The sequence below is a fragment of the Malus domestica genome, chromosome 02 (genome assembly GCF_042453785.1).
Source record: "Malus domestica chromosome 02, GDT2T_hap1".
Lineage (NCBI taxonomy): Eukaryota > Viridiplantae > Streptophyta > Magnoliopsida > Rosales > Rosaceae > Malus > Malus domestica.
The window spans coordinates 25,889,406-25,961,494 of NC_091662.1; the positions used below are offsets into that span (position 1 = coordinate 25,889,406).

At 37.7% G+C, this 72,089-nt stretch overlaps 3 protein-coding genes and 1 pseudogene across 3 annotated transcripts in view; all 4 read left to right on the forward strand.

The window, feature by feature from the left end:
- The first annotated feature begins 37,162 nt into the window (after positions 1-37,162).
- Positions 37,163-39,041, forward strand: LOC103420260 (small ribosomal subunit protein uS19m-like). Its single transcript, XM_017332638.3, has 4 exons — positions 37,163-37,247; positions 37,924-38,055; positions 38,170-38,246; positions 38,449-39,041. Exons 2-4 carry the CDS (start codon positions 37,984-37,986, stop codon positions 38,741-38,743), a joined length of 444 nt encoding a protein of 147 aa, XP_017188127.1. The 5' UTR covers positions 37,163-37,247; positions 37,924-37,983; the 3' UTR covers positions 38,744-39,041.
- A 1,890-nt stretch (positions 39,042-40,931) lies between these two features.
- LOC103437341 (uncharacterized) lies at positions 40,932-54,298 on the forward strand (annotated as a pseudogene).
- A 9,952-nt stretch (positions 54,299-64,250) lies between these two features.
- Positions 64,251-65,308, forward strand: LOC103420261 (ethylene-responsive transcription factor ERF034-like). Its single transcript, XM_008358322.4, has one exon. The coding sequence runs from the start codon at positions 64,380-64,382 to the stop codon at positions 65,214-65,216; it is 837 nt and encodes a 278-aa protein (XP_008356544.1). The 5' UTR covers positions 64,251-64,379; the 3' UTR covers positions 65,217-65,308.
- Positions 65,309-71,701: 6,393 nt separating this feature from the next.
- LOC103409605 (putative HVA22-like protein g) overlaps positions 71,702-72,089 on the forward strand; it is a 758-nt gene continuing 370 nt past the window's right edge. The window contains exons 1-2 of the mRNA XM_070812455.1: positions 71,702-72,025; positions 72,088-72,089. The exon at positions 72,088-72,089 is cut by the window's right edge and continues 370 nt beyond it. Coding sequence (XP_070668556.1) covers positions 71,702-72,025; positions 72,088-72,089 — 326 coding nt within the window. The remainder of the gene's footprint in view (positions 72,026-72,087) is intronic.

Here is a 72,089-nt window from a genome sequence, read left to right on the forward strand (position 1 = left end):
TTTGAATCTCAGATTTAAAGACTAACAAATCTATCTAAGTTGACTAGCGGGCTTGACTATTCAGTCCAGCGGATTATAATTTATATATACAAGATATTCCACCTGGTACCAATTTCAGTTTTTCCTTGTTTAGTGGAGATATTAGTTATTAAATATATTTACAAACATTTAATGTTATCTCTTTTCCCAAATGGTTTGTTTTATTGATTTTTTTTTTCTTGTCAAATAGTTGTGATCCAACATAACAAGTTTTGTGTAAATTGTTTTCAATTTTTTTGTGAAACTATTTTTCTTTGCTGTTTTATTACATATAGTTGTCGACAGACTATTATTAGGTACAATATATTATGCATATATTATTGGTGGGTACGTTTAAATTTGTAAAATCGTTGATTGGTATGTTTATTTGCATTTGGTACTTTTGAACTGGTACATATTGTTAATATTGGTACATTATTTTTCATTTAGCCACGTTCGATTTCATACACATTTTTTATTGGCATGTTTATATTGTTTTCAGTCCTATTTTCTTTTTAATATACTAAAAGAAAAACTTATTTGGGTACGTTTAATTTCGTGGGATTTAAAAATAATATTTTAAACCGTAGATAATCATTGGCATATTGTAGGCACTATTGTGAAAATAAATTATATATACTAAAACCCAGTTCAGCAGGTTCATTGTTCCTAAGCACAGTGAATTGGTGGAATTGCCCCTAATTTTCCCTTTCTTATGTTTCAGTTTTTTTTTTGGCTCAACAATAAAATGATGAGTTTACCCACACGTGTGAGTCATCTGATATCCTCTTTGCAGTTGTCATCCTAATTTTTCGACAGCAAATACTTGCAGCGAAAAAATCTCACCCTCTGACACCGCCTCTACCTCCTCTTCACTCTGCAACAACTTCTTTTCCTACTCAATCATGACATCAACGTCTAATATACAAGTTTTTCCAACTTGTTGTGCATCGGCTTCCGCCATTCACCTATCCCTCATGACCTCACTATCAAGTATTCAAGGTATGAATTGAACTCTGAATCTCCCTCGACAACTCTTTTCATTTTTTCGTATGGGTTTTTTGAATTTCGGAGAATTTTCTCTTCACAAGATTCAATTTTGAACCTTTTATTTTCCCTAAATCCACATAGACACGGGTTTGTGTTTGTTTTGTGGAAATGGAAGAAGGCAATGACATCTGCTCAACTCAAAGCTTGGCTTTCAATGGTTAATCAACAATAAACAAAGCGTAAATGAGGTTGGAGGATTCGGCAATTGAAGTTGAGCACTCGCCTTTAAAGACTTAAATAATATATACTAAAACTCAGTTGAGGCCATCATTTTTTATCAATAGTGAAATGGCAGAATTGCCCTTTAATTGCTCTTGGTTTTATGTTTTTGTCCTTTTTACGTAGTAAAAAGACTACTTTGTCCTCCTAGGCACACGTCCTTCATCGCTGGTCTTTCCTGTTTGAGTTCTTTGCTTTTTCATTCTCTGCCTTTCGTTTTACTTCTCTCTCACCATTTTATGCACTCGCTTCTTCATTTTTTATGCCCCACGTCTACACGTGTTGGTCATCGCACAAGGAAAGCGGTGGAAAGGTGAGAAAAGAAGTGGAAAAGCCCAATTGCTTTGACTCGGTGATCTTAGGGATGATTTGGGAATGAGGTACTTAAAAAAAAAACACCCATGAAAAAAAGCTGTGAGGGTTTTAGGTGTTTGGTAAACTGAAAAAAAAAAAGGCTTATTTTGGAAGCTGCTGTGAGAATAAGCTGAAATCAAAGGAAAAAGCTAAAGCTGTTATTTGTAGCTTTGGAAAACTGGCTTTTTTTCAAAGCACATGGAGCTACAATGCTCCTTTAATGAAAAGACCCACTATCAGATTGCTTTTTTTTCCAAAAGCACTTTTACAAAAAAGTTTACCAAACACTCTGCTAATTTATTTGACAGCCACTTATTCTCACATCAGCTTTTTTTCAAAGCACAGCAATACCAAACCAGCCCTTTCCATTCGCCGTTCTCAAGTTCTCCATGGCGTCTTCTCTACCCTGTCTTCTGCCATTTGCTCCACCGCGGCAAAAGCTGTGATTTATTCCATCCCGTAGAACCCACTCGATTTAGATTGTCTCGATGCCGTGCTATTCTGCTGAGTGAATGCAACTTTCACAACCAACCCAGCAGCAGAACCAACACCTTTCTTCTCAACTTTCTCAGAAAATCAATGGCACCGATGAACCAGATTCTCCAAGATTTCCAAGCAATGCACTTTTCAGTCTCTGCTGCCATTTCTGCTTTGATCTTCCTGTTTTCCGTCAAAGCTTTGATCTTCGCCTTTTGTGTGTTCCATGCTGTGTGTGGGTATTTGATTTGATATGGTTTTCAGTTTCAAGAAGCGGTGGTGATGCAATTTTGGGACTTTTGTATACAACGTTAGAACCTCTTTGTGCTCAAGGTATATAATATTTGTGTTTCGTTTTGGGTGTTCTGCTAAACACTATTTTTCAGGTATGAAAGTTGAATACGCGGTGATCCATGCATTCTTATTTTTTGATGTATGTTGACAATGCCTTTTCCTGCTTACAAATGATTTTACATTCCCTTATCCAAAGTTCTTATGAAAAATGAATATCAAGTCAAATCGATTATTTAATGTGATGATTTCTCAAGTGGAAGAAAAATGTGGTGTTCATTCTACTTTTACATTTATTGTTTTGCTCTCTGTGGTTGTAGGTCTAGTCTGTTGTTATAACTTGAAAGCAAATTGAAAAACCTTCGCAATGTCTATTGCTATAACTTAGAAGGAAATTAAGAAAGTATGGTCATTTGTTTCTTGACTTCTTAATTGGTGATTCATTTGTGGACATTTAAATTTTAATTTGTGTTTATTAATCTTGGGCGCAATTTTGTCTATTTTTTTACATCATGTTTCCAATTATATTAACAAATAGGGATGGTGGATTGTAAAGTTGCATAAGTTAGGGTGTTCCGTTGTCCATTACAAAGTATATTTTGTTCAGTGACTGACAGTGAGTTTTTGTCAAAATTAAATATGAAAAAAAAATAAGTTACTTGATATGATGATTTGTTTGGTGGAAAAAAAACATCCGGACTTGATCTTGTTCTTATATTTTTTGTTTTGTTATTCATGCTTCAGTAATTGCAAATAGAATGTATTGTTATAACTCTAGAAAAAAATTGAGGAGATTTCGTGATTTTACTTCCAAACATTTTAATTTCGTTGCTCATTTCTTTTTATTTGCATGTATTAATCTTGGATTTCTTTTTTTCAATTTTTATAATATGTCATTTTCTGTAATGTAATTGCATCTTTCAAAAACAGAAACATGACCTTTTTAATTTAGCAACAGAGAAGGAGGATAAACACAGTGGTAGATTATCTGTAGAAATGTGGATGTTGGGTTGAGATTACTATAATTTGTTGCAGGGTATAGTCTATAGTTGGATTAAGCTGTGTGTCTTTTAGTGATTTTCTACAATTTGAAACAACGAAGAAAGGAAATAAAATTGAAATAGCCAAAAAAAATTGAAACAAGAAGTTCCAATATTTGTAAATCTAACCTTTGAAGCCTATTTGAAAAATGTCTTAATTTGTGTAAAAACATAGATCCAACCAACGTAATTTGTCTAAAACCACACGATTACAAGATTAACAAGTATTTATGTGTGACTTGCAGGTGAAAAATGAGAGATGTGCTTTACGGACTAGATGCCGAAATCAAAACATGTACAACAACTCTGCAAATCAAATCTACATTTCAAGGCTGCCTGACAAGTGTCTGGTTATGGCTAATGGGTCATAAACAATGGTGAGCAGAAAACTGTAGCCTAAGATTGTAAGAGAGGCATTGCACATTGTTTTCTTGACTTATTTATATTGTGAATACAGCCTTGCCATTACATTTAGACTATCTCCAACCAAAGGAGGGCTAGAGGGCTCCCTTTAGCCCTATAACCCTTCAAGAAATTAATATTTTAATGAACAAGACCAGGCCATATTTCTTACCATCTCCAACCGAGATGGCCAAACGGCTATAGGCCAAACATAGCCTTGTGACAAAAAACCATCTCCAACCGAGGGGGTCAAAGTGTCATAGGCTAAACATAATTTATTATTTTAATTGAATTAATATGGTTACTTAAATTAAACTACCTTAATAATTTTTCGAGATGAAATCTCAACAATTTTTCGGATAAAATTTCGAGTCACAAGTGTCACTAAAGTGAGTAACTTTGCAAATTTCTTGTCGATATGGAATCTAAATAATTTTACGTCTCAGATTTTGAGTGTCACGTGTCGATATGTGAGTAATTTTGCAGATTTCTTGTCGATATGAAATCTCAATAATTTTACATCTTAGATTTCGAGTGTTACGTGTCGATATGTGAGTAACTCTCCAGATTCCTTGTTGATATGTAATCTCAATAATTTTTTTGGATAGGATTTTGAGTGCCACGTGTCGAAAAGTAATTGGTTGTGGAAATTTTAGATAGGATTTTTATTTGCATAACACTTCTTATCTTCATCTTCCAACGTTCATAAATAGGGTGGATATTGGGCTATAATTCACACACCTTCAACTTTGCCCTCCCCAATATCTCTTTACATTCAATCTCTTTCAATTCAAGTTTGCAATGAATTCCAACTTTAGATCCTCTTCGGATTCCAACTGGGGTTCCTTTTTCAATTCCGAAATGGAAGATAAATGGGTGCAGATGAGACGAGAAAAGGAATAGTCCGATGAAGAAAATGAAGCATGGCGCAACACATCATAAATGGCAACCATGGTTGCGGTCATGGTGTGTGAGTCAACTGAAGAACAACCTCAATGGGGTAACTCTTTATTGATAACTCTTACAAACTGCGAAACAGAGAGATGGCACATGAGACCCTGATGAACAACTTCCACCCTAACTCGGTGTACACAAATGAGGATTTCAATCATCGCTTCCGGATGAGGCGTCATGTCCAACATGTCAATCCATACTTTCGACAGAAATTGGACAGAGCAGGACGTCATGGTTTCTCACCTCATCAAAAGGTTACTATTGCACTCCGAATGCTAGCCTATGCCTCCCTAGCTGATGCGATTTATGATACTTATGGTATGTCTGAGTTTACATGCCTTGATAATCTTGCTGAATTCTGTCACACATGTTGGAAATGTGCCCTAAAACCAATCATATAATGATACTTTACGGACATTTCACATGTTAAACTAATATAGTTTAATTTAAAGGGCAAAGATTATTGTTTGAAGCCATTTCATATAAATGTTATACGCTTAAACGATAAGTCCAAGGAATATGTAATTGGGAGAATGCGATCTAAAGAAGTTAGATTCATGAGACCATTCTCTTTAGTATACATATCCTAAACGTCCCTGATCATAGGATTGCCAATTGGGCATTGACAGTCCGTTAAGATCAGTACGTGTTATGTCTTCTCTTAGGGAGAGTGACTGGTCTCGAGTCATTGGTGTGACCGACACCAAGACAAGTACGTAGGTGCTTAATAGAGAATGAGTTCACTAAATGTGATCAACAAGGAGTTCTCATACTCATGTCACATGAGAACTCATGGTTAGGATAATGCATAGTAGTCATTTGACCTGAGGCATCATAGTTGTCTTGTGGTTAGGTCCTTGATCTTTGACTATGTCAAAGTCACTCCATCCGAGGGTGTCCACAACATATTTGGGGTTAAGCCACTTAACCATGGAGGCAAGTGAATGCGCAACAAAGGATCTCTAACCTTCAAACTGTTTGAGGAAAAATACACTATGATATGATTAAGAATCTCTAGCCAGAGTATGAATGAGATTTAGGAAGTCATTCCAAATCACATTCAAGGTAATCATATAAGTAAATGAATCACATTGGATAGTAGACATGAATAAACTATCAAACCAAACAATGTGGTCAAAAGTATTGTATTAGAGAAATACCGTATTGCATTGTAATCCTAAACTGAATAGGTTCTCCACCTCTTCTGATTAGCTTAGGTAACCATGACATACTGCTAGGTGTCACTCATGGTTTGTGGAAGCCCTAAACGTGTATAATCACTAAAGGGAAAATTGAAAGTAAGTTTCAATTCACAATCGATTTGAAAGAGTTCTAATCGCCCACTACCTCGCTAAAAAGAACCTAATGGATCGCATACCGTGTAAGGTAATGCTTGAAGAATTTGACGGAAATGAGTAAGGACAATAAAATGGTTTAATTGTTTATGGCAAGAATTAATTAATATGTTAATTAATCAAATGAATAAGTTCGTTTTAAACTTTGTGTTAGTTTTTGGCCTTAAAGCCCAAATTGGGCTTCGAATCGTCAAGCTCATTAGCTTAAGTTGTATGACAACTTAACAAACAAAATTCAAGAAGCCCAAAACAGCCCAAAGGCTTGGGAAAACTGGCCATATAGAGAGGGGTAGTGAACTTGGCTTAATTGCAAGTTTGCCACTCCATTGTGAGGTGGTATAAAGGCAACTTTATAGCCATTTCATCATTAGGGTTTTCTTTGGAGAAAAAAATGAGAACACAAGCTCCCTTTTCTCTCCAAGAGGCCGGCCACCCTAGAGGATTTTAGCTAGCAATCTTATTTCCTCTAGGTCACTCATCTCTTCTTCAAGTCCTACTTTGGTGTGGAGACTTAGAGGTTCTCAACTTTGGGAACTTGGAGAATCCTTTCAACCATCCTCATCTAAGAAATCCATAGAGCTAAGAAGTAAGGAATGAAGGCCCTCTCCTTGGGTGATTAGCCTTTGCTTATGCAAAGAGGAATCAACAAACGTATAAAATTTCTCAACTCACTTTGTTCTTGAGTTGAGTCTTGGTTCACATAACTACTAGGCTTTGAATTTCATAGGTAATGTTTTGTTTTTGAGTGCATACAAACATGATTCCGCCTTTAAATGTTAATTGCATGCCATAGATGTTGCTCAAATGAACATGTTTTTCACAAAATTTCCTTGTTTCAAGGAACCATGTTTTATGGAAATCACTTTTTCAAACCTACCCATCACCTTTCACTTTTGTTGAAAAATTCAAAAGTTTTATGATACCTTCTCTCATCCAAAACCAGCCACCCTATTAAATAGGGTACTTTTGGGGCTTTTATGCAATTACATAAAGTTTTGATACTTTTGTGTATTTGTACTTTGACCCGAAAGTTTACATTTTTACGTAAAGGCCCAAAATCACTAAAGGACAAAATGTTTATCTCCCTTAATGAAGTTTTTGTATTTTGATGAAATTTTGGGTTCTAGTTGTAATTACATGAAGTAGTGGACCTTTGTGTTTTTACAAAGTGACCTCAAAAGTTTTTGTTTTGCAATATAGTCCAATAGTTGAGGTTATTGTTTTTCAGCCCAAATTAGTTGAGAACAAAATAGTTTTGTATCTTTAAATGAGAATTGGATTTTCATTTCATTTAGCTCCATTTAAATCAATTCTATGGATATAAAAACCAAATGAAAATGTTGCATTCAAGTTTAATTAGTTAAAGCGTTAATTAATTAAAGAAAGGGTGATTACGATCCTAAGCTTACGATAATTGAGCTATGTGAAAGGCCGTCTCAAATTTGATATGCACGAAAATGAAGTAAAGGGTCCAACGCCCAATAAGAAAACACGCCTTAATGTGATTAAACGCGTAACTAAAATCAATCACCATCCCAGACCGAGATTCAACACTAGGCTCGTGTTGGATCTAATCAAAGGTTCATAATCATCCTAAGGCCCTAAGGCAACTATATAGTTCATCAATGAATGCAAACCTTATGTTAGTAGTGTACCATATACTCATGCTTTAAAAACCGTTTTACAAGCATAGTGGGAGTATCATATACAATTAAATCAATCACATGGACCAATAGTTGTAATAGGACCAAATTGTTTTAATAAGATTAAAATGCATGCTTATATGTGATGAGACCTAAAACCCTCAACCAAACCATTATTAAGTTGATAAGCGTGAGAGTGCTTTGAACACTCTTTCGTGGCCTTCCACCGTGGTAGGCTCTGATCGTTTGTGACTCGTACACCGACTTCCCACTATCATGGTGGAGTACAAAGTGCGTGCTTACACTCAAGAGGAGTTCTATATGCATACATGATGTTGGGAAGGTAGGCAACGAGAATAATCAACATCATATCATTGTGAGGTTGTTCTTAAACCCCTACTTGAACTTGCATGGTGGGAATGACTTAACTAAGTGCAATGGAGCCAACATCATATCATTGTGAGGCTTCATTCTCCAGAGGCCAAATAAGATGGGTACTTGCAAGAGATGCAAATGAGTAAGCGTACTCTCTCATTATTATTTATGCTAGCCAACATCATATCATTATGAGGCGGGCTTGGTAATGATGAGTCTCCCATACCCTACTAAGAGTTTCCTCCAAAACTCTCGAATTCTGATGAGGGATATGGAATTTGCCAAAAATAGTGGGTGGTGCTATTTGATTTAAAGACCCGGATCAAATGGCTTAAAATCAATCAATTTATATTCGTTATGTATTTATTTACCAATATATTTGCAAACACTATCTAAAACCTGACAAAGAAAAAGCCGAAAGCTTTAGTTTTCGGACTTGGTACTACAATTCCATAGATTGTCTTTAATGGCTTGTATATGTACCTAAGTAGTCTCATCCTCGCAATCTTCCCATTGATAATATATCATTGGAAGAACATGTTAGATAAATCTATCATAAAGAGGACAACACTTTTAATGTCATAATTCTTCAATTACAAATTGTTGTATGAAGAAGTAAGAGTTGCTTTGAACAACCCTTAGTTAACGCAAACATTAGTGCTCGTTTCTTTGTTACATGAACAAGGAACTTGAGAAGTAAGCACAAGGGCATGGACACTTTATGTGCCATGATTCTTCACTTACAAATTGTTGTATGAAGAAATGAGAGTTGCCTTGAACAACTCTTGAAAGTTTGTAATTATGTTTAGAACATAATGGTCGGTTGACAAAAATAGTCCATCAACATGGACTTATGATGATTTTGAATCATTGAGTGTTGAAGTGTTAAACCACTTCACGAGACGGAAACTCGGCAAGGACTTCACTTTTGTTTCCCTATCCAAATGGTTCATTAAGTTTATTGTAAACTATATAGTGAACAATAACCACACGCTCTCCAAATTGTTTGATGTGTATAACACAATTGAAATAAGTTTCAAGAGGGATAGTGGGAGTTTAGGGACCATGACTATTGTAGTCAAAGGAGAAGTCAAATGAAGAAGGTGAAATAACTCGAAGGGAACAAACTTTCTTTATGAAAGGTTGGACATTGGAAGGGGTATTTGCAAGAAATGTCTTGTAAGTGTCAAGAACACACCTTTCGAAGGTGTTGTAAATTGTTCTTGAATAGTTCAAAACAGTTGGTTCTTCTACTTGAATGATTGATTCCGTATTAGTAACTATGTTTTACAATCGTTGTAAAAGTGTGGCTAATAAAAAGTAGAAGATTAATGAGAGAAGAGAAAGTACTTCACATTCGGAACGTGAATCAAATGTAGATCTCTGCAAAAGTAGGTAGTACTTACTTCCTCGTATGAACTACCAAAGAAAATAGAAAAACAAAGGTTGTCTTTACATTCCAATTTGAATAAAGGAACTTAATTCCGTATGAGAAATGGATGAATGTTTTGTTTGACAAAACATTGTTCTTTATTAATAAATGATTAGATTATTGTAATCTAATTGATTATCTCTATAGTAGAGATGATATGGTAGTGTTAACTGTTTAGAATATAACAATGCTTAAAACCCAAAAGGTTGCAAGGTAGTGACTAATCCTAACTGAGTTGTGATACCTCTAGAACATAAATTATGAGTTGGTCATAGATGGATGCTTTGGATCGTTAGATCCAGATCCAATGCCTTCTTGTTAAAATTGTATAGAGGCAAAATGTTTGAATCTTTATTCTTTTGGAAAGGAAGAAAGAATCACAAAGTTGTTGAGGTTAATTCACTTAGATGTTAGTGGCACTTGTCCACAACATAATACTACTCATGTTGTATGACATTCTCCAAAGATCGCTCTCGGTTGTACTATCGTTTATTTTGAATAAACACAAGTCCGAATACTTTGCAAAAGGTTTCAAAGAATTCAAGAATGTAAGTTGATGAGTAAGACGTCTAAAGTATTTACCTCCTTAGATTTGATCCAAGGAAAGGTAACACTTTAGAACAGTTCCCTTGAAAGATATGAAGGAAAGAAGCATCATAAGATAATGGATTTCTCCATTAGGAGAAGAACGAACTTAAATAAGATTTAGTATTTTGGGTGTTATCAATTACCCATATATAGGATATATACTTCTAAGACAATATGATTGTCAATTAGAAGATCTTCCAAAATTTTCATGACTCCATAGGATGTAGTTGGAAAGAAATATAAGTCTTAATCGTGTTAAGATTTGGGGTTGTGTGCTAATAAGCAATATTTGTTTGAGAATTATCTTGTGGATATCCTTAAATTAACCTTTGGACACTTCTATAAACCAACTAACAAATGTTGTTTTGTTGGGTAGTTCATTGTAATCCTACAATAGGATTTGCCTAAGATAGAGCAAATGAACGAGAGATAGAACTCAAAGAATGGGTTCTTTGAGAGACAAGATGATAATCAACAAATATAACAACCTAGTTCCTACACCACTAGCTCCAAGGTAGTCGAGAAGGATCTATAAACCGTCTTAGTTGAATGGTTTGAACTTTATGACTATGTCATAGAGTTACACCTCTTAATTCGAACGAAATAAGAATGAAAATCCTTATGACTACATTGAGTTTACATACGACATAAACTCAAGGAAATGGTAAAGTACCATTTGACCCGAAATAGTGAAACCTTTAATAGCTAATTGGTAGCTTAAGGTGACTACAATCAAAGAGATTGGTTGACTTGGAAGAAACCATCTTTGACGTAGTCTTGGTTCCAATTAATTCAAAGATTGCTAGCTACAACTAAATGGTGATTCAATGTTTGGACATAATATGGGTTTCCGAAACCATTATTAAGATAGTCTTGATAATATATGTCTAAAACTATGAATCACAAGACATGTAAGTTGTAGAGATCCATCCATCATGAATCTTAGCAAGCTAGTGGGAGCTATAAGCGTCTTATGAGAGAAAGATCAAATCGTTTGATTTCTCATAAAGATGTAAATGAATCTTTTGTTTACTAGGTTTACAAAAGATTAGTGGGAGTCAATCATATTCCTAAATTTGAATATATACATATATGATATATTAATTCTGGAAATGAAAACTTCTTCGTTAAAGTTATGACTTTAAACATTCTATAACGATAGAATGTATATGGGAGACATAGTCTTTAAACATGGGATGGAAATCTATAATGATAGATTTCAGGATATAATTGGATTATATCAAGCCCTAATGGTAGACAAAAGATGCTAGGAAGTTTCTCATATGATGATAAACTTCAATCAGAAGAACAACTCTAGTGAGACTAGGAGGTAACTCTTCTCAAAGGGAACGTACCCTTTGACTCCCAAAGAAATAATGTGTAAATAGAATCCTTTATGTATATGCAGAAAGGTGATTTATATATTTCATATTGTATGAAAAACGTTGATATGAGTTATACCAAGATCGGTACAAGACGATATCAATGCAAGCCCAGGATCAGAACCATGGCAACTGTCAAGTGAATCCTTAAGTATTTGAGAAATAATAAAGGATGGATTCCTCAAGAATGAGGAAGAATTAGAGTAACGTAATGGAAGCGTAAATGTATTCGATTATGAATCTAATCCATCATTGGATGTTTCTTCATTATGAATGAAGAGATAATCAGATATCTCTTTGTTATGACTAAAGAGATATTTGGATGGAAACATTAAAAGTAATAACTTTAGTGTGTTCCATTGTGAATGCAAAATATATTTCCATATAGAAGCTTACAACAATGTTGTTTGGATGAGAAAGTTCATTCATGAACTTTCTATTCGATTCCAACCAGAAAGTATCTCTAGTGTACCGACACTACGACACTAATGGGGCGATAGCTCAAGCCAGGGAATCAAGGTCTCATCATGATCCGAACTCAAATGAGAGACTAAACCACATGATTAAAAATCATGTATAATGGTGACGTCGTTATTCTCAAGGTTGCTTCTATGGATAACATATAGATATCCATTGTCTAGGCCTACTACTCAACCATTTTTGAAATGACCACAGAAGAGGTATCATCATTGATGACCAAGTTGATTGACTCTAGTGCAAGTGGGAGATTGTTGGAAATGTGCCCTAAAACCAATCATATGATGATACTTTACGGACATGTCACATGTTAAACTAATATAGTTTAATTTAAAGGGAAAATATTATTGTTTAAAGCCGTCTCATATAAATGTTATACGCTTAAACGATAAGTCCAAGGAATATGTAATTGGGAGAATACGATCTAAAGAAGTTAGATTCATGAGACCATTCTCTTTCGTATACATATCATAAACGTTCCTGATCATAGGATTGCCAATTGGGCATTGACAGTCCGTTAAGATCAGTACGTGTTATGTCTTCTCTTAGGGAGAGTGACTGGTCTCGAGTTATTGGTGTGACTGACACCAAGACAAGTACGTAGGTGCTCAATAGAGAATGAGTTCACTGAACGCGATCAACAAGGAGTTCTCATACTCATGTCACATGAGAACTCATGGTTGTGATAATGCAAAGTAGTCATTTGACCTGAGGCATCATAGTTGTCTTGTGGTTAGGTCCTTGATCTTTGACTATGTCAAAGTCACTCCATCCGAGGTGTCCACGACATAGTTGGGGTTAAGCCACTTAGCCATGAAGGCAAGTGAATGCGTAACAAGGGATCTCTAACGTTCAAACTATTTGAGAGAGAATACTCTATAATATGATTAAGAATCTCTGGCCAGAGTATGAATGAGATTTAGGAAGTCGTTCCAAATCACATTCAAGGTAATCATATAAGTAAATGAATCACATTGGATAGTAGACATGAATAAACTATCAAACCAAACAATGTGGTCAAGAGTATTGTATTAGAGAAAGACTGTATTGCATTGTAATCCTAAACTGAATAGGTTTTCCACCTCTTCTGATTAGCTTGGGTAACCATGACATACTGCTAAGTGTCACTCATGGTTTGTGGAAGCCCTAAACGTGTATAATCACTAAAGGGAGAATCGAAAGTAAGTTTCAATTCACAATTGATTTGAAAAAGTTCTAATCGCCCACTGCCTCGCTAAAAGGAACCTAATGGATGGCACATCGTGTAAGGTAATGCTTGAAGGATTTGACGGAGATGAGTAAGGACAATTAAATGGTTTAATTGTTTATGGCAATAATTAATTAATATGTTAATTAATCAAACGAATAAGTTTGTTTTAAACCTTGAGTTAGTTTTGGGCCTTAAAGCCCAAATTGGGCTTCGAATCTTCAAGCCCATTAGCTTAAGTTGTATGACAACTTAACAAACAAAATTCAAGAAGCCCAAAACAGCCCAAATGCTTGGGAAAACCTGCCATATAGAGAAGGGTAGTGAACTTGGCTTAATTGCAAGTTTGTCACTCCATTGTGAGGTGATATAAAGGCAACTTTATAGCCATTTCATCATTAGGGTTTTCTTTGGAAAAAAAAAGATGAGAACACAAGCTCCCTTTGCTCTCTAAGAGGCCGGCCACGCTAGAGGATTTTAGCTAGCAATCTTACTTCCTCTAGGTCACTCATCTCTTCTTCAAGTCCTACTTTGGTGTTGAGACTTAGAGGTTCTCAACTTTGGAAACTTGGAAAATCCTTTTAACCATCCTCATCCAAGAAATCCATGGAGCTAAGAAGCAAGGAATGAAGGCCCTCTCCTTGGGTGATTAGCCTTTGCTTATGTAAAGAGGAATCAACAAAGGTATAAAATTTCTCAACTCACTTTATTCTTGAGTTGAGTCTTGGTTCACATAACTACTAGGCTTTGAATTTCATGGGTAATGTTTTGTTTTTGAATGCATACAAGCATGATTCCACCTTTAAATGTTAATTGCATGTCATAGATGTTGCTCAAATGAACATGTTTTTCACAAAATTTCCTTCACCACAGTTGTTCAACTTTACAAAGAGGAGTACCTCTGTGAACCAAATCAAGCAGATTTGGATCGACTCTTTCGCAAAGCTGAAGACCATGGCTTTCTGGGCGTAAGTCATTAGATTGCATGCATTGGCAGTGTAATAACTGTCCCATCGGATGGCAAGAAGGCTTTAGTGAAAGATCGAGAAAGCCAACTATTGTGTTAGAGGCGGTTTCTTTGTTTGACACATGAATCTGGCATGTTTTCTTTGGAGTCCCAAGATCCCAAAATGACATTACAGTTCTTGGGTGTTCACCCCTCTTCAATAACCTGATGGAGGGTAAATCTCCTCAACTTGACTACTACATCAACAGGCGTCAGTACAATATAGGGTATTACTTGGCAGATGGCATCTACCCAAAGTGGCCGACGCCCAAAGGTGGTTTACCTTACACCAAGAGGCATACCAGAAAGATATTGAGTCTACAAGTACTGTGGAAGATCATCAAGGAACCAGCAAGAGGGTGGAGTCTATGTAAATTGAACTCCATCATGATGTCATGCATCATATTACACAACATGATTGTGGAGGATGAGCGAGATGACGATATTGATGGAGAGTCTGATGACGACCAATATGATCCAAATAGGTCAAAGAGGGTTCGTGCAAAAATATATGATGGGCCTAACTTGCCCTTTGGATTTAAAAACTGGTAATATCTCTTTAAATGAGTACATGAGGCGCCATATGATGATACGTTCGTGTGCCACAAACAAGTACCTACAACAGGATCTTGTTGCACATCTTTGGGCCAAACAAAGCATGGACTAGGCGTTTAAGTTTTATGTTGTTAAATGTTTTTTTTTGATGTTGTTTAAGTTTGAATAACTTCCCCAACTAGTACTAGGGTGGAGATTGTGTTCTTTAATGTTGTTTAAGTTTAATGTTATTTAATGTTGTTTAATATTGTTTAACATTGTTTAATGTTATTTAATGTTGTTATAGGGGAAAAAATTAGAATTAAAAAAAAATTAAAATTCATACAAAAAAAAAATCAAATCCAACGGCTAGTTGGCATCATGATGACGCCAAGTAGCCGTTGGGCTTGAATTTTTGGACCTGCCTGAGGCTGGCCGGCTAACTGGTTGGCCCGATTGTACAATTGTGGTCCAGTGGGTCCCACGAGCCCTTTGGCCTAGCCTTCGGTTGGAGACGGTTTTCATGTCATTTCAGGCTATTTTTAGCCCTTTGGCCGGATCGGTTGGAGATGATCTTAGATCCTATTTTCATTTGTAGGTAAAGGTCTCAACTTCGATCAATGGCTTAGACGACGCTAAATATGTTGATGTTGGTACATGATTTAGACCTGCCTTAGAATCAAAGGAAAAACATGTAACCAACACTGAAGTGGCTCTTGCACATACCCTGATTGTTGTAACCCACCCAAGAAATTTTTTTGTTATATTCCTCAACTTACACTACACTTTGACAGCTATGAAAATTAAACATCTTCGTAATTAAAGTTATAAGATATGTTGTGGGATCATATTGTGGATTATATGGAGTTTTTTGTAGCTTGCAAGAGGTTATTTTGGTGCATTGAGGAAATTGTAGTTTTACAACCAAGGCAAGTATCATTGAAGCTCCTAATGCTTCAGCCATCCTCAATATAAACAACTTCACAAATATATTTTTTTTAATTTCTTTTGATATAAAAACCTTTCAATCCTAAAGTAATTTCCTTCCTCAGTAAGAATATTCACTACAACCATATCAGTTATAAGGAAAACAATTATACGAAGTGCATAAAAAAAATTTACCATATTTTAGTAGTGTTGATCATGGACTGTAGTGTAGGGAAAATAAGAAAACTAAACCCACTTTTTGATTTTACAGTTTTCTTCTCCTGTGTTATGCTTCCTAACCTTGGCTCTATATTATCTTATTCAGGCAAATGAGAAAATTGAATGCAGTGTTTCAATACTTGGTAATTTGCCTTCTAACAATAAACACACACTTCAAGTTGTTTCTTCGATCATGAAGAATTACTCCTCCAAATTGGAACAGGTATTAACATCACTACAAATGCTTAGTTTAGATAAGTAACAGTATGGTAGCTTTTGTATTTTTGCTTTTAAACAGAATTTAAAAATGATTGATCATTAAGTAATTTGCAATGTATTGGTAAAAAAAATGCAGATAAAAAAGACATTTTGAACAAAAAGAGAAAAAAACATTTTACCCCCTCAGAATTGGGATCGATTGCAACCTCATACAATATCTTTAAAACATTTCAATTTCATACATTTACTTATCATTTTATTTCAATTTCATACATCCGTTAGAAAATTTGTTAAGTAAACCGTTAAGTGATGACATGGCAAATATGGGATTCACATATGTGCTGACGTGGTTGCCAAATTTGTGCCACGTGACAAAAAAAATTAATTTATCTATGCATTTAAAAAGGAATATTTAATTAGAATATTAAATACTAAAATAATTAATTAAAGAAAAGTTAAAATAAAAAAAATAATAAAAAAATTATAAAAAAATAATAAAAAACACCCTAAAACCCATGTCTTCCCCTTCCCCATCCCCAACCGCATTCTCCCTCTCCCCCTGCAAACCCCTTAATCCCCTAATCCAATTTTCAAATCAGCCTATGCCCACCACTGAAAGAATGAAAAGAAAAAATGAAAATTGCATTTATGGCTTAGGACCTTCCCTCTTCCATCTTCTTTCAATCTCTTGAATCTCTCTGGAAAACAAGAATTCTTCCTTCAATTTAGATTCAAATAGATTGAGAAATTGGGGCTGGGTTTTAGGTGTCTGCAATGAAGTTTCCGGTCTAACCTTCAAGCATAAGAAATGGCTGGTTTTGATAATGGTGGTAGCCTTCATTTGGTGTAGATGGTGGCACGAAGAGGTCTTCGTCCTCTGTCGTTGCCCGTTGAAGTCGACGATCGCGTTGACCCTCAAGGGAGAAGCTTCATGCGGAAGTGATGGGGGAAAGGGGTGGTGATCAGGGATGGAGTTAGAAAGGGGTGGTGATTAGGGACGGGGTTGGTGACGGGAGAAGGGGTGGCTCGAGTAGGCAATGGAGTTGTGGTGGGAAAAGGGGTGGGGAATGCGGTTGGGGATGGGGAAGGGGAAGACATGGGTTTTAGGGGTTTTTTTTTTTTTTTTTTTTTTAACTTTTCTTTAATTAATTATTTTAGTATTTAATATTTTGATTAAATTATTAATTTTTAAATGCATGGAAAAAAAAATTTTGCCACGCGGCACAAATTTGGTAACCACATTAGCACAATTTTGGATCTCATATTTGCCACGTCATTGCTTAACAGATTTTCTAATGGATGTATGAAATTGAAATAAAATGATAAGCAAATGTATGAAATTGAAGTGTTTTAAAGATGTTGTATGAGGTTGCAATTGACTCCAAACTTGAGGGGGTAAAATGTAATTTACCCTAAAAAAATCTTTGGTCAATTAGAAAGAGCATCAGGTTCGATGATAATACCACTAAATACATTTTATAATAATTCAATTTCAAGTTTGAAAAAAAAATCCTGACTATTTCAATTTCAAATTTTGTTGGTTTTTTATTCAGGTTGAACCAAAAACTCTCCAAGATGCCAGTTCTGTTAAAAGCAGTGTTAAGGTAAATTTTAATTACATTTATTCCACATAGTATACATTATGAATACCTCATTGACAAAATTTATGATATAGGAAGCCCCTCAATAGCTTTTGGCATAGAAATGTCGCTCGACATGTTCATATCAGATTAGACAAATCAATCAACACAATGCCATCACAACGGTTGACAGCTTTGGCATCCACACTATAAATCACAAATATGACAGATCAAAAGGTAATGGTTTTTACACTCCCGTTGTCTATTTTATTTAATTTGTTCTAATTTATCCAATCCAGAAAAAAGTTTTTGGTCTATCTTATTTTCTTTTTATTCATTTTTCTTTTCTATGAATAATATTAGTAAGATCACCTTGGTAAGCAAAATTCGATTATGTAGGCATGGTTGCTTACAAGACAAAAGATTTGTTCTTTGCTTTATGATTTCTAGGCTTTTAGATTAGAATGTAGCTTCAACACCTTGGTATATGATCAAGTATAAGATTGGGGTGATGACACTTACAAACTCTCAAGAAAACCACTTCCCTTTTAAATGAATTTTAAGATCAGCTTTAGCCCATGTTTGTTTAACAATGTTGCATCATTCATTATATAGTTTCAAAAAGATCGTGCATAATTCTTGCTGAATTTGATTTGGTTTTCTTTTGTTTAAGAATAGAGTGAGAAAATCGCAATTCGACCAAGTCTTAAATGATAAATTGAGCCAGATCATTGAGGTCTCTTTGTCAAGTTAAATATTCTTTTTTTTTTTTTTTTTTTTTTTTTTTTTGCATTTGTAATGCTCATTTCTTGACTCAAACATTGCTTATGAAGTGAATAAATTTGCATAATCTTAAATATATTTTTCAATCCTGTAGCAATGAACATGCACCGTTGCTAGTTACCATTTTTTTTTTTTTACAATTATCTCAAAAGGGAGAGAGGGTAATCAAATGGCTAGATTATAGGAAATTTGTTATAATGTATTTTTTGGGGTGAGATTTTAGGGAGGTATAGGAAATAATTAATTCTAATACATAAAGCACCGAAATTATAAAATATAAAAGTTTAATCAAATGTCTGAAAGGTGTAGATGTTAAATTTAGAAAATTCAAAAGTGAGACGCCTATATCAAAAGATCCCTTAATATAATTACCATCTCGATAGATAGATAGTGTGCATTAAAATATATATATATATATATATTCACATCATAATCATATTAAATATATGTAAGTATTGTAGCCAATTCCAAAAAATACAACAAGTTTTTGAACCGAAAAACTTTTATTTAATGTAGAGTTGATATGACATCCCGTCCCAAGATTTATTATATGATATTCTCAGTAGTAGTGAAATGATCAAAATGCCCCTGAGATGCCACGTAGGCCTTCCACATGGACTTCAATTTTCCTTTCACTTTTCCAGTTTTATTTTACTATTTTTGAATAGTACTCATTTTTACGAACACATTGCCGCAGACGAAACTCAATTCGGAGTTATAACGAACAAGCTATGCACGTTTCAAAACTGAGGGCAAAACTAATAATTTTGCACCTTAGGAATTTGTGACTGTTGACTAAATTCAGCTTTTGTTGTCTGAGAGCAACTCCACCCTTGGAGCCCTCCCCCTGGCAATCCACTATTCAATCCACCTAGTGAACGGTAACTGCCCTTAATAAACAGTAATTGCCATTTGCATCTCCACCCTTGGAACCCTCCCTCTGGTAATTGGTAATAAAATATTAATATTTTTTTCTCACCCAATCCATAAAATATTATTATTTTTCCCTAATTTTGACCGATCCTCTCTCTCTTTCTTTCTCTCTCTTTCACAGCAGCAGCCATGGAAGCTTCATCAGCTTTGTCACACATAAGCTTGGCAGGCCTCGCCGTTATGGGGCAAAATCTCGCCCTCAACATCGCTGAGAAAGGGTTTCCGATCTCCGTCTACAACCCTCACGATTTTGTGCTCTCCATCGAACGGCCTAGATCCGTTATTATCCTCGTCAAAGCTGGAGCGGAAGGAGGATGAGGAGGGGAATGAGGACGAGGAGAAAGGGGGACGTAGAGAACACCGAGCACATGCACCGATGCATCACATCAGCTATACGTCACACAGCCCTCAGGCTCTCGGGCTGGCAATCATCGCCGAGCTTGTCGCTCGGGCCTGGCCTGTCCCTCGAGCTCGCATACGTTGGAGCCCCATCCCCCAGCCTTCGGGCCCTTTCTCCTCGCCTATCCCCCGAGCAACCAGCAACGTTGGAGTTGCTCTGATGGTCCTCGTCCAAACCAAATCCATGCATGGTCTAGAAATGTAAACATCAGATAGATTGTGGGCAAGTAGCCCATTAAAATAATATTCATTTAGGGTTTGAAATGCCACATGTCACATCACACTTATCACCCTCACTTTTCTTTCTCTTTTGGCCGGTTCTCTCTCTCTCATTTCTGCTCTCTCTCTACCCACTCAATTATCCCTCACTTTTCTAAAAATTATTCTCTCTATCTAACTCTCAGTACTCTCTCCACCCTCAATGCCTCTTTCTTCTATGTGAAACACAAAGATGGCATTCTCTCTTTATCTCGACTCTGTGCTCACTACACAGAAAACGCAGCAGCAGCACCATCATTTAACCTAACTCCGCCGAGTTTTTCGAACCACCCAAACCACCTTTCTTTATGCCTCTTCAATCAAACAAATCCCTGTCCATTGCTTCTTAGAAATTGAACCCGAGCCTCGAACTAACAAGCTCCAACGAGGAGCAAGTTTCTCTGGCGAGTTTGAGGTTTTTGGAGCTCATGTTCTACTTGAAACAATCCCATGTATTTAGATATCCTCTTGCATGTAAATTTTAGTTGGAAGTTACTAAGATTTGACATGCATGCATTGTGCTTCCTATTTTCAGAATATGGTGAAGGCTTTCGAAGGGAATCCGTCGAATCCGAGGTGGATTCAACCCCCATTACTCCTTTATCTATTCAAAGTAAGTCTCTGGGCCTTGTAGCGGTGTTTTCTACGAGATTTAACATGAAATTTGTGAATTTTGGGACTAAATTCTTGCTCTGCAACTTTCTGGAATTTTCCCCAGTTTTCGACGAAGGACCCGACGGTTGCAAGCCGTTTTCCGTCCACTACTGACCACGGTTGGTCATTGTATTGGTAAATCCTTGTTCTCTCTTTCCTTAGCTTCAATTGGACATATGCATTGTTGAAAATGATTGTGATTAGAAGCTAATTGGAGCTCGGGAATTTATCCAGGCCACACCAGTCCATAAACCGATGACCAGACCCACGATGGGGACCAGGTCGACCCGACCAGAAAAAAAAAGCCCAAAACCCGATCCATGAACCGGCCCAAGCCCACGACCCGTTAACCCTAACCTGAATCAGCGAGATCGACCCGATACATAAAAAAAAAAAGCCCTAAGCCCAAACCCTTGGGCCATTGTACCAGACCCGACCCAATTCTAACATGGATCTTGGAATATTCCTGGAATATTCTCTAGAATATTCTTTGTGTTAACTTTTATGAATTTTTCTCAGAAACCCTCATAGGCTAATTTCAACATCATAAGTCCATTTTTGACATACATATAGGAAAATTCTGAAGTTTTAACATAGTTGACCACCAAGGCATCTCGATTGACTTCTAGGGTTGGCCGTTGACTTTTTCGTCGACTTTTTCCAAAATTTGCTCGGGACCTTCCCTAGCGTATTTCGACGCTCTGATTTTGAATCCTCACTCCGTTTTTCCAAATTAAATCATTTTAGTTGAGTTTTACTAACGGGACCCAATATTATGCTTAGGTGCAAATTTCTATCGAAGACCCCCGCTTTCCTAGCTGCTATGGTTACAACATGTATGTACCTATGAATGGGTCTTCTTTTTTTTTTACGTGTATATATATATATATATGTATGTATGTATGTGTATGTGATTTTCCCAACAACTGCTTTGATAAATTATGCTATGGTATGCCATGTTTAGCTTTACAAATAGACTTTTCGTACACTTCATGTTTTTAATATTATTTGTGAGCATAAACTTGTGGCATGACATCCTTGCATTATATCTGCTCATTATTACAGGTTTGCACAGTGTCTCTTAGTTATTTATTGTCTTGGGCCAAGGACAAGCTTCACGTGTAATTCATGATACGAAATATATAAGTACACAAATTAAACCCTCTTTTTATCAATTGTAGCAAAGTATGTAAGTAGGGATCGTTCTAGGCCGGGGATTAGGAGAGATTGTTAAAACACTTAAAACTGACTCAAAAATGTAACACAAAGTTTAAAACACTAAACTAGACTCAAAGAATGCAAAATTAAACTCTAAAACACTCAAACAACTCAAAAGACTCAAAACTGCCCAAAAACACTCAAAACTGCCTTAAAAACATAATCTGGGCAGTTTTGAACACCAAATTCAAATTTGGACGAAAATAGGTTATAACTTGACTCAAGACACTTAAAAACACAAACTAAATTGAATTCTAACTAATCTAACACTTCAAAATAAAGGGGGATTTGGTTTTGACGAAATTGAAAACAAAACAAAAACTTTGTAAACTAAAACAGATTTTAAAACGAATTTGATTAAAGTGAATGGATGGAAAGCTAGCTAAAGGGTTCTTCTCCACACATGTCACACTTGCATACAAAACGATTTCCAATTGCGTTTCAATGAACCATGAATTCTCAACACCCCAGATTAACCGTGAATTGCACTAATTAACCCTCAGATTTTCCTAAAGTTAGTGAATTGGATGATTGCATACGACAACCCAAAGCATTCCCCACAAGTTCCCTACATGAATTGCATAATAGAGATACAAGCAAGAATCATTAAGTTCTATGAAAACCATAAGCATTGACAAGGCACTTGTTACTATGAATTGCATGAAACTTATGCCAAGAATTTACTTAACACGATTGTGATCAACAACCTTTACTACTTACGAATATAGGTTCATAACGGTTAGGTGAAACTCCCTTATATCCTAACATCAGATTTATGCATGAAAATTAAGCGTGCACTCTCAACCAACACACACAAATCAATTTTAATTCATATCGATAAGCAAATTGAATTCACAACTTATGAAACATAATTAGAAGTAATCAAATCATATAGCAAGCATAAAACATGGTTTCGAATCCCCCCTAGCCAAAGGGGTTTAGTTCCTCATACGCACAAAGCAAAGATAAATAAGTTTAGACATTGAAATCCAAAGAAAGAGAACACCTAGACACTCCAACTTGGACAGCAGGTGCATCCACGAACTTCTCCTTCCTCCTTGCTGCGGCACAAAGCTTGGGGACAGGTTCTTGGGGTTATGAATGGTGTAGAATGGATAGGGGATAGTATGGTGGTGTTTAGGATGGATGGGTGGTGCGGCAAAGGGTGTTTAGGTTCAGGAATTATGGAAGAATGGTGGTGATTGCTGCGGCAGAGAATGGGAAGAGGTTTCTGGTGTGAATTGATGAATTATGAGGGGTGGTAGTTCGGCCAAGGCATAAATAACAATATATATAGACACATAAAACCCTAGGGAAATCAGATATGGACTTGTAGAATCCAAATCCACAAAGAAAAAGGCTTAAACAATCAGAATCCTCAAAGCAAAAGGCCAAAGAGGTGCGGCATCAAAGGAAAGAAAGGATAAGGCTTCTAGAATGCCTTGCAAGGCAAGGAAAAAGGGTTTCTAGAATGCCTTAGGTGCGGCAGGTATATGGAATTGTTCTAGAACCTTTCTTTGCGTCCAAATATGCTTAGGAAACCTTCAATGTTGCTGAAACTTAAGGCTATTTAGGTTTAGGAAAGATCAACCCAAAATAGAAAACTTTAGGCTTAACTTTCCTACTTCAAGTAGGAAACCTTGTTTGAGTAGGAACCCTCATTCTTCTAGGAATCCTTTGTTGATTAAGAATCTTTCTTCAATTAGGACTCCTTTGTTGATTAGGAATCCTTCTTCAATTAGGACTTCTTCGTTGATTAGGAATCCTTCTTCAATTAGGACTCCTTTGATCTCGTCCATTCCTTTCATTCCAAGCATGTGATATCCATTCCAAGCTCAATTTTGCTCCAAAAGGCTCCAAAATGCACTACTTTGCATACTTTGCCCTTAAAACCTGAAAACACATTAAAATAGCTTAAAAGACTAATTTAACTAAGAAAACACAACGTAAATGCACAAGAACAAGCTCACTAAGGCGCATAAATATGCTCCTATCAATTCACATGCACCGTTTACATTCTCTTTGGATCCAGAGTTAAGTGCCAGCTTATCCTTTTGTGTGATGTTTTGGACTTGTATGTGATGCGACTAGCACAACTTACGTGATGTAGTACTAGAATGTAAAACCTACACCCAACCTGTTCCATTGTCTGAATACCTCTGCGATGAACTTGTGTGCCTACATAAATTAATGAGCATTGATTTCTTATGATATCGATTTGAGATTTAATGTTGAGATACCTTGTTGTACCCTACATCTTTGACTCACCTTTGCTGCAGGGTACCTATTACATATTATTATTTTTGGGAAACCATATACCTGTTTTACAGCGAGAGGTTAAACTTTTTCAAAAGGTTTTACAAAACTTTATTTTTAGGCTCACTTACCTTGTTTTTTGCCCTTCCATGATTTTAGTGGCAAAGATTTCTTAATGACAAGGATTGTGGTAAACACTGTTACGTATGAGACTTCTCTTTTTGGTATAAATGTCCTTTCTCTTCTTTTACTGCAATTTATCTATGCTCTGACATCACTTGTGTGATATGAGTTCAATCCTGCTCACATGCACACTCTAAATTAGTCACTTTTAGGTTTTAGTTTATTCACATTTTTCACATTACTACACTTTATGGCTTCGTCATCTTCCAGGTGTTGGCCAGCACATCGCAATTCGGGTGTCCAGGTGGACACTCTGAGTCTGGGTGTGTCAATTTGGTATCAGAGCATAGGTTAGGTAGTATCACTATCATCACACACATGATGTAAGCATTCTCGGTTCTTGAACTCTAACGTCATAATTATGCCACCCGTTGAACACGAAGTATGCCAGCTTTTCATGACTTTTGGGCAACTTGGAACAATTATCGCTGACACTTTTCTATGACTTACCATCCTTCTAGAAGAATGCTTTGACAACCACCATTAGATTTTAAGTGAAGAACCTTATTGCCACAGAAAAACCTAAATTGGAGACATTTTGTTGACCCTGAAGCAGGGTAGCCATATCGATAATTGTGTATCACTTGAAATTTACCGATCAATCCCAACTACAATGCAGCCATCATTACCAACCTATCTCTGTAAATGTTGATGTGGTTGTACTTAACGAAAAAACATCTGAGGGATAGTCACATTTGGTCAATGTCAATCTTTCAAACATAGCAGTTATGATTCCGAATCTTCAGGAAGAAGATCGAATTTTGATAAATTCCAATTTGAGGTAAAGTTAACCACAATTTTCGTTCTCGAGCCTAGGGTAGTTTCACAAACACCAGTTTCCATAATTACATACCAAAAGCAGTAGTCAATGTTCCAAAAAATGACAAAATCACCTCATAGGAGCATCCTTCTTAAACAAATCTTACTTATTCTTCCGACCGTGCCCTAGGTAGTAGTCAACCTGGGTGATGCTACTTGTCAGCAGAACGAGATTGTCTTGTATTCGGGAGTTGTGAACCAGTATCTAGGCGGTGTGATTTCTTTATATTGAAAATACATTGTGATATATGCCAGGACACCAATTCACTATTCCATGGAGACAGACATTACTAGAATACCATAGAAGCATTAGGTAGCGGCACCACCGACATACACACTTAAAAAGACAATTAGAACACTCCAACCAACACTAGTTCCCAAAATTTCTTTTGGTGTTATACTCGTCATTTCGATGAGTATAGGCACCGAAGTACGAGTTGTTATACCTACGGTTAGTAGAAATCCTCAAAGAAGTAAGTATTTTCCCTAGAATTACGAAACCACCTCATAGGACCAATTTCTAACCAGTCGTCCGAAACCATCCACCTGTGCAAGCTCTAACTTGTAATTAGCGTACGATAGTGCAACTTGTTGACGATGTTGTATGATACCCCAGAACTGTAAACCAATATTCAGGCAGTATGATTTATGATACTAGACATATGTTAGTATCTGGGAGTGATACTTTGTGCCAGAACGCCGGTTCACAGTTTCAGGGTAATGAACAATATCAAAATATCATAAATGTGTCGATTAGCGGCACGACTGATAGACTGATTAACAGTGACTACCTAAGTTGAAGAAATTAAAATCATGGAACCTTGGGGGCAAGCCTTGTAGGAGAACAACAAACCCATAGTCATGTCAACAACATTAACCACTAGTCAGTCATATTACCCTTGTTTGTTCAAATACTTCAATCACATGGTACCTTAGTCAGGTACGTCTCGAGATTTCCAATGCCACAAGGCAATTGTGTTATGTCCAGTGCAAGTGTAGTGGTAGGATCATTTCCATTACCAATCTGGTAATGCTAGTTAATCTTATTTCATTGAATTTCATGAATTTCCATATAATCCAAGAGATGGATTAACTACATCATTATTATTTCACTTTTCAATGACCTATCATCCCTATGGTCAGCTCCACTGGAAAACATAAAAAACTGACGCACAAATTAGTCCCAGCTGCAAAGGCGAAACATTTATTAAGAAATGTTGTGAAGGCTTATTAGCACGTGTTGTAGAGGAAGATGACAATTTGGTACAACTAGAAATTGTAAACCCTACCAAACTAAATTCGTGACGTCATTCCTAAATATCTACCTGTCATACCACTAGATTAAGGTGTGAGAGGCACCATTGATCTGTGTCCAGGTATAACACCTATTTACCTTGAACCTTCATCGTATAAACCTCTTGAACCTTCATCGTATAAACCTCTGCTTCCATTCTTGAAGAGCAAAAACCGAACCTTAAGATTGTACATTGTTTACTAGCAATTCAATTGGATGACAATTAAAAACCGTTAAACCATGTCTTAAATTGAAGATCTCTTTGACCAACTCTATAGAACCTGAGCTTTTTTCTAGAATGATATGAAGTTTGGTTGTGACCAGTTAAAGATCAGAAATTATGATGTTCCTAAGACTACGTTCAGGACTCGACATGTTCATTATGAGTTCCTCATGATGTCATGTGGGTTGAAGAATGCTCCAATATTGTTCATGAACTTGACGGATTGTGCATTTTGCTCATGTCCCGTGAGATTCGTGATAACCTTATATGGAACTTCCTTGTTTACTCACAATAATGAATTCAAACTTTCTAAACACCGATGATTTGATCTAAGCAATGCCAATTTTTCTTAGATCATGTTTCTTTTTGGGAGACGTGAGCTCAGCATACGACATTCTTGTCAATCTCAAAAATTGTTGTAGTTGTAGAAAAATTGGAAACCCCTGCAAGGTTTTGCGAAATACTAGGTATCTTTGGTCTTATCGATTACCATTGACGTTATGTGCTAACTTTCTCCACCTTAGCCTTATTCCTTACAAGTTGACCAGGAAAGAAGTTAGTTTCATTTGAGATGTGAATGTGATTAAGTTTCTGACAACTGAGATGTTGTCTCTTACCAACTATCGTTCTTACACTTTTCGATGACACCTTATTTCAGAATTTGCAGTGATACTTCACTGAACGATCTAGCTACGTGCTATGCAGTATGGCAGGGTAACCGCTTATACCTTTGACAGTTGGAACCACATGAAGTGAAATTTCTTACTTATGACTTGGAGTTGACAATTGCTACCTTTAGACTAAAAACTTGATGGCGGTTTCTCTATGGAGAAACATGCCAAAATCTTCATCAACTCCCTTAAACCCCTCAAATACATCTTCACTTGGAGGGAGCTTAATTACAGATGGCGGCGATGGAAGAAATTAATCAACATCTACTTGCACCATCCTGTACTACCCCAGTATAGCAAACGTAGCTACTGAAGACCTTAACAAAAAAACACATGGATGACTCAGCTTTAAAATCCTATTTCAGTTACAACTCACCAGTATTGATGTGACATTACTTACAGATCATCAAGAAACCTTGTTAACTAATTTCCAAGTCCTACCCTTCTATTTTTTACTTGGGATGAAAAATGAGATTGCTTTGGCATTAAGCAAGAACTTGATTCGTCAGCTAGTCAAAGCAGGAAAAAAGAACCATTCAAGTTGTTACAATCACTTCTTATATCCGGATGGATATGGAAGAATATCACCATGAGATTGCTTTGGCATTAAGCAAGAACTTGATTCGTCAGCTAGTCAAAGCAGGAAAAAAGAACCATTCAAGTTGTTACAATCACTTCTTATATCCGGATGGATATGGAAGAATATCACCATGGACTTCATGTACGGGTAGCCTTGTACACATGGAGACTATGATGATGTTTCGGTGATTGTTGACCGACTTACTAATGTGCCTATCTTTTGTTGGTCCACGAGGACACCCTCTAGACATTGACAGAATCTCATCCCACATTTATTCTTATTTTATTCCCTAGCGCTGGAAATTTACGAACGCCCCTGGGCAAATACATGGATTTCATGCGTGAACATTTGAGTCCTTATCATTCTGTGTCTTTTTTCATGTCTTTCTAGGTAGTACGTGTTCTTACGAACACGTGAGTGCGAATGATGTGTAACTCAGACTATTTAAGCACTTTTCCTATTAAGGGGCAAAATAATTATTTTGCACCCTCGGGATTCCATTTCTTGTTTATCGAGACAATAGTGAATTGTCGATATTGCGGGTTGTAGACTATAATATCGATAACTTATTTGTTGGGTTCGTTAAGCAAGTGAGCAAGTAGGCCTGTCTTTGGTAGTATTTTATTCATTAGGCCTCGTACCTAATTAATTATTGTTTGGGCTAGACCCAAAGACACACACGCACACCTACACTCGTAGTGCTCGTCACTACGATCGCGTGGACGCAAGCGATATGGAATTCAAAGAAACCACTATGCCAAAGAGGTTACATAGGAAATGGAGAAACGTGTGAGAGACTAGTATCCGTACTTCTTCCTTGATTAAATTCAGTTGTTTAAATTTCGAGGACAAAATTTTCTTAAGGGGGGTAGATTGTGACATCTCGTCCCAAGATTTATTATATTTTATTCTCAGTGGTAGTGAAATGATCAAAATACCATTGAGATGCCACGTAGGACTTCCGCGTGGACTTTAATTTCAGTTTTCTAGTTTTATTTTACTTTTTTCAAATAGTACTCATTTTTATTAACATGTGGCCGCAGACAGAACTCAATTCAGAGTTATAATGAACAAGTTATACAAGTTTCAAAACTGAGGGCAAAACTGATAATTTTGCACCTTGGAAATTTGTGACAACTGACTAAATTCATCTTCTGCTGTCTGATGGTCCTCGTGCAGACCAAATCCATGCATGGTCTAGAAATTTGAACATCAAATAGACTGTGGGCACGTAGCCCATTAAAATAATATAATTTTGGGTTTGAAAACCCACATGTCCCATCACACTTGTCAGCCTCGATTTTCTTTCTTTTTTGGTCGGTTTTTTCTCTCTCTCTCTCATTCCTGCTCTCTCTACCCACTCAACTCTCCCTCACTTTTCTGAAAATCATTCTCTCTCTCTCTAACTCTTGGTACTCTCTCTACCCTCACCACCTCTTTCTTCTCTGTGAAACACGGAGATAGCCATCTCTCTCTATCTCGACCTCATTGCACAGAAAACGCAGCAGCACTACCACCACCTAACCTAACTTCGGCGAGTTTTCGAACCACCCAAACCATCCTTCTTTATGCCTCTTCAATCAAACAAATCCCTGTCCATTGCTTCTTAGAAATTGAACCCGAGCCTCGAACTAACAAGCTCCAACGAGGAGCAAGTTTCTCTGGCGAGTTTGAGGTTTTTGGAGCTCATGTTCTACTTAAAATAATCCCAGATATTTAGATATCCTCTTGCATGTATATTTTAGTTGGAAGTTACTAAGATTTGACATGCATTCACTGTGCTTCTTATTTCCACTAACTAGTGAAGGCTTTCGAAGGGAATCCGTCGAATCTGAGGTGGATTCGACACCCATTACTCTTTTATCTATTCAAATTAAGTCCTTGAGCCTTGTAATGGTGTTTTCTACGAGATTTAACATGAAATTCGTGAATTTTGGGACTAAATCCATGCTCTGCAACTCTCTGGAATTTTCCCCAATTTTTAGAGAAAGACCTGGCAGTTGCAGGCCATTTTCCGTCGACTCTCAGCCACGGCTAGTCCTTGTATTGGTAAATCCTTGTTCTCCCTTTCCTTAGCTTCAATTTGACATATGAATTGTTGAAAATGATTGTGATTCGAAGCTAATTGGAGCTCGGGAATTTATCTCGGCCAAACCAGCCCAAAAACCGACGACCGGACCCGTGATGGAGACCGGGTCGACCCGACCAGAAAACAAAAAGCCCAAAACCTGATCCATGAATCGACTCAAGCCCACGACCCGTTAACCCTAACCCAGATCCAACCCTGATCTGCGAGACCGAACCGATAAAAAAAAACAAAACTAAAAGAGGGCCAAAACCCAAACCTTAAGCCCAAACCCTTGGGCCATTATACTCGACCCGACCCAATTCTTAAATGGATCCTAGAATATTCTCTTGTGTTGACTTTTATGAAATTTTCTCGGAAACCCTCATAGGCTAAGTTCGACATCCCAATTCCATTTTTGACATCTATTTAGGAAAATTCTGAAGTTTTAACATATTTGACCACCAAGCCATCTCGGTTTACTTTTAGGGTTGACCATTGACTTTTTTGTTGACTTTTTACAAAATTTACTCGGGACCCTACCTAGCATATTTCAACGCTCTGATTTCGAATCAGCACTCCATTTTTCCAAATTAAATCATTTTAGTTGAGTTTTACTGACATGACCCAATATTATGCTTAGGTGCAATTTCTATCGAAGACTCCGACTTTCCTAGCTGTTATGGTTACGACATGCATGTACCTGTGAGTGGGTCTTTTGTTTTTACATATATATATATATATATATATATATATATATATATATATATATGTGTGTGTGATTTTCTTAACAACTGCTTTTATATATTATGATATGGCATGCCATGCTTAGCTTTACAAATAGACTTTTCGTACACTTCATGTTTTTAATATTATTTGTGAGCATAAACTTGTGGCATGATATCCTTGCGTTTTATCTGCTCATTATTACATGTTTGCACGGTATCTCTTAGTTATTTGTACTATCCTGGGCCAAGGACCATCTTCACGTGTGGTTCACATACACCATTTACATTCGCTTTAGATCCAGAGTTAGGTGTCAGCCTGTCCTTTTTTGTAATGTTTTGGACTCGTATGTGATGTGACTAGCGTAGCTCATGTGATGTAGTACTAGAATGTAAAACATACACCCAACCTGTTCCATTGTCTGAATACCTCTGCAATGGACTTGTGTGCCTATTAAATTAATGAGCATTGATTTCTTATGATATCCATTTGAGATTTAATGTTGAGATACCTTGTTGTTGTACCCTACATCTTTTACTCACCTCTGCTGCAGGGTACCTATTACATATTATAATTATAATATTTTTGGGAAACCATATACTTGTTTTACAACGAGGGGTTACACTTTTCGGAAAGGTTTTACAAAACTTTATTTTTCATGCCCACTCACTCTTGTTTTTCGCCCCTCTAGGATTTTAGGGGCAGAGGTTTTTGTGACGACGAGGATTGTGGTAAAAGCTGTTACGTAGGAGACTTCTCATTTCGGTATAAATGTCCTTACTCTTCTTTCACTGCAATTTATCTATGCTCTGACATCACTTGTGTGATATGGGTTCAATCCCGCTCACATGCGCACTCTAAATTAGTCACTTTTAGGTTTTAATTTATTCACATTTTCCACATCACTACACTTTATGGCTTCGTCACCTTCCAAGTGTCGGCCATCACATCACGATTCAGGTGTCCAGGTGGACACTCCAGATCGGGGTGTGTAAGTTGACACCTAGCCCCCAATGTTTTTTTTTTAATTTTTTTTATAGAAAACAAAATAATTATCAAACGGTCCCTTAAAGTGGAAAAATCATTATGCAAACATAAAACAAAAGCATAAGACTCTTTTTGGATAAAGAGAAAACTGGTTCATGAACCTTAAATATGTGCGAGAATTAGTCTATGAATTTGTTACAAAGTGGACGGTAGCCCTTTTCAGTAACAGAGTTATAATTTTTGTCTAAAATAAAAGTTTAAGAGAACAAATAACAAAAAAACAAAAGTTCTTATTGAATTACTCATTCTAACAAGTTCAATGATCAATTCTCACCACTTTTTAATGCAAAAATCAAAGCTCTAATTCGACTACAAATTCAAGAACTAATGCTCTCATGTTTTTGTTTTTTTTGGAAGCATTGACGTCAATTCCACTTTTTCTTTAAAGAAATATAGATGCCACATCTTTTCTGTTGAATAGTAATGCTTTCTTTCCTAGTCATTGTGGAAGAGTATATCCACATCGTTTGAGTTCAAAGGGTCGACAGATGCATGCATTTTGATTAGGAGATGTGTCATTAATTGTTGAGGTAGTATATGCCCTTTGCTTAGTTTTAGAGTAAACTATAGTAATGATCTCTTAACTTTAACCCAATTGGAGCAATGGTTGCTGAACTAAAAATCCATTACTATTGGTCTTTCAACTCATCAAAACGTGCAGTTATGGTCCATCAACTAAAAATTCATTACCATTGGTCATTCAACTTTAATCCAACTGGAGAAATGGTCCTTCAACTTTAATCCAATTGGAGAAATGGTCCCTAAACTTTAACCCAATTGGAGCAATGGTCTCTCAACTTTAACCCAATTGTAGCAATGGTCATTCCAACATAACTCATTTTGACAAAATTCTGACGAAGTTGACGAAAATGACTATAGCTACATGTTTTGATGAGTTGAGAGACCCCAATTGTAGCAATGATAATTCAAACATAACTTATTTTGACAAAATTCTAACAAAGTTGACCAAATGGACCATAACTACACATTTTGATGAGTTGAGGAACCAATGGTAATGGATTTTTAGTTGAGGGACCATTGCTCCAATTTGATTAAAGTTGAAAGACATTTGCTACAATTTACTCTTAGTTTTACTAGGCAACAAACTCCCACCTCGGTTTCCTAAGTGAAACCAAGTGTAATATGAAAAATCTAAAATTTATACAACTCAGATAGGGTTTCTCAAACTGTTGGGGGTAGATTCCAGGGGTAAAATTGAAATTTTACTAAACTACCGTTTAACCAATTTGGAAAAGGATCCTCACCGGATTCTTTTTCTAGGATCTTGTGATCTCACATGTTCATTGTACATCGTGCGGTCAAAAATCATTTTAAAATTTAAATTTTAAAATTAAATATGAACAGTCTCTGACAAAAACTTACAGCATGATATATGATGAATGGATGAGATCACAAGATCCCTAGGAAAATGATCATCGCTGGATCTTTTACCAACCAATTTAATCTTCTTACCACTAACTCATCCAATACTTTTTTGACAAGTGTCATATGGCTATTAATCATCCTTAATTCATTATAACTGAATACAACTGTCTACCTCCATCCATAATCCCTAACCACCCAACCAACACAACATAACCAGCTCTCCCTCCCACCGAATTACGATATGAATATCAGTGTTTCTGTCCTGGGTCGGCGTATTGAACAAATTAGATGACCAGATGAGAAACAATGGTTGGAGCACATATCTCGTTGCATTTTCGGTGTTCAGGGTGGCGACGAGAAAGGTGTAGGAAATGAGGGTTGAACTCTTTGGTTTGGCGGCTAGGGTTTAAGCGATCGTGTGGGTTTTAGGCTGGGTGTAGAGAGAATGATGGGTGGAGAAAGAAAATGCAGGTGAAGCTAGCAGTGAGGGTGTGAAATGAACTTCGATGACGAAGACGCTCTGATTGCAAAGCCATGGCTTGATTGCTGGGAGAGAAGCGGCATCGAGGATGATCGAAAGAGAGGGCGGAGTCAACGAAGAAATGTTGGATTTGTAGGGGGAGAGCTTTTAAGGTCAACGTAGGCCCCACTTTCTTATCACTAATACGTAGATAATTAACTAATTATTAGCTATTTTATGTTAAATTACAATCAAAACTTCTTCTTTTTTTTTTATCAACTTCCATTAAATTATTTGATGATTTTTTTTTTTTTAAGGAGAAACGATGTTAATTTTATTCAAAGTTAACAAGAAAGCAAGCAATCTTGATGGAGGACATCTGACAATCAATTTAGAGGTTCCTCAAACCAACAAAAATTGAAATCAGAAGACAAGGCCAACTTGGCCCTACAATGTGCCGATTGACTAATATGACATACTTTTAAATCATCAAAGCTTCTCAAACTTACTCTAATGTCTTCCACCAACAAATCAGCAGACGAGGAGCCCCCCTTCAAGCTACCAATATCCTGAACTACGTGCAAGGCATCACTTTCTAGAATAATATGCTACAGATGCTGCTATGCAGCCCATAAAATCCCATTCCGAGCAGCCATAGGTTCAACCATTTTGGGGTTAGACACGTGTATTATATTTCGAAGGAAACCTCCAACATAGCTACTGGCTTCATCGCGAAAAACCACACCGACTCCCCCAGTATTCGAAGCAGAATAGAATGAACCATCAACATTAATTTTAATCCACCTGGGTGGAGGTGGGCACCAGCAGGATGGCGAGGTCAGCGGTTTAGAATGACCAGCAGGATTCGCTTTAGTGAATTCAAGCAACAGAATATTAGCCTGGTAACTCACTAAGGCAAGGTTCTTAAGTTTGTAATCCCACAATAAAGCGTTTTTGGCCCGCCAAATTGAGTGAATGAGCACCAAAAACAGGTTGAGCTGACTAGCAGAAAATAAGGTCGTGCACTAGGAGAACCAATCATTGAACTCGATGAGGCCACCAGGGGCTGCAGTAAGGTTCATGTTGGCAGCAAGATAGACCGAGCTGGCAAATGGACAAGAACTAAACACATGTAGCGCCAACTCCGGAGAAGAACTACAAAAGACATAAATGTTGTCCCCCACCACCCTTTTGGTCAATAACACTGAGCAAATAGGGAGAATATCACGACAACCACATTCATTTTGGTCACTTAATACTATCACAACAGTTTTATATGAAAGTTTACCAAATACTCACACATTGCTATTTTGCTAAAATAACTTTTGTAGTTAGAGTTTACCAAACACTTTACTGTTTTATTTTACAGTCATTTATTGTCACAGCAAAGTAGAAACATTTTTTTTAAAGCACAACAATATCATACTATAACCTTTACTCTTATGTAACGCAACATGTCACGTGACGAGCTTTTATTGAATTAATGATTTACTTTTCAAACACGTGGTTGACATCTATTAGTCGGGTGATGTCACTTAGACTTTTAAGTTCATTAACAGGAAAACTAATGAAAAAGGCTTCAAATCTTTACATTTTAATTAAAAACCACCCACTAACTTTATTTAATAATAAGAACAAAAGACTAATAAAAATAAAAAAATAAAAAAACCTAACAAATCCAACTTGCGCTGGGGCGTACCCTTCCCCCCCCCCCCCCCCCCAAAAAAAACTTCATACACTCCACTTTTTTCTCCCACCTTTTTGTCCCATCGTCAACTAAATTAATAGTTTCCCAAAACTTCAAACACTCCACTTTTTTCTCCTACCTTTTTGTCCCATCGTGAGCTACATTATAAGAAAATACTTTGAATTGAATTACATTCTCCTGTTTTATTTGTGTGGTGTTGTTTTCCAATAGTGGTGTTGTTTTCCAATAGTAGTCATGATGACAAGAAACTTTTCAATGTGCCCAGAATACGGGGTGGTACACTCTATATAAGTTGTGAGATTCTTATATTAAAAAATTAATAACATAAAAAATAAAATTTTCCACCACTTATATAATAACACGTGGTATACCATTTGTGTTACGACTACAAGGAAAAAATTCTCGAAGATGACATCCAAGCTCAAGAAATTGAATGGAGAGCTACATTTATTATTGTAGGTATATGAAAAAAGTGAGAAAATTTTAATTTGGTAATTGAAAACAGCTTTTTAAATATAATTATTGAGAACATAATCTTCTCAAGGTTTTGATCTAAAGAGTCACTTCTGGGTTCATCGTTTTTGGCATAATGGGTGCTTTTACAGGACCAAAAAGGGTCTAAGTTTCAAATCTTATGAAACTAAACCAAGAATTAAACACTATTTATAAAACTTCACCAATAAGTAGACACTATTCATGAAACTAAATCAATAAGTAGACACTATTTATGAAATTGAACCAATAAGTATACACTATTTATGAAATAAAAACAAGAATTAGGCATTATTTCAAAAACTAAACCAATTGGTAGAAACTATTTATAAAACTGGACTATACACTATTTATAAATCTAGAGTAAGAATTAGACAATATTTATAAAATATGACTAAGAACTAGGCACTATTTATGAAAGTGGACCAATAAGTAGACACTATTTATAAAACTGAACCAAGAAAGAGACATTATTAATGAAACTGTAACAACTACAATACATTGTTTATGAAACTGGACCTAATAACTAGGCATTATTTATGAAACATGATCAAGAATTAGACACTATTTATGAAAGTGGACAAAAAACTAGACACTATTTATGAAATTAGATCAATAAATAGTATAATACCGTTCAGTTTTATAAATAGTGTTTAGTTTTATAAACAATGTTCAGTTTCATAAATAGTGTATAAGTCCCCCGCGCATGTGTCAGGTTTTTTTTTTTTAATTGTGTCTTTTTCATTAAAAATTAAGTCTTTTTATTAAAATTCAAGAATTTTTCATTAAAATTTAATTATTTTTCAGTAAATAAAATTAGGGAACTTTAACGAAAACTCCCGGTACTGTTCACTTTAACGAAAAACCACATTTTTACACTAAAAAGTCAATCCTGGTACTATTCACTTTACCCTTTATTTTGTCTTTATCATTAAAACTCAAAATTTTCAAATTCTTTTCATTAATTTTCTTATAAAATTATAACATGATTTTTTATTAAAATAAACTCAGAGCATATCATTTTCATAAAAGTTCCCTTTATTAAAATTAGCAAGGCCCACGCTGAAAGAGAAAAGAAGAAAAGAAAAGAAAATTACCCAAGGCCCATCTAGCTCAAGGCCCACGCTGAAAGAGAAAAGAAGAAAAGAAAAGAAAATTACCCAAGGTCCATCTAGCTCTGTGTGCGTCTCTCGCTCTCTCCGCTCGGTAGCTCGCTTCCTCCCACTTCTTCCTCGCATCTCCATCACACTGAGAGACGGGTAAGTAAACCTCCATCCCCCTCTCCCTTTATCATTTCTCTGGTTTTTGGTATAAATTCGCATGTGGGTTTTGCTATTTCTGAGGTTTTCTTTTGATTTCGAATGCATGTGGATTTCTACCATTGTTAATTTCTGTATTTTGGTTCGCAATTTTCATTTGTGATTGTCCTGCAACTACCTCCACCATCAAGCCACAACAACCACCACCGTCAAACCCCACCGCCACCACCGCTAGACCTTCACTCGAACAACCATCAACACCCAGTTCGAACCCAATCGAATCACCAACACAAACCCCACATATACCCAATTAAACAACCATCGCCGCCTATGAGATTTTTCATAAGTCCCTTGCTTTTCTATGAGATTTTTCGAGTTTCCTTTGTAAGATGAAGTTCTTTGATAATTCTGTGTTAACTGTAATGCCTTTCTGTTCAAGCATTGTGCCTCTATTTATAAATTTTGAAATGTAATCCGAGTTGTTCGGTGTGCTTAAGTAATTGTTCCAGCTTTGACTAGATGTCGATAAGTGCATCATAAGCAAATTAAAGTAGCATGAATGTCACATGTTATTGATTTGTTCAAAAATGGTGAATGTAAATGAATTGAAGGGTGATAGTTGTTATTTCTCGAGGAATCTGTGTGCTTTTTTAATCTGGTTCTGTCACATTGATTCGTAGTGTGCTCTTCTTATTCTTCCATGTCTATCGAAAAGAAAGTTATTGGGTACTTCCTTAAGTTGCCTTGTATTCTTTTGTAGCTCATATCAGAGAAAATACCCAATTGTTATCATCCCTCTAGTCACACAACACAGTTGAAGATGGCAAAGCGTCTAATTGCAACCCTCAATCGTGGCCTAGTTGGCAAACTCTTCTCCGAGTCCTCTACCAAGGTAACATTACCCTGTTACTTGCGTATATGTTTATGCATTCAATACCATTGTGCAGCCCTAACAGTGGTATGTGATGGCTTGTTGGTGTTGTTTGGTTTGGACCATTTGGTATAGCTGAACTCCGGAAAGCCAGTGGTTGTGGGAACGTGTGGACTGGAAAAAGCATGCTATAGTACCCAAGCCAAGCAAGAGTAAGTTTCTTTTACGGTGCTGCTCTTTTTTGCCATGTCCATTTTGTCACCATGGCTTACTGTTTCAATTTTTGTGTCTTTTCTGGATACTATGTGGTCACCACGGTTGTGTTTGCGTGTCTGCTATTACATTTTTAGTGGAGTTTTTCTCATTTTCTGATGTAAGGAATTTGTAATTTTGTTGGATTTGGCTTTTGAGCAGATCTCATTTTTACGATGGCGCTTTTGTGGATGCATTCCTGATGAAAATGAAGAACAATAAAGATCTTCTTAACAATAAGAAAATTTGGTCACGCAGATCTACCATTTTGCCAGAATTTGTGGGTACTACAGTCCGTATCTATAATGGAAAAAATCATATTCGCTGCAAGATCACCGAAGAGAAGGTTGGTCATAAATTTGGAGAGTTTGCAATGACACGGAAACGAAGAATTCAGGCTAAAACTACTGCACCAGTAAGACCAGTGAAACCAGGAAAAAAAGCAGGCAAAAAGTAAAGGTCCGAGAGCGTGCACAATGTCAGGCATATGGTGAAATTCACAACATACCAGATTCTGTCTCATTCAGGTGAATTCTGATACACATGAAGGATCTGGTTGGATTTTGTCCTGCTGAGGATTGTGTTCGGTTTCGATGCGAGTCAGTTTTAATTAAGCGTTGAAAGTTTCTTAGTGGATGTTTGTGTTTGCTATCCTTCTGCTCAAGTGAAGCAACCTTCATGTTTTATTAGTATGATGAATTTCTGATATGTCTATTGTGTCGGAAGAAATCTAATGGCAGAAGTAGGTTTTCCAAGTGAATGTGGCCAGGCGGGAAGAGATGGGGCTGAGATAAAAGTAAGTATGAAATAAAATGTCAAAATTGATATACACAATTGTTAAGGGGATAAAGTTGTTAAAAAAATAGTTGACTCTTGTTTGGCTCACTTTTGGCTCCTTCAAGCTGGGTTTGTAAGTGAAGCGAGCTAACTTGTTCAAAATCTTATGCTCGTCGAAAAATGACCGAGCTTGAGCGTTTGGTATGTTTGGCTCATAAAGCTCGTGAAACAACTTCAGCTTTTTCTGACAGAACTCGAGTTTGGTTCCAACTTTGGTTCATTTGTTAAAGATTTCAGCTCATAAATTTGACTTTTCCTTAATAGAAATCCATCAATCATACTCTCTTTTTTAGCCCAAGCAATGACAATAAACCATTAATAAGAGGAACATGATTACAAGAAAGGTGCTACCTGCGTACGTTTTCTCCAATAAACAAACATAATAAATATCTTACATGACAGATTTATGGTGGCATATTCGAAACCAAGGAACACATAGAGCCGTCATTGAAAAGCGAGGCCATACAAACTGCTAGGCTGTACAAGCATACACAAAACACAATTAAGCCGAGAAGGAAACTACCGTTAGCTCATCTCCACAATGACAAAACAGAGCACGCTCATCCCGGTCATCTGCAATATCACCATATTTTTTTTATAACAACCCATCGAGTTTTTTCACTCCCACATCAAAAAATTAATCTAACACTATTAAAAGATTAATACAAATTTCTCCCTTTGTGAATAGTTTAAAAGGAATACTTATGGAAATTATGGAATAATTTAATTTGAGTGGAAATTATAATAGGCTGTTACTATTAAGTCGCGAGAATTGCCATCCCCTTTCCCTCCCCTTACCCTTTGTCATGGTAAAATGAATGAAATTACACAATTCTAATGAAAATTAAAATGAATGGAGTGTGCGACCATGATTTTCTAGGCCCATGACACATGGAAAGAAAGACCGAAAGACCCATAGCACGTGATAATTAGGTGAATGAGCTGAGAGGCCTGATGTGGAACAAGTTACTTATACAGGCATCTTAGTCAGATTTGACCAGCCTTAGTCATACAAAGTCAAAATACCAAGTGAAGTCAGATAGCTGTAAACAATAGACTAGGCTTAAGCTCATTGAAGACATTACTTGTCTCTCTCAAGTACGGAAATTAAAGCCAAATTAGGATATCTTAGGGATTATGCAACATATTTATTGCTGAAATTAAACTTGGAGCATTCGCGTTGGTAGCTTGAACCTGTTTTAGGCGCAAAATATTTATTGCTGAAATTAAACTTGGATGGATGATGGGTTTAGTCAACATGTGCTTTCAAATGTGGGCACAATTTATATCATGTTAACACTTAAAATTTAAATACACAATAAAATTCACAAAAATACTAAATTGGGGCAATTCGAAAATCACGTTTCGAAATGTGTGAAAATTGAAATCTCATAACTCATTTTATAAATGACCACCAAACTATGTAGTGTAAAATGAGTTAGGGCTCGTTTGGATGTACTTTTAAAATAATTGAAAGTGCTTTAAAAAAAATGTTCTTAGGTTTCCTACAAGAAGCATCAGTTATGTGCTTCTTTCATGACGCACTTTAATTGCTTTTTTTTTCAGAATTTATTAGCATTTTTACTAAAATGATGATTTCCAAAAAAAATTTCACTAAAAGCAATTTCAATTATTTTAAAAACATATTCAAATCAGCACTTAAAACTTATTTTCTTTCTGCTCCCTCTTTTATATCTATTTTTAAGTTTCTTAATAGACAATCATATAGCCCAAAACCTTTTGAGCTAGGCCCGCAATCATGGCGGAGCAAACCAACACAGAGAGTGCTCCTCAAGAAAACCTCCGCCTCCTCCGCGTTGACAATGACAAATTCCGGTTCTTTGGCCGATAAAAACACTAAATTGTAAAAGGAGCAGGAGTCAAACAGCGCGGAAGAGCAAAGCAGCTGCAAGAAGAAGAGGCAGACGAGTGATGATCACAGTTACGGTGGAAAGCACCCGACGTACCGCGGCGTGTGGTTGTGGAGGACCAAATTGGTGACCAAAATTCACAATATAAGGAAGAAATTCAGAATATGGTTAGGGTCATACCCAAAAGCAGAAATGGCAGCTAGAGCTTATGATGCTACCTAGCCCTCCAAGATGCTTCTGCTTCTCTCAATTTCCCTGAATTAGTAAAGTCACTTCCCAAACCAGAATCCGTGTCTCCGTTGAGCATCCCGGCTGCAGCTGCTAAGGCAGCCGCAGAAGCAGAAGCAGCTTCTGGGAAAATCAGATTGTATGGGAAGCAGCGACTGAAGAAAGCAGAGCCCATGAGTAAAGCTCAAGAATCAACTATTACTTGTGCTTCAACTGATTGTGATGTTGAGAAATTGGTTTCTACTGCAGCAGGTATAATTGCTGATTAATTGTTAATTTGCTGATTAATTGTTCGGGTTTTAATAAACCCCTAGTTCTCACATACACCCTATTTCTCATTTCTCAAAATTAGGGTTGACTTTCGTATGTATGAGATTGGACACCCTTCTGATTTTTTGGCAAACTAAAAATTATAGCTTTCTAAAGAAAATTATGGCTTTCTGATTTTACAATTTCAAATGATTCAGAAAACTTTGGATTTAGATGAATAATTAAAATTGAAGTAATAAGACACAAATTACTGTCAAAGTAGATCCCTTTGATTCATTTAAGCTGGTATTAAAGGTGAAAATTTTCTCATTTAAGCTTGCAGTTCCTCCTTGGTGTGTGTTGTGCATAAAGGAGAGAAAGTATGTGGACCATATACTTTTTGCATTACAGATCCTCTTGAAGGATCTGGATGCACCTATTGGAAGTGTTTGGCCTTCTCCGGATGTTTTCTAGAAGCGATTTTCAGTGAGTATGAATGCTTTTGTTGTATGCTATGTGCTGATGAAGGCACTTGCTTAGCAGGTTTAGAAAATTAGGGGATGCACCTATTGGAAGTGTTTGGCCTTCTCCGGATGTTTTCTAGAAGCGATTTTCAGTGAGTATGAATGCTTTTGTTGTATGCTATGTGCTGATGAAGGCACTTGCTTAGCAGGTTTAGAAAATTAGGGGAAACAATAGCGTCAACTTTCCCGCCAGTTTGGGACACTCCATGTGTATGGTGTTGAGGGTAGGTATGTATTGTTTTAGTTTCTGTCATGTATTGTATTGGCTCTCTTGTGGTGTATTTGGTTAAAAGGGTACAAAATTTGTTGAGGACGAGGAGGAAATGGAGTTAATCTGATGTAAGATTATTGTAACCTTTTGTTTATAGTTGCAAATAAATTGTGTTCTACTTGGTATAGGAAAGCTATTGATATGTTTTTGTTTGTGTGAACATGTATTTTTATGAATCTTTTAAAATCCTTCAAAATCTCAACTGAATACACTCCCCTAAATTCAAAAAACTGTACATTTGAAAAAGGGCAAGAGCCAAACAATGTGGAGGAGCAAAGCAACAACAAGAAGAGGCAGACGAATAGTACTCTTACTAGTGATGATCACAGTGACAGCAACCACCAGAAGTACCGCAGCGTAAGATTGCGAAGTAGTGGCAAATGGGTGGCGGAAATCCACCAGAAAAGGAAGAAATTATGGCTAGGGACATACCCAACAGATGAAATGGCAGCTCGAGCTTATGATGCAGCAGCTCTAGCCCTCAAAGGTGCTTCTGCTAATCTCAATTTCCCTGAATTGGCTCAAGCACTTCCCCTATCGGACTCCCTGTCTCCCATGGACATTCAAGTTGCAGCTTCGGCTTCTGAGGAAAAGCAGATTATAGGTGGAGCAGTGACTAAAGAAGCAGAGCCCAGCAGCAAAGCTCAAGAATCGACTGGCATTTGTGCTTCAATTGATTGTGATGTGGACAAATTGGTTTCTACTGCAGCAGGTAATTAATTGCTAGGGTGTTAGATAAACCCTTAACTCTCATTTTGCAAAATTTGGGTTGACTTTCAAATATATGAGATCAGAGTTCCAATATATCTTTCTAATTTTACAGTTTTAATTGATTCAGAAAACTTTGGATTTAGGTGAATAAATAAAATTGAAGTCATAAGTACACATTAGAGTCAAGTTGATCCCTTTGATCCATTTAATCTGCCTTAAAGGTGAAAATTTTCGCATGATTCAAAGTATAGCCCTTGACATGTTACAGAGAATAAGAACCTGTGCATATTCCTTGGTGTTTGTTGTGTTACTTGTGCATAAAGGAGGCAGAGTATGTGGACCATATACTTCTTGCACTGCAGATCTGCTAGAAGGATCTGGATGCACCTGTTGGAAGTGTTTGGCCTTGATTGGATGTTCGCTAGAAGTGATTTTTCGGTGAGGATGAATGCTTTTTTCGTTTGCTATGTGCTGACGAATGCACTGGCAAGCAGCTTTAGAAATTAGGGAAAACAATATCATCATATTTCCTGCAAGTTTGGGATTCCATGCTTATGGTGTTTGGGGGAGGCATATATTGTTTGAGTCTTTGTGATGTACCTGTATTGGCTCCCTTGTGGTCTATTTTGTTAAAAGGGTACAAAATTTGTTAATGATGAGGAGGAGATGGAAATTGTGTTCCATTTGCTATAGGAAAGCAATTGATATGTTTTTGTTAATGTGAACATGTGTTTCTTTAAACTCTTTTCAAATCTTTCAATATCTCCACATAATAAACCACCCTAAATTCAGAGAATTGTACATCGGAAAAAGGGCAAGAGCCAAACAATGTTGAAGAGCAAAATAACAAGAAGAAGAGGCAGAGGACTCTGAATTGTACATCTGAAAAAGGGCAACAGCCAAACAATGTTGAAGAGCAAAACAACAAGAAGAGGCAGAGGACTAGTACTAGTGATGATCACAGTGGCAGCAACCACCAGAAGTACCGCGGCGTAAGATTGCGCAGTAGTGGCAAATGGGTGGCGGAAATCCGCCAGAAAAGGAAGAAATTCTGGCTAGGGACATACCCAACAGCTGAAATGGCAGCTCGAGCTTATGATGCAGCAGCTCTATCCCTCAAAGGTGCTTCTGCTAATCTCAATTTCCCTGAATTGGCTCAAGCACTTCCCCAATCGAACTCCCTGTCTCCCATGGATATTCCTGTTGCAGCTTCGGCTTCTGAGGAAAAGCATATTGTAGGTGAAGCAGTGACTGAAGAAGCAGAGCCCAGCAGTAAAGCTCAAGAATCAACTAGTATTTGTGCTTCAACTGATTGTGATGCGGACAAATTGGTTTCTATTATAGAAGGTAATTAATTGCTAGGATTTTAGATAAAACCCTAATTCACATTTCGCAAAATTTGGGTTGAGTTTCAAATATATGAGATTGGAGTTCCAATACACCTTTCATATTTTACAGTTTCAGTTGAGTCAGAGAACTTTGCATTTAGGTGAATAAATGAAATTGACGTCATAAGGTAGAAATTAGAGTAAAGTTGATCCCTTTGATCCATTTTCCAATATACCTTTCTGATTTTTGGCAAAATGATTACACCTCTTTGAACTTACAGTTTTGGACTTTTAAAATGTGTGAAAACTTTGGATTTAGATAAATGAGGTGCACATTAAGGTCAAGTGGATCCCCTTTCTTTTGTAGGCTATTCATCTCACAGCTGATCAGACATTCTTTCTGTTTCTTTTTTGTATGAACATGGTTGTTTCAATAACTTATTATCACGTGTTTTAATTTCTGCAGGATGTCCACACCAAGTGAAAAACCTGAAGGTAAAACTTTAGATGATTACAGATTTCTGGCTGTTCTAGCATTTTCTGTTTTAATTCATGTTTACTTTTGCTTTACTGGATGATTATTATCTGCTGGAAATCATCTATACCGCTTTCCTTCTTCCACCATCTATATCACTTTCCTGCTTTTATTCGTGTTTACTTTGTCTTTGCTAGATGTTTATAGAATTTGAGCTGTTCTACTATTTTCTCAAAAAGAACTCCGCCTATGTAAGTTTATCTCACATTGCCGGTCCCAAGCCCGGATAAAGGAGGAGGGGGAGGGCATCAGGTAGTCGACAGCCGGCACTCCACAGTTACGTCGAATCCTTATGACAATGAATCCAGAACGAAATCGCGCTAAAGCTAGGACGTCACCCGTAAGTGGCGCGCTGTGTGGCCCGAGCACAGTGATAAGTGAGCAAGGGTCGCTGTATCTCCATCGGCACCCGGATGCAGTGTTAAATGAGCAAGGGGCCATAGAAACTTCTTTTCGAACGACTCCACTCAAAGTTGTTTGGGAGCATATGCTCCTATCAACTTTACACAGGACACACAAAAGAAGTACTTTGATCCTATTAGACGGGGGATGGTGAAGAAGCTAGGACATAAGGGTAGAGTTCAAGAGAGTAGAATGCGTTAAGGAACGTGGAATATAGGAACCTGAACGGGAAAATCTATGGAAGTAGTGGAAGTTATGGTGAGGAGAAGGATAAATATTATGTGCCTACAAGAAACTAAGTGGGTTGGTCTTAAGGCAAAGGATCTAGAAAACTCAGGGTTTAAGCTTTGGTATTCGGGCACAAATAGAATGAGAAACGGTGTTGGCATCATTGTGGACAAGACCTTGACACAAGATGTTGTAGATGTCAAGAGGGTAGGAGATAGAATCATGGTAATCAAGATTGTAATAGGACAAGAACTCATCAATGTGATTAGTGCGTACGCACCTCAAGTAGGGTTGGATACGAGTTCGAAGGAGAAATTTTGGGAAGACCTTGGAGACTTGGTGCAAGGAATTGCTCAGACGGAGAAGTTATTTATAGGAGGAGATTTAAATGGACACGTGGGCAGGGAGACAGGCAACTATGGAGGTTTTCATGGTGGCCATGGTTTTGGGGAGAGAACTGAGGATGGGGAAGCTATCTTGGATTTTGCAATGGCATATGATCTCTTCTTAAGAGGTCGCACTTGGTGCAATGGCAAGTGCCTTCGCCCATAAGCGGTAGGTCTCGGGTTCGAGACTTGGGAGCAGCATTTCCATAAATGGGGGTAAGGCTAGCCGACATTCACCTCTCCCAGACCCTGCGTAACGCGGGAGCCTTGTGCACTGGGTACGACCTTTTTATATGATCTCTTCTTAGCCAACACCTTCTTTAAGAAGAGAGAAGAACATGTGATCACCTACAAGAGTGGGTCGTCAAAAACACAAATAGATTTTCTTCTAATGAGGAAAGGGGATCGTATAACTTGTAAGGATTGCAAAGTTATACTAGGGGAGAGCTTGGCTAATCAACATCGCTTGTTGGTGATGGATGTACATATCAAAAGAGTGAGAAAAATGAACAAGACTTGGAAGTGCCCAAAGACTAGATGGTGGAATCTAAAAGGAGAAAAACAAGTCATTTTCAAAGAGCAAGTAATCACCCAGTGGGTGTGGGATAGAGAGGGGGAAGCTAGCCAAATGTGGGATTCCATGGCTAGCTGTATCCGAAAAGTAGCAAAAGAGGTATTAGGAGAGTCCAAGGGCTTTGCTCCACACCAAAAGGAATCTTGGTGGTGGAATGAGGAGGTACAAACAAAGGTGAAGGCTAAGAAGGAATGTTGTAAGGCCTTATACAAGGATAGGACCGATGAAAATGGTGAAAGGTATAGAAGAGCGAAGCAAGAGGCGAAGAAAGCTGTGAGAGAAGCTAAGTTAGCGGCTTATGACGATATGTATAAGCGACTAGATACCAAAGAATGAGAGTTGGATATCTATAAACTAGCTAGAGCAAGGGAAAAGAAGACAAGGGACCTAAACCAAGTGAGGTGCATCAAGGATGAGGATGGAAAGGTTCTTGTTACAGAGAACGCGGTCAAAGACAGATGGAGAGGTTATTTTCATAATCTTTTCAATGAAGGACATGAAAGGAGTACTCCTTTAGGGGAGTTGAGTAACTCAGAAGAGTGTAGAAACTACTCCTTTTATCGTCGAATCAGGAAGGAAGAAGTGGTTGTAGCTTTGAAGAAGATGAAGCATAGAAAAGCAGTGGGCCCAGACGATATACCGATTGAAGTGTGGAAAGCCTTAGGAGAGACAGGTATAGCATGGCTCACTGACCTTTTCAATAGGATTTTGAAAACGAAGAAGATGTCAAACGAGTGGCGAAAGAGCACCTTGTTGCCTATTTACAAGAATAAGGGCGACGTACAAAATTGCATGAACTATAGGGGTATTAAGTTAATGAGTCATACAATGAAGCTCTGGGAGAGAGTCATTGAGCATAGATTGAGGCAAGAGACACGGGTTTCGGACAACCAATTCAGGTTCATGCCAAGGCGCTCAACCATGGAGGCAATCTATCTCTTACGAAGATTGATGGAAAGATATAGAGATGGGAAAAAGGATTTATACATGGTCTTTATAGATTTGGAAAAAGCGTATGATAGGGTTCCAAGAGACATTCTTTGGAGGATTTTAGAGAAGAAAGGAGTACGAGTAGCATATATCCAAGCTATAAAGGATATGTATGAAGGAGCAAAGACTGTCGTAAGAACTCATGAAGGACAAACCGAAAGCTTCCCCATAACTGTAGGATTACATCAAGGCTCATCCTTAAGTCCTTACCTTTTTGCGTTCGTAATAGATGAGTTAACAGGACATATTCAAGATGATATTCCTTGGTGTATGCTTTTCGCAGACGATATAGTGTTGATAGATGAAACTCAGGAAGGGGTAAATGCGAAGCTTAACCTTTGGAGAGAAGTGTTGGAATCTAAAGGTTTTCGCCTAAGCCGATCAAAGACAGAATATATGGAGTGCAAGTTCAGTGCAAATGGAGGCCAAAATGAGTTAGGGGTGAGGATCGGAGATCAGGAAATACCAAAGAGCGACCGTTTTCGCTACCTAGGATCTATCTTGCAAAAGAACGGAGAATTAGATGGAGATCTCAACCATAGAATACAAGCTGGATGAATAAAGTGGAAGAGTGCATCCGGCGTGTTGTGTGATCGTCGTATGCCACTGAAGCTTAAGGGAAAATTTTATAGGACGGCAATAAGGCCGGCGATGCTGTATGGCACAAAATGTTGGGCGGTGAAGCACCAACACGTACACAAAATGTGTAGCGGAGATGAGGATGCTTCGTTGGATGTGTGGGCACACGAGAAAGGATAAGATTAGGAATGAGGATATCCGAGGTAAAGTAGGAGTAGCTGAAATTGAAGGAAAACTGAGAGAAAATCGGTTACGATGGTTTGGACATGTGCAAAGAAGGCCTACTGACGCTCCGGTTAGAAGATGCGACTACAGGACAGAGGTTCAGGGCCGAAGGGGTAGAGGAAGACCTAGGAAAACTTTGGAAGAGACTCTAAGAAAAGACTTAGAGTACTTGGATCTAACGGAGGACATGACACAGGATCGAGCACAATGGCGATCTAAAATTCATATAGCCGACCCGACTCAGTGACTTGGATTTTTCAAGTCTCCAATCGAGAAGTTTTCCCCACTCGGGAAATTAAGGGAACACTACCTCAACCTACATGCTCCACTCATAAAGCTTCAACATACAAGCTTCAACAAAAGAAAAATTCAAAGAACTTAGTGAAGAAGGCTTTGGTGTATTTAACACAATACGTTGAAATGAAACAAAGCTTATTTATTGATATCTCTAAGAAGTTACAAATATGTACATATACACGAGTCAAAATAAACAAACAAGAGGGAGCCTTCACAAAGGTTGCTTAGGAGAAGTCTCAGCAGTCGGCAGAGCCCCAGAAAGAGAAGGCACCGGAGGGGGATCATTCGGAGCCTCAATACTGGACAGCATCCTAGAAGGATGAGGCATCGGAGGTTGATCATTTGGAGCTTCATTACGCGGTACAGCCCCAGAAGACAAAGGCAATAAATGCCTTTGGAACAAACCCACAAACCTCTGATGATCATGTAAAATCTGACCATCAGATTCCTTCATCTGGTCAAGCTTCCTCTTCAAATTTGTAGCATAGTCATGAGCGAGCCAGTGCAATTGTTTATTCTCATTCTTAAGCCCTCTAATCTCCTGTTTGAGACTCATCACTTCAGCCGCCAATGATTCAACTTGGCGAGTTCGAGCAAATAGGCGTTGGGCCATATTAGACACAGAACCTGCACACTGAACACTAAGAGCCAGAGAATCCTTAACAGCCAACTCATCAGACCGTTTGGAAAGTAGTCTGTTATCTTTGGGAGAGAAGGTTCCTGGCCACCACCGCAGCGGTCATATCATTCTTCATCACGGAATCCCCAACGGTAAGAGGACCAGTAGGGGATAAGAAGGATGGGCGCCATATGTTGTCTGGAGAAGGCGTGGCTGCCTCTTCAACAAGGTTTAAGTCAAAACGACGGTCGGAGGGGCCGGACATTTTCAAAGGTGTTGAAGAGAAAAGAGGTCGGACAAATCAAGATCTTAGAAATGCAAGAAGGGAGCTTTTACTAGTGGAGATTCAAGTGTGCTTTGGAACTTAATACCAGCCTCTATAAAAATCCGCACTCGATGGAGCTTCAGAAATCGAAAAGGCGCCTGCTCAGAAATCGAAAAGGCGTTTGCTTTCTCAAAAGCTGGGCTGCTCAGAGACCACGAGGGCCGATCTCAAGAATCGAAGAGGCGTTTGCTTTCTCAAAAGCTGGGCTGCTCAAAGACCACGAAGGTCGATCGCAGAAATCGAAAAGGCGCTTGCTTTCTCAAAAGCTGGGCTGCTCAGAGACCACGAGGGCCGATCTCAGAAATCGAAGAGGCACCTGCTTTTTCAGCCTTGTCAGCACCTGTCACATGCACACTCAACTTTGCGGAAATTACGAGCATTCTGTCGAAGATTTCTAGTGAAGTAGAAAGCACGTGAATGTTACTGTTCAATCATTCACTTTCTACACGCAACATCAGCTCACGGGTACCACAGATAACTTTGCCAAAAATCTCTAACAAAGTTTAGACACGTGAAGCTTGCAGCTCCCATTACATCGCTATGACCAAGAATGGTAAAAGAATAGCAAAGAAACAACACTAACAAAGTTTAGACACATAAATTTTGAAGGTCTAGCTACCATATTATTACCCACGAGGGTAAAGGAACATGACCATTGCTGGATAATTGGAAAGTCCCTGTGGGTCAACCTCTGTGCTTCGTGGCAAGGTAGACTAGCAAACAGGCCTAACCTTTACTCACATTCGAGAAAACACTCCCAACAAGATTGCTTGCTTCAAGATCGAAGAGGCACCGTCCTCCGAATCTCGAGAGCCAGATCCCAACATGATTACTTTCTCAAAAAGCGACGAGACACCGCTCTCTGAATCTCGAGAGCCAGACTCCTAGCAGGATTGCTTTCTCAAAAATCGAAGAGGCACCGTTCTCCGAATCTCGAGAGACAGATCCCCGACAGGATTGCTTGTTCGAAAATCGAAGAGGCACCGCTTTCTCAACTTCGAGAGCCCCTTAGATAAAGCTTGTCTGTAATCCTCACACCGCTTTCTCAACTTCGAGAGCCAGATCTCCTTGGATAAAGCTTGTCTGTAATCTTCACACGTAACATCAGCTTTCCAGATACCACAGACCACTTTTTCAAAGTGCTCTGACAGAGTTAAAACACGTGAAGCTGGCAGCTCCCACTACCGTGCTATGACCAAGCAGGGTAAAAGAATAGTATTACTCCTTGTTAGGGAGACTCCTATATATGTCGACCTCCATCCTCAACGGACAGGCAGACCTGCAAAAATGCTCAACCCTTCCTCATATCTGAGAGGGCACTCCCAACGAAGCCTCTCGAAATACTCAGCTTTCTTTCCCTTCGAGAATACCTCTGCAAACAAGCTACACTAGAGCAAGAATATCTCATATCATCAGGGTTAAAAGCAAGAGTATCTCATATCATGCTTTTTCCCTGTCTTTTCCTTTGGCCTTGTTCTTACCTGCAAGACAAAGAGAAAGAGAGCAATCAGTCAGCACTTGGAATCAAGCTTCCAGTCCGGAACTGACTGCCTGGAATCCCATTGCTCTCGAGTACTCATCTTCAACATCTTATGCTTCCCGAGAAGATACCACATCTGCCTGAGGAACAAATAGGGCAAGTGAGAAGGATACAAGGAAGCATGTGGAAACAAGCGCAACAGAACACGTGCCGATACATCCACTACTTTGTCAACAGCAAAAGTATCCCATATCAGCAGGGTCGAACGTACTCTAGATTTGATGGACTTGTTTTGACCCTCAAATTCTTCAGTCGGCCTTATACTCTGGCGGAAACAAGAAAACCCTCCAGCCCAGTTCAAGAATAAGCATGTGGAAAGTTACTTCTTCAAAACCAAAAGTATCTCATATCACCTTTTCTCCTTTTCTTTTCTTTATCCTTCATGCTACCTGCAAGATAAGGAGAAGGATAACAATCATCCGGAACTCGAAATCAAACTTCTGATCTGGGACTGATTGCTTGGAGCTCTGATTGCTTACCTTGTCCGTCACCTCTTTCAGCAGATCCCCTAGCTCGGCGACTTGGGGGACTCCTACTACATGGTTTGTATCGCGCTTGACCAAGCCTGAAACTACAATTAAGCGTCAAGTGAAATTGATACATTACCTTGTGCATCTCCACCAGTTAAAGATACCACCCCTGGAGGGAGGAAGAGTACTTCCAAAGAAGATGCCACATCTACCTATGAGATAGATAAGGCAAGTGAAGACGATACCACACTTCGGTACTTAAAAGTTTCGTGATTACGAGATCATTCTTCCACAATATTTCCTAATGTCATTTGTACTAAATCATTCACTTGTACTCACTAAGGGAGAGCTTGAACCTATATATTGTGCAAACCCTTCACAATTAATGAGAACTCCTTTACTCCGTGGACGTAACCAATCTGGGTGAACCACGTACATCTTGTGTTTGCTTCCTGTCTCTATCCATTTACATACTTATCCACACTAATGACCGGTGCAATCTAGCGAAGATCACAAACTTAATATTTAAGATGATATTCTTTGGTGTATGCTTTTCGCAAACGATATAGTGTTGATAGATGAAACGCAGGAAGGGGTAAACGCGAAGCTTAACCTTTGGAGAGAAGTGTTGGAATCTAAAGGTCCTCGCCTAAGCCGATCAAAGACAGAATATATGGAGTGCAAGTTCAGTGCAAACGGAGGCCAAAATGAGTTAGGGGTGAAGATCGGAGATCAGGAAATACCAAAGAGCGATCGTTTTCGCTACCTAGGATCTATCTTGCAAAAGAACGGAGAATTTGATGGAGATCTCACCCATAGAATACAAGCTGGATGAATGAAGTGGAAGAGTGCATCCGGCGTGTTGTGTGACCGTCGTAGGCCACTGAAGCTCAAGGAAAAATTTTATAGGACGGTAATAAGGCCGGCAATGCTGTATGGCATAGAATGTTGGGCGGTGAAGCATCAACACGTAGGTGTAGTGGAGATGAGGATGCTTCGTTGGATGTGTGGGCACACGAAAAAGGATAAGATTAGGAATGAGGATATCCGAGGTAAAGTAGGAGTAGCCGAAATTGAAGGAAAGAGGAGAGAAAATCGGTTACGGTGGTTTGGACATGTGCAAAGAAGGCCTACTGACGCTCCAGTTCGAAGATGTGACCACGGGACAGAGGTTCAAGGCCGAAGGGGTAGAGGAAGACCTAGGAAAACTTTGGAAGAGACCCTAAGAAAAGACTTAGAGTACTTGGATCTAACGGAGGACATGACACAAAACCGAGCGCAATGGCGTTCTAGGATTCATATAGCCGACTCCACTTAGTGGGAAAAGGCTTTGTTGTTGTTGTTGTTGTTGTTGTACTATTTTCTCAAAAATAAATGCTACACCTATATATATTTTTTAATGATTGTAATCTTCTTTTTGTATGTTTAATAATTTTACATTAAGATTTTAGGTTGGTTTCCTTCTGAAAATGCCTTGGTGTGCTCATTTTTCCCCCTTTTTGTTTTTTTCCAACTTAATTTGATGTTCCACTATATAGTTTGAAGTGCTCATGTCTAGTTAGTTTATAGAAACAGTTGAAGTGGCATTGGAAAAGTATCTTTGTTGTCAAATAAAGCTGAAATTTTTAATTATTCTCAAATACAAACATCCATTTGTGAGATAGAGAAAAGGATACTACAGCAAATCATGGAGCCTTCATTTGAAATAGTTATTCAACCATCGACATAAACATATTACCAATTAGTACTATTTTTCTTGTCTTAAATCAGGGGTTTAGGACGAGCAAGCTCAGGCTTCCTCATTAGATGGTTGTCTGTGGAATAACTTGACTGTTAGCATCAACTATCATTGAAACTTTAGTGTTTAGCTGTGCAAGTTACCATTTTGGAGATCGAAAGTTCCTAGGGCTTGCCAAAGCCACAGGCAATGGTGAAATAGTCAAGTTGGGTATAAGTAGTTACCGAGTCCCATATCCATATGTGGTCCTTGAACCGAGCAAGTCATATTTTCTTTACTGATACATTTGGTGCAAAGGTGCAGAAAATATTGATCATATGTTTTGTCGTTCTATAGTGGCTTTGAGTTTGTGGTATAATCTTCTTCAGGTTGTAGGTTAAAGTGGGTTCTTCCCTTACGTGCAACTCGGTGTTTGTAGAGAGTTTCTGCATTATTGGTGGGGTGGTGAGAAGACAAAGGTTTTGAGGAGATGCAGTGTGTTAGCAGCAGTCATTAGTGTGTTATTTGAACTGAAAGGAAGACGGTAATTTTTGTATGTGAATGTGGGAGTGTCTGTGGACGGATTGTGGGCTCTGCTTGGGCATCGGTTTCTCCTTCGTTACCTTTCTTTTAAACGAGGGTTGGGATAATTTTTCATGTAAAAACGACATCTCTTAAGCATTTGTAGTCATGATATGCGCCTTGAGATTGCTCTCAAAGTGAGTTCGATAATAATGTCATTACTCATTCCTTCTTGTTTTATCAATTACAGTTGAATTATCTTGATATGGACCAAGCTTTTGAATCAATCTTCCCTTCTTGGTTATCCAACTCACCCTAGAGAGCCTGACGTCCCAGCATCATCGTCTTGGCTGCCACTAGAAGATCGTCCAGCTCTCCTTGTTTACCGAAAAAGAAGATCCACACGACCACCAGCCAGCTAGAGCTGTTTATGGTTTAGGATTTTGTTTCTCGGCTTTGATGATGTATATAAGCTTTGGATGAACGGTGCACTTCTTGTGGTAGTGTACTAAACCAGTGACAAATTATGTCTGTAAGATTCACTGACTGATTACATGCAAGTAAAACTAGATTTATTCGGTAAACCAGAACCAAAAATGAAGCCTCCGAATGGGGTTTTGATCGACATTGGATGATTATTTTCTTGAACTTTCCGAAGTGGTGGTTGAAGTTTTATTCGGTAAACAAGTACTGAGTAGGAATGAACCCTTCAGTGGCGGGTCACTGTACGAATCTTGTACTAAATGAAATAAGGTCGTTCGGTGGTGGTCTCTAAATATCGATTCAACAAAGAAAGAACTCACAAATACACCATAAAACAACTCCTACAGCATTACAAATTCAATATAATGCATAAATTTATTAGGAAATTTGGTGCATGCTGATAATAATTTCATGTTTCGCCATAATTCAATTGTCATTTCGTTTTATGGAATTTGAAAATTACTTTCACGTTTGGTTCGGAGGTCACTTTTACGGTTGAGAATTCCTCGTCCACTTCCGTGTAAATTTCGCTGGGTCAATTGAAATAATTCTCCTCCCCAGCTAAAGGTTAATAACAAGAAGTTTTTTCTCTCCAACCAAAGGCCAATGCCACTTTCTAAATTGTTTTTTTTTATTTAAAAAAAATGATATTATTTACACTAAGGGAAGTGGAGTGGGCTTAGCCTCACAATGAGCGCAATAATATGATTTAAATTTGTTTTTAGTAAGAATCGAATCTAAGACATTTCACTTACAAATGAAAAAAAAAATACCATTAAACCGTAGTACTAAGTGATTTCTTTATAGACTTCTTAAAAGCATAAAATGTTAACTGAGAACAAATTACACCATTCCTTGCTAAACTAAGAACAATGTTGCATATATTTCTTTGCTTATTCATGTTGGGTAGATTGGACGAGCACCTATTTACTAGTGGAAATTAAGGTAATTCCTTATTAGGTATTTCTAAATACGGCAATTGACTTGGCGTCCTATGTCAATAATACAATGACTTGTGAAAAGAAAATAATACATGTTCTTGTATTATTGATACCAGACGCTACTGTAGCACTAAATCTGAGCCATACAAGTTCCTCTCCCAAATATGAATACACAAACCATGTAATTAAACTTAATGATCAATTAGGGCTGCTTTGATGGCTCGATCTTATCTTCCAATCAAGCAAAGGTCTCAGAGAAGAGAGTCGCTATTTAGAGAAAAGACCTGAGCAAGGTTTACATTTACAACATTGCTTTCCTCGTGTCGTATTTTGAAAAGAAAAAAGAGATTTCCCATTTTGCTTCATTTGATATTTGAAAAAACTTAGATATGTGTGGAATGAGCATGTTGTGTTTGAATAAAACTTTCCATAAACTCGAATTAGCTAAAATATTTTTGGTAAATTAGAAAACACTCCAATATTTTGTTAAAAAAAACTCCAATTAAAAACTGTAAGTTTTGATACAAGTCACTTAGTACTACGGTCTAGTGGTGTTCATTCACTTGTAAATAAAAGGTTTTAGGTTTGATTCTCTCCAATAACGAATTTGAATCACATTATTACTAGCTCATTGTGAGGCTAAGCCCACTCTCCTCTCCCTTAATATAGATAATATCGTTTGGCAAAAAAAAAAAATTGATACAAAAACACTTTAAAAGCTCAATTAAAAATAAATTAAATGTTTAACTATCTAATTGGCATGCTTTAATTGATTCTTAATTGTCAGTTACAAAGTCAATTGAGGTTTTTTTTTTATTCATAATGTATCAATTATGAAGTGTTTTTTCTTAAAAATGTAATAATTTCAGAACTTGCACATGAAAAGATCACAACTTTAAACTTGCGATCATTTCATGATTTCTTAAACAAACAACCAATTTAGTATTCAACACACCATATGATAGAGCTAGACAAGCAATTCAACTTAATCTTTTTCTGTTTATATTGGATTTTCAACTTTTCACGTTTATCAAACTTCCTTAATTGGATGGAAGCTTCTAGTGAGTTGCTTGTGATTCATGGTTTTCTAAATCATTGCAAGATTTCTTGGAGGCTCCGAACTATCATGTATGGAGGGCATCAATTTGGCTCGCTTCTTCTTTTGATTTTATTGACCGAAAGCATGTGTACCGTGAAGTCACTTTCTTAGCTGATGCCAATACTTCACTAGGGCATTATAGTATTGGCAATATTGGTATTTGGGATCGCGTGCTTTTTAGTGAAGCATGCCAAGCTTTTGTATTTGACTGTGTAGGCTCTGGTTGTTGTTGGAGTTTCTCTTTATCATTTTTTAAGAAGAGTATAGTATTTCACTCATTGGAAAAAGGGCATTACAAAAACGTATCATGAAGAACTTGACTCCAAAGAAGAGTCTTTGTAAACTAGATCTAAAAATATTACAATAAAGCATCACCAATCGCAAAGCAATAAGTAGACATCAAGCACTCGTCTAAGCTCCTTGGAAACCGCAAACCTCATGTTACACTGAGATCATTGAGAATAAAAATCTCAAATCATATGTTAGGACATGGAGTACAATGTCCATGGATTTAATCGCATCACCTAATCACCGCCACGATCCTAGAACACCAAGTGAAGTAGATCCAGCAAATCGAACAACTCCACCCTTCACACATAAATCCAAAAGAGATGTAGCACACCAAAAAGAAAATTACAATAAAGCAACTCTCCTATAGAGAGCAATCAAAGCAACTTTTCTAAAGTGAGAAATCAAATCCAAATTCCAAGAATTCTTGAGAATTATTAAGCAGAAACAAAATAAATGGTAAAATCATATCGTTGCTCTACATCGTCCTAGCATTCAAGAGCTATATCACCACACTGGCTAAACTCGATCCCAACACAATTCGACTTCTTCCATGGCTTCTACCTTCAACCCCATATCTAAGGTGATACCTGGATCCAAAAGCTTGTGTTTATTGTGTACGTGAGTGAAAAAATGACGACTATCATGGCGATTATAATGTTTCACGGCAACAATTCAACACTAAAACAAATAAACGAAAAGGGAGAGAGGAAATAAACTCAACTTGATGTTTACCAAACATAAATCAAATTGAAACTATTCAATACGCTCTTATCCTCTATCCCCATTTCCCAACCCTTACTTTACCAAGCTTCTCAAGTTACCGCACCAATCCAAAGTTTTTAGCCAGATTTAGCGTCATACTTCACTAACAAGGCAAAAGCAACTTATCTTATGAAACAACTTCTTTACACTAATGGCTTTGGAGGGTGGAGAATGTAACCACCCAAACTAGGGTTTTTCATTTCATTTCTTTTTCTTTTTTATGATTTGGATCATATTTTCTTTTTCTAGAATGACTTGAGTAGATTGGCTTGTCAATCAAGATCAATTCTTATGCGTAATTCAATTTACTAAATTCTTTACAATTCTAGTCAAATTATCCGCCTCTTGACTATAATCCTTTACATCTTCAATATATTGTTGCTTCTCAAATAATTTTTATAAAATTTTTATATTTACCCAATATGAAACTTTTGGTAATAATTTAGATGAAAATTTGGGGTTCACTAGATTGCATTATTGGCAGTGTCCTTGTTAATGGCATTTTCCTATGGTTTGTGACACATAATAGTCACCTACCTATCATTTGGAGTTGAGGAGACAATAAGTAACTCCTAGTGAATATATGATGAAACCCCCTTTTTTCCTTTCGGACTTGAGCGAAAAAATGGAAAGTTAGAGGGGCTATGTGCGTAGGACAAATTGTCTGTTTTGTCGCATAAAAACATGCATGAGGTCCATTCATGTACCTTTGTGACAATAACTTCAATTATTTGGACTTGCCCGTAACCAAATCTATTATTTCCCTCCTTAATATGTCCACAGATGCAATGTATGTATCTGTTACATATTCCAGTCGCGATTTTATTTTATTTTTTTAAAAGGGACCAACTGATGGTTCCGTCACTGCAATTTACCATTTCGGAGGTCGAGAGGACTCACGAAGACATTTCAGCCTCTCTGTTGCTACCATCATGCGATTCACTAGCACTAGGAAATACAAAGCCATTTCAAATCGGAAACAAGTGGAGAGACTCAAAATTCGTGAAAGGTTTTTTCGCCAAATACGGGATTCCCTTTCGATTTCAAAATATCAAATACTTTGTCGGATTTTCTAGATTCAACTACACCCTTTCATAACCGTGATGATGGTACTGAACTTGAGTTGTTGTAGCAACAAGGGATGCAAGATGGATGTGTGAATGCTGCTGCTGCTGCTGTTGGGTCGCAATCAACGTTTCTTCCTACTGTGGACCGGGAACTATTTTTTTTCCTTTAGCTCAATGCAACAACATCTATCATCTTATAGTGACGTCCACATGCCCAGTGTCCCAGTTTATTGTGTGGTTTCGAGCTGGACGCATGCATCTTTCATGCATTATTGTTATTGAGGGCTTAAATTAGCCTCTCAATAAAAGTTGAACATAGTTGGTTGCAAATGGAATCGATGAAATAAGAATTTTTATTCAAAATTGTTCGTGGTTGACGATTCAAAAAATTTCGTACTTATATATTATCAGAATTTGGCATATTATAAATAAGGATTAAGGATCTAAAACCTCTTAACTTTTTAGTGCCATTCCAAATTGGTCTGAACTTTTTCAAACATTTCAAACAAGTACCAAACCTATTGAAAATGTTACACCCATTAAGCACCAGTTAAAAATCTGTTGCTAGAAAAATTCCCGAAAATCCCGAACCAAACCAAAAAAAATCCTGATCCCAAACCAAAATTCCCAAAATTTTCGGGATGACATACCGACCGATTTTGAAATTTCGGTATGAGAATCGATATTGTCTCCTCAACTGTTCGATTGTTTCTAATTGGACTAAAATAGTTTAGAAAGTGCAAGGGCGACTGGAGGAGCATTTCAAGAAATTTCTAGGCTGTGAAATTTATTACTTTAACTTATTTTAATTTGGTTGCATGCATGTTAGTTGAATTTAAGTAGTTGGATAGTAGACTATATTAGAAATAGTATGAAATTAAGTAGTTTGAAACAATGTCAATTTGACTTGGTATGAATGCTTGGTATTTCAATTTGTATGAAATTTGCGAATACCCAACCATCCCGATTACCAAAAATATTTTGGGAATCCCTAAAATTTCCGTCCCTATATTTTTTTGGTTTGAGATTCAGGATACCATTTTTAGTTTGGAATACCATACCAAACCACCCCTAAATTAACTAGGTTGAATTTGTCTCCAAATCAATAGAATGTCATGGAAGCATAGCCTCCACCAACCAATGGTTACCACCACCATCATCATGTCATCACCTCCAAACCCAACGCAAAACCACCAACTTCACTCTACAACTCAAGCCGCCAACATTGAGAAGAAGGTCATAGAGGTTGCTGAAATGGTATAGACTACCATGATGCGGACATCACTATCTTCACCGCCCGCAAAGAAGAACTGGAAGCTTTACGAGCTGAGAATAGGCGAATGAGGAAATCACATAAGCAGAAACAAACTCTTTGAAACCCAATTTGAATGCTTAACCCTCTTCTTTGTTAAAAGATTGCCCTCCTGATGTAATTTTGATTTGGGTCCATTTTCAATTCAATTCAATACCTGTTTGATCATTGGGTTCCATATAATATAATCTGTATTTGAAATTTAGATTTTGAGGCAACTAATATTAATATTGTCCATGATATGCCCAGTTGGTGGATTTTGAATATAATTGATCTTTGAAAAATTAACTAGGCTTAAAGGATGTGACATTTTTAATATGTTGGGTACTTGTTTGGAATGTTTAAAAAAGTTGACACCACTTTGGAATGACACTAAAAGGTTATGGGTCTTAGGTACTTATTTCTATAAATAACATGTAAAGATAATTTCTGCCAAATATAAATTAAAAAGAAAGTTATTTAGAAAATCAACTGTAAAAAATAGATAGACATTACAAAATACTGTAGTTAGTTTGATTGATCAAACCATATATCTATTCGCTACAATTATTGACTAAATGATGAATAACATGACTGTCTGACCATAAGTACGAAGTTTTGTGAATCATTCATCAAGGATTTTGAATAAGAATTTTAACTCATAATTAAGCGGCCAAAATATTATTCATAAAATCTTCAACGCTACTGCAAAAAAAGAAAAAAACGACTCATATTGTATAGATAAATAATTAATTACCGTAATAACTCGGGTCAATAGTGCAACACTAGCTGAAGAAAGACTTACACATATCGTTATGTCAATTGCATAAAAGGCGACGACAATTATGCATCTGTGGCATGTGCAGTAAAAAAAAAGGCATGAATTGGTCAATTATATGCTAAATATAATACAGAAATACTACGTATTTGCTTGAAGCTTACTCCATCTCGCTGTCATTTGAGGAATGTCTGAACACCTAGGGATACGGTTTTACTAATTAATATTCTGGCTTGGTCCATGTGGCATGGACCGTTTCAATACTGCCAATACATACAAATGATGGTGAATAAGACAACCCCCCACCTAAGGCACCCTTTCACATTTTTGTTTTTATTTGTCTTCTGTTTCAAAATTTCTTTGTTTAATTTATGAGTTGGTGATTAGATCCCAAACAAAAGCCAACAAATTAGAGGTATATTACTCTCTCGATGCTGTCAATAAATGATGGTGCGATCACTAGTATATGTTGGCATAGAGCACCAATTAGTAACCACATGTTTTTTATACTAACTGATATAGCTTTCACAATAGACGAGTTGAAGAACGCTAACTGAAGTCTATCGGTAAGCTGAAATTCACTCAAAACGTAAGAAATTGTTATTCACGTTCTACATTTTTTTATTTTGCATTCCAAACTATCTATATTTAGAACAAAAAAAATATGTATTTGTGAGATGTGCAAAATGAGGTAAGTGGCTCTCTACCACAGTGGTGGAGATGAGTGATTTCCTTGCACCACGGTGTGGGTTCAAACCTTGTCGGTTTCCTAATTTAACATCTAATATAACAAATCTATTATTTGACAAAAAAAAAAGTGCAAAATAAAATTTTTGGAATGCTAATAACAATTCTTTTAACATAAGCTAAAATAGAAATGTTTGAATCCACAAATTTATCGAGGAGTTTCCACACAAAAGCAGCTTGTTGCCGATTCGTAAAACTTCTGCTTATGATTTGAATCGTTCATATTAAAATTCACTATGTAAATATCATCTTTGCAAAAAAAAAAAAAAAAGAAAGAAAGAAAGAAAGTATAATATGAGATCCCTTAGTCATCAAACTGTATACAAACAGATGGTTGAAATTGGTACTACGAGAAGTTTGGTTTTAATTAACTTTTTGCGATGATAATTTTTACAAAGTGTTTCGGTTTCGATCATAAACAAGAAGTCCCACCAAAATGCCATGATATTTTGTTAGGAGTTCCTCCTCAATTTTTGTGTAAGTATCTCTTTGAATGTGTTGAGAGTCTGAATATATATCCCGCATAGCATTAGAGCATGTTGTCTCACTTGTGAAGTACAAAGGTTACACGTCCTTCACGTCATCTAATTTAGGTTGTCTACGTGTTAGACTAAATAATTCGCCACACATGAAGAAGTTTGTTGAGAGTAAAAATCTCACATCAAGAAAAGAATGAACCTTTATTTACTTATAAATAATTGAACTTCTTCCTATATTTCTAATTGATTTTATGAAAAAACCTGAACTTTCTTTATGTGCCATGTATATGTTTTATATTTAATAACAAAATTCAAAGTAACATGATAGCTTTGAATTGCAAAAGTTAACAATGTGAAAAATAATTTTTTTCGAGGGAATATAAGGAGTAAAAAACAAAGAGCATATTGCTTGCATGGTGAACCAGTTTGCTGGAAAACCTGTCACTGGTCCCACTGCCATGTGCTCCAACACATCATGTAACCTAAATTATCAGGTCCCTAAAATTCATGAAACTTGATCAACAGATGGTGATTACTGATTAGCATATATGCTGATAGCAAATACACCACATTAATCAATTATTATACAAAACTAAGACACTGATTAGTCTCCTAGTATTTGAATATTCATGTGTATATCAGATCTTTGTGTGCCGGCTTGATGGGCTTTTGACACTTCATCATTTGGTTATGCTGCCTTGTACCAAAGATTCTTGCATAGCATACTAGGTGTATTTCAATTGCTATATTAATCTAAATTTAACTAATTAATTTATATTTGTTGTAGGTCTATTTGATTGAACTAATCTAGGGGATAAGAGAGAGAGGGGGCCGGCGGCAATTAGAGAGAAGAGAGAGTGATTTAATTGTGAAGTGTGTTTGAGTCACCCCATTGTGCCTTTATTTATAGTAGTAGGATAGGAAAAAACTTTTCCCTTTAGGATTACAACTCTTAATAGGTAATCAACTCCTAATAGGAATATAAGATACATTCCTATATCTACTAGAATTTACACAATCACATTCCTATTGTAAATATGACTGCAACAATATTTGATATTTTGGCTATATACATATCGGATGTAAAAGAAGTTAGTGACAAGGTTGCAGCTAGTGTTCTAAAAATTTCCATCTAGGTGCTAGGCAACTAGCTACCACTCCAATTAGTCCCTAGGCGTTTAAAAATTAAGAAAGTGTGCCTAAACTGGCTTAGGCGTCCGCCTAGGTTGCGACTCTCACTTAGACAGAAAATCAATAACTTTCATTTTGTATTTTAATTTTTCAATATAATGTAAAAGACGTGTTGAATGTTTTGATGAACACTCAATATATGTTTGTTCTTCATGTTTTCAATATGTCTAATACTTTGTAATTTATGTTATCTTATTTTGCAATTTATGTATCCCAATATAATTATGTGTGTTTCTTAAGTATAAATAGACACTTATTAATACAATAAATAAAGAATGTATTTAAATCCCCCTAGTCAACCTAGGCCCTGCTTAGCCGCCTAGGCACTAGACCCCAGCATGCCGCCGGACTAGCGCCTAACATTTTTTAGAACCTTGGTTGTAGCAAAGGCCATTGGAGACATAATTGGACCAAGTTGAAGATGGCAAATTCATATCAACAAACAAACTTCGAATACTCAAATTTTGAGCTTTTTGTCTAGTAAATGATTTCCGCATGTCCATTTCGGTTATTTTTTTTTCACACTTCTATTTTTTTCTATTTTTTTTTTTTAGTTTCTTTATTTTGAATGCCAAAACTAAATAAGAGCGTGTACAGGGAGAAAATTAAGTGTTTGAATTCTTTTTTGTTTTTTGGATATTGATGCATAATGTACTCTACTAACTGCTCTGTTAACATATACACCCTAACCCTAGAAAAAAAAATAAACATAAAATACTTAGGTAGCTTCCTTTCAAATCAATTGGACAACCAAACAAATCTATATTGTGAGAACTAGTGAGACCCCAGAAGCCTACCAAAATCTGCAATCATTTATTATGCTACACATGAAAAATGAATATGCTTGTCACTGAAACATATATTTATATATAACAAGAAAAAAAAAATAGAAAAAAGGAGAAAAAGAAAGACCATATGGTTTTGTGACCCAAAAACAAATATAAATTTAACATGAAAAAAAGAGAAAAAGATAGACCAAGCAAGGAGCAGATGGGAAGAAAAAAAGAATTTATATTACTTAAAATAAAACGAAAAGCAACAACAATAAGTGGCCCAAGGATAAAGGCGAAGACTGTGACTCTCCAAAAAAGAGAGTTTATGTAGGAGGTTCTGGGTTCGATGCTCCAAGTTGGTAGGCCTGTTTGACTGTAGCCACGAGTAAGGTGAAATTTCCCATACCCTCTCCCGTCTTGAAAGGGATAGATAATCGTAGCTCACCATCAATTATCCCCCTTTCTTCTGAAAAACAAAAAAACAAAAAAGAGAGTCTCAAAGCATACACTACTGATGCATTCCCACATGGGGGAACAAAATAGCTGAACTGTGTCCCTCTCTCTCTCTCTCTCTCACGGCATTTGCACCAATCATGCTTCTTTATATATATATATATATTCTTTTTTCCTTTTTCTTCTTTTCCTTTTTTATTTATTTACTTAAATTTTGTTTCTAGAGAATCGTACAAACCCACCACCTATGCTTTTATGCACCGCTCACATTCGTTTCTCTTAAATTTTGGAGCTACGTAACCCCTCTATCATGGCAAACCAAATCAACATAGAGAGTGATGCTCAAGAAAACCTTCTCCCCTCCTTCACCTCCACCACCTCCTCCTCTTCCTCCACCTCCTCCTCCTCCTCCACCTCTTCCTCCTCCACGATAACGACAAATTTCAATTCATTGACGGATCATAAAACCACACAAGTTTCTCTAAATTCAGATAATTGTACATCAAAAAAAGGGCAAAGGCCAAACAATGAGAAAGAGCAAGGCAACAAGAAGAAGAGGCAGAGGACTACTAGTGATCACAGTGATGGCAAGCACCCGACGTACCGCGGCGTAAGAATGCGCAGTTGGGGAAAATGGGTGTCGGAAATCCGCGAGCCGAGGAAGAAATCGAGAATATGGTTAGGGACATACCCAACTGCTGAAATGGCAGCCAGGGCTCATGATGTGGCAACTCTAGCCATCAAAGGTGTTTCTGCTTATCTCAATTTCCCTGAATTGGCTCAAGCACTTCCCCAGCCAGACTCCAAGTCTCCAAAGGACATCCAAGCTGCTGCTGCCAAGGCAGCTGCTGCTGCTGCTTCTGCTTCTGAGGATAAGCAGCTTATATGTGAAGCAGAAACTAAAGAAGCGGAGCCCAAGCTCCCTATATCAACAAATTCAACCTTGTCCAATGCTCAAGAATCAAGTAGCACTTGTGCTTCTGGTTCAACAGATTACGATGATGAGAAATTGTTTGACCTACCAGATCTTTTCATGGATGGGAAAGATGGAAGTGATAATTTTTGCAATTATTCTTCTTCAACTTGGCATTTGTGTGCAGCTGACACTGGATTCAGGCTAGGGGACCCATTCTTATGGGAGTATTAGTTAGCCAGTACAGATTAAGGACTGTATTTTTCTCTTTTTTATTTAATTTATTTTTATCAAACATAAATAATTAAGTTTCAAAATTGATCACATTTGATCACTTCATGTTCCAAACATAGGCACCAGGCCAAATTCAGATGAATTAATTGTGTGTTCCTCTAGGATCAATTGTGTTATAGCATATAAAAGTTAGATCAGTTGGTCAAGATAGTGTGAATAAATTAATTGTGTTACGCCAATTGTGCTACTACACAAGTTGGTTAGGTTAGTCGCACAATTGGTTAGGTTAGTTGGCCATGATAGCATGGATGAATTAATTTGTGTGTTAACCCAATCGTGTTATTGCAGATATGAGTTAAGTCAGTTGGTTAAGCAATGTGTTTGCTGGCTTGCATCCAAATCCGAATCCTTATCCATATAAATTATAATAGTTAAAAAATATCGTCTTGGCAAACATAAATATGTTATGATTAGTTACTTTGCTTATAATTGGCCTTGGAAAAGAGAAAAGAGCATAATATTGATTCTTTACCCCAATGTTAGGTTACTATTTGGATGATTGTAAACAAGATTACTATTGGAATGATTACGATTAAGTCACATCAATATTTCTTATAAATTTTTTAATAGTCAAAAGAAGATAAAAAATAATCTGTAAGATAATGAGAGTCAAGAAAATGAGAAAAAAAGGAGAAAAAAATTCCTACTCCTCCAATTTCATGGGGTTCAGAGAAGTTGACCATAAAGTTAGCCACCTTGCTAGATTTAGATACTCCACAGTTTTTAAGCTATTTAATGTTAAGTGACTTTAAAAAGCTACTCACCTTCTGAGGTTTATACTTATATTACCCTTCTTTTTCTTTTTTTCTTTCTTTCATTTTTCAATCTCTCTCTCTCTCTCTCTCTCTCTCTCTCTCTCTCTCTCTCTCTCTCTCTCTCTCTTTGTTGGAAAGATACTTGGAGATGAAGTGCATAATGTACTAATGATGTCTTTATAATTACTTTTCCTTTATTATCTTACTTTATGTAATTATTTTTTAAATAAACGATAATATTTAGGGAAACACACTTTATGTAAGTATTGTGTATTAGGATCATTGTCGAAATTTTGTTTTTGCTAAATAGAAAACTACCCATTTTTCAACTAAGTTTACAGGGTCATTTAATGTTCAAATTCAACGATTAGAGAGATGATTTCCTCAATTCTATGTGTATAAAATAATAAGCAAAATTACAAGCGGCCCATAGAATCAGCCATAAAATTTATTGTTACTCACAAACAAATATTTGTTGAGCCAAAAATAATGAATAGTTAAACCATGTACACTAGAAGATTCCATTACAAGTGATAAGCTCAACGTGAGTACTTAATTAGTTTTTTTTTTTTTTTTAATAACAAATAATAGTGAGCTTAGCCTCACAATGGACTAGTAATAATGTGCTTCAAATTCAATTTTGATGAGAATCGAACTTAAGATCTCTCACTTACGGGTAAAGAAAAATACCACTATACCGTATTACTAAGTGGCAACGTGAGTACTTAAGTTTGCCAGCTATTTTAGGCCTGATAACAATGGGATCAAAGGGTGATTTGCCCACATGAAAGATTTTAAAGCCTATTTCCCATTTTATTAATTGTCAGATGATTTTTCTCAATACACGGGTATATATATACTAAGAGGTTAATAATTTTAGGATAAGTCATACAATGTGCAACCATAATAATTCAAGTATCAAACTCTCGCTAATAGGAATTCAACCTCAAATTTCCCTATGCAAGTGTAGACATCGAAATTTCGGTAAATAAATGTTGACCGATAAATCAAAGTGTCAACGCTCATGTATTACATAAATTTTACACGTAGCGTGTGACTCAACGAAAATTGAAATAAGTTGGAAAAGTCATCAAATAGGACACGTGTCAACACCTGGCAGAAACGACTTATTTCATCTGGAATATTATATTCAAAATTAGGCCTTGGAAAATTCTATAAATACAAGCCCATTTCATTCATTTGAGAGGGGGGAATTCATATTACACCTTGAAGCTCTGAAGCTCTGAAACTCCGAAGCTTTCAAGCATCCAGGTTCTCGAAGAATCAAGAAACCCTTCTTCGTTCTTCGTTCATTGTTCTTCCAAGATCAAGCCTCGACGGCCCTTGGATCAACCATCCACCAATTCAAGATCAAGCCCCGACGGCCCTTGAAGAAAGCACCATCGTTCATCATCCGTTCATCCAAGATCAAGCCCCAACGGCCCTTTGGATCAACAACGTCGACAAATCCACACATCCAACCGTTCTTCAAGATCAAGCCCAAAAGCCCTTGAAGATCCGTTCATCACTGTTCTTCAAGATCAAGCCCAAAAGCCCTTGGAGATCCGTTCGTCACTGTTCTTCAAAGATCAAGCCCAAAAGCCCCTTTGAAGATCCGCTCAAATCCACCTTCAAAGATCAAGCCCACGGCCCCTTGAAGAAACTTCCAACTGTTCATCCAAGATCAAGCCTCGACGGCCCTTGGATCAACGAAACACCAACCAATCAACACCTTACGGAGATCGAATCAGAGGATCAAAATAGAGAGAGATTGTAAACCAAAACCATCAAAAAATACAAATATTTGTTTGTGCACGTTGTTCTTGTCTCTTTCGTTTCAGGAATTTTCCGTGTTCACAAATTGGCACGCCCAGTGGGACAATCTCTACCTCTCATCTCTTTCTCCGTTCAAGGAATCCAAGCACACCTCAAAGTCAATGGCATCAAGCAAGGGACAAGCCATTCTCGCAACCACTGAGGGAAGGATCCTAAGCACTTCTGCCGCAAACGGACAATCCATTGGCGCCACAACCGCTCCTCAACATGCCACTTCAAAATTGGTGCCGCTAAAAGAGCAAGGGGAGCATCCAAGGTGTGAGTCTGTCATCAACCTGACCTCGCTGGGGGCACCGAAGCATGATGCTGAGGCACATAAGATGACATCCCAAAGCAGCCAACGACGTTCTTCATCAGCATCCTGGATGTCTAAAGGAAAGTCACGTCTATTGGTCGCACAAGTCATGACTATCGGCGTTACCTCCGTTGAAGAACAACTGACTCAGATGAATGAAGCAATCGCAAGGCTAACCCGAACTGTGGAAGAAAAAGACTTGCAAATCGCTGCACTCGTCAGCCGACTGGAGCCACAGGACGACGAGAACCCTAACCCAGAAGATGAGCCTCAGGTGGAGAAAAAGGATGCGAAGCCCGAGCCAGACCAAGCAGCGGCACTCATGGGATCTCTTTCTATCCAGCAGCTGCAAGAGATGATCACCAACACCATCAAGGCACAGTACGAAGGGAGCTAAAATACCTCCGGGTTGTACTCAAAGCCGTATTCAAAGAAGATCGACGCCTTAAAGATGCCGAGGGGTTATCAACCACCAAAGTTCATGCAATTTGATGGAAAGGGAAACCCGAAACAGCACGTTGCCCACTTCGTTGAAACTTGCAACAACGCAGGAACCGAAGGGGATTACCTCGCCAAGCAGTTTGTGCGCTCGCTGAAAGGAAACGCCTTTGAGTGGTACACGGATCTGGAGCCTGAGTCCATCAACAGTTGGGAGCAATTGGAGCGGGAATTCCTCAATCGCTTCTACAGCACCCGCCGCACTGTGAGCATGCTAGAGCTAACAAGCACAAAGCAGTGGAAGGACGAGCCAGTCATGGACTACATCAACCGATGGCGTAATCTAAGCCTCGACTGTAAGGACAGACTCTCCGAGATTTCTTCAATCGAGATGTGCATCCAAGGCATGCAATGGGGTTTGCAATACATCCTTCAAGGCATTAAACCGCGGACCTTCGAGGAATTGGCCACGCGCGCCCATGATATGGAGTTGAGCATCGCCCATCATGGGAAGAAAGAACCGATCGCCGACTACAAGAACGACAAAGCTCTTGGGACAAAGGTGGAAAAGGCTGCATGGAAACCCACCAATGAAGCGATGACGGTTAACACATCTCCCGTCAAAATATCCACACGAGGCAAGGCGATTCAAACCGAAGCTTTTCGTGATCAAGAGACGCGTAGACGCACTTTGAAGGAGCTTGAGGAGAAGACTTATCCATTCCCCGACTCTGATGTGGTTGCCATGTTAGAAGACCTGTTGGACAAGAAGGTGATCAGTTTGCCTGAGTGCAGACGGCCGGAAGAGATGAATCGTACCGACAGTCCAAGATACTGTAAATTCCACCGCTTCATCAGTCATCCGACAGAAAAATGTTTCGTGTTGAAAGATCTCATCATGAAGCTGGCTCAGAAAGGAATCATCGAGCTAGATCTTGACGATGTGGTGAAGTCAAACTATACCACCTTCACTTCTGGCTCTTCCGACTCAAAATTTTCACCTCAACCGCTGGGGGCATCGTCCAAGACAAGCAAAGTTGAAGGATGGACTCAAGTCACTCCTAAGAAATTGCACAAGAAGCATACGTCTCCTCCACATGTCCGCCAATCGGAAAGGGGGCAAAACAGCTCTTGTCAACCTTCAAAGCAACATGAACGTGTTGAAGATGATGAAATTTCGACACATAGATCGTCCATCCCCATCACGATGCGTGATTTCTTTCCTGAAGACTTCTTCAATCACTCAGTCAAGGCTCCTTACTATGAAGATTGCGAGGAACGGCTTTCCCGGATCGCTTGACGAACCAACAAAAGCTCCTGGTCTGCAAGAGCCTAAACTGCAAGACACAAGGCTCCTCGCCTGCACGAGCCTAAACTGCATGGCACAACGCTCCTGGTCTGCACGAGCATAAAAGGCAACGCCAACGCTCCTTGCCTGCATGAGTTAAAACTGCAACACGGCACCAAATGCTCCTTGTTCGCACGAGCCTAAACTGCACGAACCAAAGCTCTTTGTCCGCACGAGCCTAAACTGCATGGCACAACGCTCCTGGTCTGCACGAGCATAAAAGGCAACACCAACGCTCCTTGCCTGCACGAGCTGAAACTGCAACACGACACCAAATGCTCCTTGTCTGCATGAGTTAAAACTGCAAACGGCACAAAAAGAAAATACCAAAAAACATGTATGTATTTGAACTACGTTTTGACTTGATCTCTTTCTTTGAAAGGGTACGTAGGCAGCTGGAATATTTAATTTCGAGTTCAGTCATATCAAAATAAAAAAAATGTTTTATTAAAGAAAAGAAAAAAAATACATATGTTTTATGTATTTACAAAAAAATATATTTATTTATTACAGCTTCAAAAAAATAAAAAAATAAAAAATAAAAATAAAAAAAATCAAAATGTCAGCAAAAGACCCAAATGCCAGGCCTATCCCTTCGCCAAAATGTCTGCTTCTTCTTCTTCCAGGCCCAGGCCTCCCTCCATTTCACAGGCCCAGATGCCAAGAGCCCAACTCTCGTGGCCCGCCCGAGCAGCAGCTAAAAGAGCACCAATCTCAAAAACACCCTCATCCCCAACTTCCAAACGGCTTCTGGGTTTTCCCCACGTCATCAGGAGACTCTCTCACCGAGCCTACTCGAATTCCCGTCACTCACCCTCAGCCCGGTGACGCCGTTGAACGACCAGTTCGACAAGTCAGCGTCGTCGCCGTCACTGGGAAATTCTTCGTCGGAGGAGGACAGGGCGATTGCGGAGAAATGATTTTACTTGCACCCGTCGTCGAGGGCTACGACGACTCCGAGAGACCCAGAGCCGCGACTTCTGCCTCTGTTTCCGGTCATTTCGCCGAGAGTTTCTGGGTCGTCTTCTTGATCAAATGATGAGTAGAGAGAAAGAGCGAGCATAGGCGAGATCCAGGCCATGAGGGACCTGAGAGAACACTTTGCCAGCTGCCTTTGTTCAACGTTTTGCTTCCTCCTTATTGGGTTTTCTTCTGATTTCTACAATGGATGCCGACGAATCTGACGACTTGGGCAGAGAAGCAGAGACGTCCGATACTGAGATCACAGGAGAATGAGGAGGGAGAAGAAAATCCAGGTTCAAAAAGAAGATCGGGATCCGTACTGGATCCTGGCTCGTCTGTCTCCTTCTCTACCGTGATTACATCGTCCAAGCCACCATCAAGGATCTCAAGGATGAAGGCGAGACGAATCATCTAGGAGCGTTAGTAGAGGGAGCAGAGTCATGCCTCCGTCTCTTCTAGGCCGATCTCTTCAACTGCAACTCTAAACCTACCACTGTTCTGAAGCACGACGTACGACCCGGCTACCGACCCGGTCGGAAAACATCTCTTCTGGGTTTCACGTTCTTGGGGCTGAAACGGTCTTTTTGGAGATAAGGGTCGTCGAACACAGCGGCGCCATTTCCCAGTTTCCTACGGCGGCGATCTCTGAACTGTTCGGCGATTCGAGTTCTCTAGTAAATTTCACTTTCAGTGTTTTCCTTTTCCATCCGTTGATTCCGTTCAAATTTCAAATTAGTCTTCGAGAGGTATACAAAAGATGATAGGATCCTTTCTCACCAGAACACTTGTGATGACTCTTGGGTATGCTTATCCGGCTTATGAATGCTACAAAACTGTTGAAAAGAACAAGCCAGAGATTGAACAGCTTCGCTTTTGGTGCCAGTATTGGATTTTGGTGGCTGTTTTGACTGTTTGTGAAAGAGTCGGTTATGCTTTTGTTTCATGGGTTCCAATGTATAGCGAAGCTAAGTTGCTCTTCGTCATATATCTGTGGTTTCCTAAAACAAAGGGTACGAGCTATGTGTATGATTCCTTCTTTAGACCATATCTTGCGAAGCATGAAAATGAAATCGATAGGAACTTGTTGGAACTAAGAACTAGAGCTGGTGACATGGCAATTTTGCATTGGCAAAGAGCTGCAAGCTATAGTCAGACGAGAATATTTGACTTTTGCAGTA

Excerpts from the sequence above, each read along its gene's own strand:
- LOC103420260 (XM_017332638.3), top strand. The coding sequence starts at position 37,984 with ATGGCAAAGCGTCTAATTGCAACCCTCAATCGTGGCCTAGTTGGCAAA. Across the intron at positions 38,056-38,169 it reads TCTCCGAGTCCTCTACCAAG|CTGAACTCCGGAAAGCCAGT; the intron begins GTAACATTACCC and ends CATTTGGTATAG. Across the intron at positions 38,247-38,448 it reads AGTACCCAAGCCAAGCAAGA|ATCTCATTTTTACGATGGCG; the intron begins GTAAGTTTCTTT and ends GCTTTTGAGCAG.
- LOC103420261 (XM_008358322.4), top strand. The coding sequence starts at position 64,380 with ATGGCAAACCAAATCAACATAGAGAGTGATGCTCAAGAAAACCTTCTC.